At 40.6% G+C, this 60,948-nt stretch overlaps 2 protein-coding genes and 1 long non-coding RNA gene across 7 annotated transcripts; 2 read left to right on the forward strand and 1 right to left on the reverse strand.

The window, feature by feature from the left end:
* The first annotated feature begins 2,940 nt into the window (after positions 1 to 2,940).
* Positions 2,941 to 43,282, forward strand: Mrpl48 (mitochondrial ribosomal protein L48). 2 transcript variants are annotated; one of them, XM_048435014.3, is made up of 8 exons: positions 2,942 to 3,094; positions 8,783 to 8,835; positions 13,109 to 13,146; positions 24,857 to 24,945; positions 26,834 to 27,003; positions 33,233 to 33,335; positions 35,293 to 35,382; positions 43,045 to 43,282. In XM_048435014.3, exons 1-8 carry the CDS (start codon positions 3,074 to 3,076, stop codon positions 43,117 to 43,119), a joined length of 639 nt encoding a protein of 212 aa, XP_048290971.1. In that variant the 5' UTR covers positions 2,942 to 3,073; the 3' UTR covers positions 43,120 to 43,282. The 2 variants fall into 2 exon arrangements, with proteins under 2 accessions (XP_048290972.1, XP_048290971.1); XM_048435015.3 differs by lacking the exon at positions 35,293 to 35,382 and having other exon boundaries at positions 2,941 to 3,094.
* Positions 43,283 to 47,853: 4,571 nt separating this feature from the next.
* Coa4 (cytochrome c oxidase assembly factor 4 homolog) lies at positions 47,854 to 50,328 on the reverse strand. Of its 3 annotated transcripts, none has more exons than XM_048435016.3 (2): positions 50,198 to 50,328; positions 47,854 to 48,422 (listed from the first exon to the last, which is right to left on the reverse strand). In XM_048435016.3, exon 2 carries the CDS (start codon positions 48,410 to 48,412, stop codon positions 48,152 to 48,154), a length of 261 nt encoding a protein of 86 aa, XP_048290973.1. In that variant the 5' UTR covers positions 48,413 to 48,422; positions 50,198 to 50,328; the 3' UTR covers positions 47,854 to 48,151. The 3 variants fall into 3 exon arrangements, with proteins under 3 accessions (XP_048290973.1, XP_048290974.1, XP_085539004.1); XM_048435017.3 differs by lacking the exon at positions 50,198 to 50,328 and adding an exon at positions 50,133 to 50,192; XM_085682878.2 differs by lacking the exon at positions 50,198 to 50,328 and adding an exon at positions 50,036 to 50,148.
* A 13-nt stretch (positions 50,329 to 50,341) lies between these two features.
* Positions 50,342 to 60,707, forward strand: LOC125400896 (uncharacterized). 2 transcript variants are annotated; one of them, XR_007232128.3, is made up of 3 exons: positions 50,350 to 50,584; positions 50,673 to 50,953; positions 60,280 to 60,707. It is a non-coding gene; the product is annotated as an uncharacterized LOC125400896 (long non-coding RNA). The 2 variants fall into 2 exon arrangements; XR_015736416.1 differs by lacking the exon at positions 60,280 to 60,707 and having other exon boundaries at positions 50,342 to 50,584; positions 50,673 to 52,478.
* Positions 60,708 to 60,948: the final 241 nt, after the last annotated feature.

The raw sequence follows: 60,948 nt of genomic DNA on the forward strand, positions 1-60,948 counted from the left end.
CATTATTTCACTTTTCACTGGTCTTAATTACTCAAAGCCTTTCCAACCCCTTGCTTTGTACTTCACAGGACTATGTCATGTCTCTCTAATCTCTTTTCTCACTAGTTTTTAGCCAAACTTACATCTCCTAAAATTCCACCACTCTCTAAAACACACACACACAGTTGATAAATGACAGAGGCAGGATTATGCCTGAGTCTCTATTCTGTGTACATTCACCTATTCCTGTATCTCTACTGTGCCACCTATGGAGATGCTACCTATGAAGAAATATGTTATAGGAATGGGTTATATGGAGAAGAAAGAAAAGAAAAGAGGAAGTTAAAAGTCATCTTCACTACACAGCAAGTTCAGGACAACCCTGGAACACATGAGATTCTGTCTCAAAAAAAAAATGACAATGACAACAACAACAACAAAAAACAGCATCTAAGTAGTTCAACAGGGGCATACTGCCAAAATTCATCCCTGGACTAAATGCTGAGGATGCAAAGATTAAGATACTACTTGTTCCTAGGAGCTCACAGTCTATAAAAGATGTTAAGAATTTATATTCTGACTATTTCCTTTCAGCATCTAGCAAAGGATTTATAAATCTAACCTCTAACCTCAATTTTCAAAGTTGATTGGCTCTATGTAAATCACTCTTATATTCAATTGCCTAACAATAACTGAGAATAGCTGTCTTCCATTGTGACTAGTATGTGCAATATATTATGCTCAGTTCATCATTTAACCATGAAATTGTCTCTTTAAATAATCTTACGTTGTTGGGGTTCTCCAGAGAAATAAACAAACATAAAGAGGATATGTGTGTACAGACATATGTATATATACATAAATGTGTACCTATACATCTGTATACATATTTGTCATCCACCTATTGAGATTTTTATTGTAAGGAATGATCTCATATTATTACGGAAACTGAGAAGTCCTAAGATCTGCAGAGTGAATTGGCAAGCTGGAGACCCAGTAGAGTCTGAAGGCCTGAGAGCCATGAGAATTGATAACTGTGGTTATGCTATGAAGGTTGGCAAGCACCAGAACTAGAAAGGTCTGATATTTCAGTCTGAGTTGGATGGCAAGAAACAAGTAATATCCTATGTCAAAGGACATCAAGTAGTTAAAATTCTGTTTGGAGGAAGACCAGCATTTTGGTTGTTCTATTTAGGCTTTCAACTGATTGGATGAGGCCCACTTACATTAGGAAGGGAAATTTGCTTACTTATTCTACTCATTTAAATGTTAACTGTATCCCAAAACATCATAGCAGAAACACACAGAATAATGTTTCACCAAGTATCTGTTGGCCACATTGCTCAGTAAAGTCGGCACATAAAATTGACTGTTATAATTTCGTTGTCTTCTGCACCAGATGGGAGAAACAGATTTATCTACACAGCTGTTGGTATTTCACCCTAGGAAGCATAGAGGAAACTGGATCTTGGAAGGAATGCGGACAATAAACCACACTATTACTGAAGCTTAATTCATATTAACTATATTTTCTTATATATTTACCATTTAACAAAGGTTATTTTTTGAGACAGGATTTCTCTGTATAGCCCTGGCTGTTCTGGAACTCGTGTCATAGACCAGGCTGTCCTCAAACTCACAGAGATCCACATAGCTCTGCCTTCTTTGTGCAGGGATTAAAGGCCAGGATTATATTTTTATTTATGTGCATGTGTGTCTGTGTAAGTATGTACATGTGAGTGTAGGTACCCGAGGATGCCAGAGAGCATGTTGAATACCCAGAAGTGGAATTAAAGGAGGTTGTGAGACTTCTGATATAGGGGCTGAAAACCTAACTAAGGTACTCTGCAAGATCAGTAGGCATTCTTAACTGATTAGCCATCTTTCCAGTCCATATCACCAGTTTTCACACCCTTTCTTTGCATCCTGGTCTACAAAGTGAGTTCCAGGACAGTAAGGCTGTTGTACAGAAAAACCCTGTCTTGAAAAACAAAAAACAAAACAAAAAGCAACATTAGAAAAAGTAATAAAAAGAGATTTGTTATTTCACTCAATGAAATAACAAATGCCGACTTTACTATGTACTTGCGTCCTTCCTCTGCATACAGAGTTTATATGCCTATCTTGGTAACTTTAATTTCTTATTGCTCTATAATAATTCATATGTGCCATTTAATTGCAGGAACGATGGGATATTCATCTTTGTGTTCCCAGGATTCTATCCAAGGACTAGCAAAAAGTATTTCTAGGAAAATAGTTGGTAGTTGGGTGTGGTTGCAGAGCTTGTAATCAAAGCACCCTAGAGACAAACACAAATTCAAGGCAAGTCTGGTCTACTTTGTAGACCTTGTCTCAAAAACAATAGAAGGCTGTTTTTTATTGTGTAAATAAATGAATTGGTAATTGACTTGTGTGAGAAGGGGTTGTCAGAGTGAAAGTATTTCACATAAACAAGACTGCTTGAAATTTAGCTCTCAGTTACTTTATCCTAGACAAATCTCTTAATTTCTCAAAGCTTTTTCTGTAAAACTCTCTAGGAAGCTTATGAAGAATTAAGTGAGCACAAATTATTGCACACAATGGCCCACTTAATAAAAGGTAGTTATTCTCAATTATTATGAGGAAATCGAATGTTAGGAAGGTTCACACGGGGTTAATCAACTCCGAAGTCGAGGTTGCAAATCAAGATTTCTGTTCTATGTCAGATGCTGGAATTAATTAATCAGACAGGATCTGAGTCCTAAAGGGTTTCAACCAAATATGGGGAAGAAACAGTAAATAATATATAGTCTCAGAGGAGTGATACCAAAATAATGTGAAAAGCACCCGAGTAACACAAAGAATGGGAACTAATACTGCGCAGAGAAATCACAGTGAACGTGACACGACCTGGATTGACAGTGGGATTAAGGAAAATTTCTAGTCGTTGGGTTTAAAAAGCTTCCGGAACCAAAGCGCTGCGGGAGGAGAGAGAATCTCGGTCGGATTTTGTAGACGTACCTGATTAAAACCTTTCCGGCCGCGTTTCAGAAACCCAGGGGTGGTGGCTGCCGGGGCGGGTTCTCGGTCGGATCAGAAGGTGGAGTAATCAAGAATGAGCGGAACCCTGGGAAAGGTAACATAGATTTCACGTGCACAGGGCGCTGGGAAGGGGGAAGAAAAAGCAGAAAAGAAGAAAAAGGTGGCGGCGGGTAGCTATCCAGGCCTAGAACTCTGCGAACATGCCCTTCCCAGCAGTCCTTGCGGTGCCTCACGGTCAGTTCCTCCCTCCGCCCGGGGTGAATTTTGCAGTCTCGCGCCACGCCCCCTCCACTTGTCTCCGGGCTGTTCTGTGTCCAGGAAGAGCTCACACAGGGAATTAGGACGCCACGGCATAGTCCCCATGAATTGTCTGACCTTAGGCAGGTCATTTTATTTTTTTTACGTTTAACCAAATTGTCTTGTTGAAGTGGTTGGGTTAAGAATAAGCTACTCGGTGGGAAGAGGAATATGAAAATGATAGATTACATTTTTGTTTACAAAATCTTATTTAAGAGTCTGTCAAAGAAGAGAGTGAACCAACCATTTTGTTACTCTTTGGTTTCCAAAATCTTATTTAAGAAGAACCAGCTGCTTCATCCTGTTTTGTTTCCCCCTCCCTCTTCTCCTCCCAGTCCCCCACATCCCCCATCCCCGCCTTCATTCTTTTTATGAGACTAGGGTCTCACCATGTAGCCCTGACTGCTCTTGGACTCACAGTCCTCCTGCCTCAGCTTCCCCAGTGCTTGGATCGCAGGCATGCACCACTGACCTAGCTAAATCACCATTCTTAAATCCAGTCCCTATTTTTCTCTTCCCATGACAAATTTAACAGATCTCAGTTGGGTTTTTCATGTGTGTTGTGCTGCTTAGATTTTTGATATTCTTTCTCTCTTATCATATTGAGATTTTATTTTAGGCATTAATTGTAGCTATTAAATGTATATATAAATCCATATGATTATTGCCACTTGTGGATATGTGGGACTACACTTGAATGTCTTTAAATTTGAGTTTCTTTTTTTGTCCTTTATAAAGGACTCACTGGTTATCCAATTTGTGATAACAGGTCTGGTGCAAGGATAATAGAAATAAGTCAATTTTAACATTCCATTCTATTCTCTGGCTCTGTTTGTCTTTCTTCCAAGGAATGCTGGAAGGGAAGATCAATGTTCTAAAAAAATGTGTCTTCCAATTACCCATACTCTAGAAGAGCCATTGGAAACTTGACATTAAGGCCATCATCTGACAAAGTCAGGCATTGTCATTTAATCCCACAACTTGAAAGGTAGAAGCAGGAGGATCAGGAGTTCAAGGACAGCATTTGTTACAGATTGAGTTTGGGGCTAGCCTAAGCTACTTGACACCCTGTCTCAAAAATTAAAAAAAGAAAAACAAAAAATGTCGTAATTTAGAAAAAGCAGCACGAGAAAGATGCCATGAGACAGAGTTCGCCTGGAGGGTTTTGCTTTTTTTTTTAAGAAAAAGGGAATGTAAAAGGAGTGAAGGGGAGTGGGGAGACCAGTCTCCGGGGACAGGAACAGCAGAAGGGAGAGAAACAGAGACAGATGGAGACAGAGAAAGAGAGAGATGGGAGGTGGACAGGGCCCTTTTAAAAGGGAATATGAACAGGTGATGCTCTTCATGACTAAAGCAGAGGACCAGTACAGATGTCTGAATACTAACACAAAAAGTATGGTGGAGGATACTATAAATAGAATGAATACTTTGTAAGGGACAAAAAAAATGGTGCTAATAGGGATGTTGGTGTCTTGTAGTCATTTGTATAGTTTTATTTGATCTTCACATTGTTTTGATTTTTTTGTTTTGTTTTTCAAAACAGGGTGTCTCTGTGTAGCTTTGGTGCCTGTCCTGGAACTAACTCCTGTAGGCCAGGCTGGCCTCAAACTCACAGAGATCCACCTGCCTCTGCCTCCCGAGTGCTGGGATTAAAGACTTGCCGGCCCCCGCCACTGCCGAGCTGCTCTTCACATATTTTTAAGCAATCCCAGCAGACAGAATAGATGTGGACATTTAAATGTCAATGGTTATAAAATCTGTGCTCGTAATGGCCTGTGGGAAGATAGATTTTGAAAGTCAGTGCAGTCATGTTGGAAGAGGATAGACAAAGGAAACACTAGAAGCAGCAATTTTTTTGAGAGAACTTAGAAAAACTTGAAAGCACTGATTATTGTACTCAAATACTTGAGGTGCTAGCATGAAAAAGAGCTGCATTTATTCTGTTATACAAGAGTGGGAAACTAGGTTCAAACTGTGGAAGACACAGGGAGATTGGTTTGGATTTTCTAGGTGTGAGACCTTTCTGACAGTTAGAGATGTCTGCAAATGTTCAGGTTCTGAACCATGAAGGGTGTTTTGTTTTGTTTTGTTTTTTGAGACAGAATCTCACTATATAGCACCAGCTGTTCTGGAAACTCTACAGAAAGCAGGTTGGTTTCAAACTCATGGAGATCCCTCTGCCTCTCTCTCACCCAGTTACTGGAATTAAGGGCATACACCACCATGCCTGTTTACATTAGACATTTTAATTCACTCCTCGATAAGTATGATTTACACTTATATAGTATATAACACATATATGTTTTTCTTCCCTATGAATGAGGGTAAGAACATTCACCTCACCGAACTTACGAGGATTAAAGGAGAGGATATTAGGTACACAGCTGTGGTGGTTTGAAAGAAAAAGACCCCCAAAGGGAGTAGCACTGTTAGGAGGTACGGCCTTGTTGGAGGAAGTGTGTCACTGTAGTGATGGTCTTCGCGGTCTCTTTTCCTCAAACTTCCCTCATTGTGAGTCAATCAACTTCCTGTTGACTGAAAAATGTAGCACTCTCAGCCCCAGCACCATATCTGCTGTATGCTGCTACTTTTCCCTTCATGATCACAATGAACTGAACATCTGAAAATGTAAGCAAGCCACCCTCAATTAAATGTTTTCTTTATAAGAGTTGCCATAGTTAGCTAGGCAATACTGGCACATGCCTTTAATCCAAGCACTCAAGAGGCAGAGGCAGGTGGATCTCTGAGTTCCAGGACAGCCTCGTCTACAGACTGAGGTCCAGCACAGCTAGGGCTACACAGAGAAACCCTGTCTCAAAAAAAAAAAAAAAAAAAAAAAAAAAAAAAAAAAAAACCTTTATTATGAGTGTGTATGCATGTGGTGTGTAGTGTATGTGTGTCACATGCACATCACAGAGTACAGGTGTGTGCTTGCCATGGTGGCATGTGGAGGTCAGAGGAAAGCTTTCAGGAGTTGGTTTGTTCTTCCACTAGGAGTTCCAGGAATCAAACTCAGGTCATCAAGTTTACCCAGAAAGCACTTTTACCCACTGTGCCATTTCATCAGCTCTCCCTCTGATGATGTACCTATAGTGGTGTATTATTTGTGTTTTAATAAATAAAGCTTGCCTGAAGGTCAGTGCAAAGCAGCCACACTAGTCAACCATACAGGCCAGGTAGTGGTGCATGCCTCTACTCCCAGCACTAGAAGAACTTTCTCTCTTTAAATCTGAACTCTGGTGGGCTTGGATGCTTTGCTTTTCTGATCTTCAGGTTGAATCCCAATATCTGTCTCTGGGTTTTTATTATTTGTGCTACATATATCACTAAGTACCATCTCTTCATATGGGAGAGGAGGTATAGAATAGTGGAGAAACTATAGACTTTAGAGCCAGAAAACCCTTAAATCCTCTTCTAGCTTTGGGGAGTTACTATGTGACTTTGAAGTAGATTTAGTATCAGTTTTCTGCACTATAAAAATAGGGTTAGTAATACTTATCTTGTGTTGTGATTTCGACACAGGATAGGCATTCAGCAAAATAGATAATTAATACATGACTGCATGGAATTCCATTTATTTATTTATTTCTAAATTTTCCCAAAACAAAACGTGAATGAATGCCTGAGAGGAACAGGACTGAAGCTCACCGCTGAAGATGGCTCAACATAGAGGTCATTGGATGATATTAAGCGTCTCAGAGAAGTAGTTTGACATAATGCATGTCAACTGAAGTCATATATGAACCTTTTCTTTGTCAGCGCCTCTTAAGCTCTTACTGCAGGAGATGGTTCTTGATTTTGAACAGATCTTTAGGGAAGTCTATAAGCTGCAAAAGCTCAGGACTTCTAGCCCCAGGAAGTCCTGCCAGGCATACTTGCTGTTAATAAACATAAAAATAAAAAAACATACATTTTTATTTCATCACATAATATCTATAGTTTCTTTCGGCTATTTAATATAAGTGTTATCATTCCATCAACTCTAGAACAAACCTATACTCCTTAGCTGTCATCCCCACACCACTCCCAGCCTGGCAACTGTTAATCTACTTCCTTTCCCTATAGACTTGCCCACTATGAATATTTCATAGAAAGGGAATCTATCATGCAGTATTCAATCTTTTGTGACTGGCTGGCTTGTTCCACTTAATACATTGCCTTTAAAGTTCATTGTGTTCATTACATTGTGATTTTGTATTTCTTTTAATATGCAGCACAGCATTTGTTGCTTACTTGGACTTTTTAAAAAGAAACTTCGTTGCCTGACCAAGTGCACAAGGCATGAATTTTCTAGTACCATAACAATAACGAATAAATAAATAAAGAAATAATAAGTTACTGTTTTAGAATAGCTTTAAATTTGAAAAAAGAAGTGTCAATACCACGAAGAGTTCACATAAAGCCCACTCTTCTCTATCAACATTTTAGAGCCTGTGAGCTGGTTGCAGATAAAGGGACTTGCTGTCAACCCTGACAAGCTGAGTTTGATTCCTAGGACCCATATGGTGTAAGATGAGAACCAATTTCCTCAAGTAGTCCTCTTACCTCCACGTGTACTCTCCAACCTTAAATAAATAATTACATGGAAAAATATATTAGTAGTGTAATTTCCATGAATAATAAACCAGTATTGATATCCTATTATTAACAAAAAAACATACTTTATTCATGTTTCTTTTGTTTTTATCTAATTTCTTTTCTGGTCCAATATCCATCCTGACATTATATCCCATTTAGTCATTATATTTCCTTAAAGTAGTCTTGACTGGGACAGTGTCTCAGATTTTTTTATGTTTTTGTATAATCATTTTACATATACATGTCAAAATAAGTGTAATTATTACCCATGATGAGCAGAAATTCAGATGTTTAGAATTTATTGTTCAGTTTATAAAAAGAACTTCTATGTGCCACATTCTTCCTTATTAAGAAAGTACACTGATCTTTCACATTAGATGCTAGCAGGGCAGAGTGAGGTTAAAATACCGGTTGTCTCCTCTCTTAGTATTGTTTTCTCTCATGTGGTCGTGTGATTATTCTTGCTGCTATTGAGAGAGTTGGTGTGCTGTAACACACAGCCTTTGGAGTGAGACAGTCTCTTATTAGCTGCCATCTTTAAGAAGTAAAACCTCTCAGGGCTTTAGTTGCCAAAAATTATCTTGCAGTGTTTTAGAATTAAAGAATATTTAAGAAAGACCCTCTTAGTATGTGGTGAATGGCATCTATATGTTATGGTTGACATTAGAAAAATGTATCAAATTTGGAAATGGAAACGGGATGAAAAATTGTGAGAGAGGGGTTTTGGTTTTTTTAAATCTGTAGTGGGCAGAAAAAAAAAAAGGACCTTGGTTTGCTTGCATGCTAGGTGTTTACCAGGTAAGAGCCCTTTGGTACATTTTGGTCTATATACTGTGGGGTTTCCATGTGAGATGACGTGCTTGGCTTTCTGAAAGGTTAAGGTCCTCACATGACTGTTGTCTTGTAGGTGCTGGGCCTGTGGAAAGATGCTGTTTCTAAGCAAGCCTTTTCTGTCATGAGGTAATTATATTAATGATAAATACAGTCAACAGTAGATTCATAGCTGTTATAGATATTGCTTTTATGTCCACTGTGTATTTGCAAAGCACTTTAAATTTTAATTCCCTGCCATGTTGATCATTCACCACATTCAGAAAAAGGCAGTTCCATTCATCTCATAGTTCAGAACCTTGGAGTTACCTTGATACTATCATTTCTCTTGTTCCACTGGTGCGGGACAATTGTCTATATTCTGTCAATTATGCTTTAAATAAATGGTGATTGGCCAATAGCCAGGCAGAAGTATAGGCAGGACAACCAGACAGGAAGTAGAGGCGGGTCAATTAGAACAAGAGAATTCAGGGAAGGAGGAAGCCCATTCCTCCCCAGTCCTGTCCCAATCACAGAAGAAGGAAGATGTGATTGCCCCGCTAAAAAAGGTGCCAAGCCATGTGGCTAACATAGATAAGAATAATGGGTTAATGTAAGTTATAAGAGTTAATTAGAAGCCTGAGCTAATGGGCCAATCAGTTTATCATTAATATAGACCTCTGTGTGATTTCTTTGGGGCTAAATGGCTGTGGACATGGTGGGAGAACAGAAACCCAGACAACAGTTTCATCATTTATCAACAGAGCCTATTGGCTCCACTGTAACATTTACAGAGTCAAACCATATCTTACAGCCTTTTTAGTCTAAGGCTTCCAGTTTTGCTAAGCTCTTGGGAATCAGCTCCTCATATTTTCTCCATGTTTACTTTTTTCCCCCCTTCATACTGAAATTGGAGTGATTCTTTCAAAATGTTTTCAATTACATCATTCCTCTGCTCAGAATTTTCAAATGGTAAGCTATCTTTATTAACTATGATCTTAGTATTATTATCAAATAAGGATTGACTTACAGTTTGAATGTACGGTCAGTCCATTGTGGTGGAGAAGGCATGGCTTCCTGAATCAGTGAGAGGTGAAAGCTGTCAGTTAAACTTCTCTGGGAACACCCCCCCAAGACATACCCAGAGAATTTAGGTAGTTTAGGTAGTTCTAAATTCAGTCTTGGTATACTATTATATTGTCTTACTCAAAATAAATTTTATAATCCTTATCATCGCCTATGGCATTTAGTTACTGAAGTCTAAAGAAAGTGAAATCTATTGCTTTAAAATGGTATAGCTTATATAAATTAGAATTGGGTTTCAAATCCAACATTTTTTGTTTTAAAATCACATCTATTGAAGCCTTTTTCTTTTTACTCTCTTTCCATTTCAATATATTTTTCATCATTATTTATCTATTTTAATAAACAACTGCAATGACACCAAGGCATTTTATATCTTATCTCCAACCTTCACAAAAATATTATAGAACAAATACAAATGCCATCATTTCATAAAATAAGAAACTGACTCAGTTTAAGATAGCATTTCAGCCTTATGAGATTATCTGTTATTACCTGTGTGTTAAGGATGAAATAACAGAACTACAGTGACATCAAACAACTTGCTTAATGTCATGGTTTAGAAATGGTTCAGTCAGCATTCCATTACAGATTTGTTTGTACCACAGTTTTGTTTCAAAGCTTCTCAATATAGAAACTAGAATGCTACAGATACCTACTCAGCTAGACCGGAGTTGTCTGACTGTCCTGTTCTCCTGACCCCCGTGCAGCCTAGTTCTCATTGCTGTCCCCTTCCCTCCATCCTCTCATAGTCTAGTCTTCCACTGCAAGGCTCATCTGCTTTAGTCTCACGGCTTCCCATTTCATCTCTTATTTGTTGCTGAGTGGTTTGGGAAGTCCTTTTGTCTATGTGTTGCTTTTATTGGTTAATGAATAAAGAAGCTGCTTTTGGCCAATGGCTTAACAGATTATAGCCAGCCTGGAAAAGATATAGAGAGAGAATAGGTGGAGTCAGGAAGAAGTCATGTAGTGCCTGCAGGGGACAGACCTTGCCAGTAAAGGTAAGCCACAGTCACGTGGCGATACACAGATTAATAGAAATAGGTTAATTTAAGGTGTAAGAGTTAGCCAGAAATACACTTAAGTGATTGGCCAAACGGTGATTTAAATAATAAAGTTTCTGAGTGATTATTTTGGGTCTAGGCAGCTGGGAACAAACGAGTGGCCTCTACCAACAGTCGAGTTTTTTTAAAACTCAGAGGAGTGTTCCCTTTTCTACACAGGAAATTCTATAATTTACAGATTATGGGCTTTTTCATGACCTGGTACCTCTCCAGCCTGAATTTTCCTCCCTGTCCTCTTATCTCCCACTTAAGTTCTACTCATATCCTGTTACACCTTTTCATACTTCATCCTCAATTCTTTTCCTATCATAAACAGCTAAGTAATTGAGATCAGTTCCCTTCCTCTCCTGTCCCTCCTTTTCTTGGTTTTTGCACTATTAGGGGCTTTGGGCATGCTAGACAATCCCTCTACCACTGAGCTACACCCCAGCCCATAGTCACTTTTATTTTTTTAAGTTTTTTTTTTAACAAACTTTGCCTCAAGTTATTTGTAAAAACAACATAGGACACTGAGCATCTATAAATATTGTGTAGGTGTGTCAGACCAGTCCATCTTGTCTTCACATTGGCAGATAGAAGCCTTTTCTGTAGGGCCTTTCAGGCCTTTGGGACCTGAGCTGAAACTGAAACCTGCACCTAAGCTAGAACTGTATCTTCTGTCTTGGTTTGAACCTTGGACTTTGGCAAGCCTGCAACTCTTGACCATGTAGTTTTGAGTCTGCTTCCCAAGCTTGGGGTGAGCATTTTGAGCTTGCCAACCATCTTAGGCTTCACAAGGGCTTTAATGGCCTCTTCACATGTCCTCATTGCCTTCACATTGTTTGCATCATCTGCCTTCCTTGTGCTTCTTGACAAAGCGCATATTCCTCAGGAACTTAGGGTCAATGAAGTCGGACTGCTAGCTCTCCAATAATGACACAGAGACTTATTATTAATGATAAAAACTCAGCTGATAGCTTAGGCTTGTTTCTAACTAGCTCAAAACTTAAATTAATCCATTTCTATTAATTTATGTGCTTCCCTGTGACTTTATTGCTTTTATTCTATACAGCCCATGCTACTTTCCTGCTTTCTCCGTGTCTGGCTGACAATGTGCTTTCTTTCCAGCTTTCTCTCTGCCCCGAAAATCCTGCCTGTTGTCTGTTTAGCTTTTTATTAAACCAATCACAGTGACATATCTTCACACCGTGTAAAGGAATATTCCACAACATGTTTATCTCCTTAAGAAATTCATTTCTTTGTGACTGTTCTCTCTCCTCCCTCCCCCCCCCCTTTTCTTATGCATGTAGCCCTAACTGTCCTGGAACTAGCTCTGTAGCCCAGGCTGACCTTGAACTCAGAAATCCACCTGCCTCTTCCTCCCAAATGCTGGAATTAAAGCTGTGACTGGGGTTTCTTGTACCATTTTCAGAGTTGGTTTTGTGTGGTGTGGTTCTTGGACTTGACCATATCTACACGGTAGTCCGAAGGTCCTGAAGCAACTGAGTTCAGAAGAAAAAGATTTTTTTTAGATTTATTTATTTATTTTTATTTTATATTACAGGTGTTTTGCCAGCATGTAGATAGTATCAGGTCCCCTTGGAACTGGAATTAGACACAATTGTTAGCTCCCATGTGGACTGAACCCAGGTCCTCTCAAAGATTAGTCAGGGAGGGGTATTAACCACTGAGCCACCTCTCCAGCCCCTAGAGAAAGAAATTTTTAAAAACATTCTATGTGTATGAATAGTTTGCCTGCATGTATATATGTGTACCATGTGCATGCCTGTTGCCCAGGGAGACCAGAAGAGGACAAGGATTTCCTAGAACTGAAGTTATAGACAGTTGAGATCTGCTGTGTGGATGCTAGGTACTGAACCTGGGTCCTTTGCAAGAGCAGCAAGTACTTTTAACCTCTGAGCTATTTTTCCATCCTCTAGTTCCTAAATTTAAAAAACTCACTTTAAATATTTCTATTTCCCTATTACCACCTTCCTGGTTGAAGAGACCATACTTCTTTTGACTCTTGTACGTATTTCTGTTTTAGATCAGTGCTTTCTCATTTGTTTGTATTTACCATTCCCAAGTGGACCTTATAAGAGATGCTGTACTTAGTATTTGCATCTTCAGGACCACTTAACTGCTATATAATAGGTGCTTAATTATGTTTGTGGAAGGAGAGACTAAGGAAGCATCTTCTGTTAGCATATCCTAACATAGAACATAAAGGCTATAGTAATACTGCAAATAAATGTGAATATCTAGTTATATTCAACATACTTTTCCTCTCATTTTAGATTCAGAATTTTGAGAGAGAATCCCATTTGTTCTGCAGGTAAGTGATTATTTCTTGGTATGGTCTGCTTTCTGGAAATGACCTTCTAGCACTCTACAGTGATTTTTGTCTAGAATGTCTAATGAATTTTTTCGGTGGGTGGCAGGGGCCAGATCCTCCTTTCATAGGCTACGACCATGGACAAGAACATGGAGTGGTTAGAGCAAGAACCCTGTTGTGAGTTTGGGTTACAAAAGTCTGTCACTTCCTTCTTCGGTGATTGTTTGTTTGTTTTGAGATAAGGTTTCTCTGTGTAACCCTGGCTGTCCAGGAACTCACTTTGTAGACCCAGCTGGCCTTAAACTCAGGGATTCACTTATCCCTGTCTCCAAGTACTGGGATTAAAGTTGTGCATACCACTACCCACTGACTTGCTTTTGAGACCAAAAAAAAAAAAAACCTTACTGTATCATCTAGGTTGGCCTTAGAGATTCTCTTCCCTTGAGTTTATAGGTGCTGGGATTAAAGGCATGCCCCATGTCTGGCCCTACAGATATTGCAAGAATCTCCTAGGCTATTAGCCACCTCCATTCCCAGTCATTTGGGCAGAAAACATGTTGTACATCTTTTCCCTTGAAGACCCTGTGTGTCTAACATCCCTGGTGCTGTCTGTGAGCACAAGACTTTTGTGCTCTCAACAGCTGTTTGTCATGTAACTAATGAGTACCAGAGATAAAGGAATAAGAAAAAGAACAAATATGAACTCATAGTGCGCAAGACAATATGTAAGAGACTTTAAATATGGTAATAATTAGAATGGTTGCAGAAGTGGACAGACACAGCTTTAGTTTTAGACCCAGAGTTAGGATTCCCCAAATACCAGCTTCATGTGTGTGTGTGTGTGTGTGTGTGTGTGTGTTTTATGTGTGTATGCCAGAGATTGGTGTTAACTATTTTCCTCAATTTGTGTACAATTTCAAGAGAGTGTGCCTCATTTAACCTGAAGCTCACTGATTTCAGCTAGACTAGTTAGCAAGTCCCAGGGACCCTCCTGTCTTCCCCTCTCGCTCCTCACTAGTGGGGAGGGAGGTTGTGCTGCAGTGCTTAATTTTTAATTTTTTTATGTTTATTTTATTCTTATTTTTGATTTTTCAATGGTTTTCGTGTGGAACAGTTCTAACTATTCTGGGACTCACTTTGTAGACTAGGCTGGCCTCAGACTCAGAGAGGTCCTCCTGTCTCTGCCTCCCAAGTGCTGGGATTAAAGGTGTGTGCCACCACTGCCTGACTAGTGCTTAACTTTTTATGTGAACACTAGGCACCTGAACTCAGATCCTCATGCTTGCAAGACTAACACTTCATTGACAGAGTGATGTGGGAGAATTGTCTGTATTCTGTCAATCATATTTTAATAAAATGTTGATTGGCCAGGCAGGCAGTATAGGCGGGAAAACCAGACAGGAAGTAGAGGTGTTGCAATGAGAACAGGAGAATTCTGGGAAGCAGGGAAGTTCCTCTGCCACTCGTGCGCAGACCACCGAAGAGGCAACATGTAAGCTGACAACTGAAAAAGGTACTGAGCCGTGTGCTAACGTACATAAGGATAATGGGGTAACATAAGTTATAAGAACTAATAAGTAGCCTGACCTAATGAGCCAATCAGTTTATAATCTTATGAAGTCTTGTGAATGATTTTCTTTGGGCTTGCCAGTTGTGGGGTACTGGGAGGGACAGATACCCCAACAAGCCGGCCCTCATGCTACATATGGCGCCAACGTGTGGACAACTGTATCCACATAAAGCCTGAGACAGCTTGGGAAGTAATTCTAGAACAAAATAACAGCATTATGCATGGTTTCTTGGTAGCAGCAATTTCTCGGGTCTGCTCTGCTTGCTAGAGGCAAGCAAGTGCTCTCATCTAAGGGAGGCTTCCTGACTCAGCTTTAGCTGCAAAACCTTTCAGCTCTTTTAAGAGGTCCTGCCACGAAGCACTTAAACTGTGTTGATGAAAAGCTGACCGCATGCTTTTCAGCTCTCAGCCATAGCAGGATAAAAGCTGCGCTGTTTTAAATAGCCATCTTTCTGGGCTGTCCTGCCAGGGCAAACTCTGACTCTTTCGGACTGGGACAGGCAGTCCAACTGAGTGTGGTCTGTGAGCAGACTGCTGCAGCTTGCTGGCAAGGACCTTGAAATGCCATAGAGTTGTGGCAGTGAACACAGTTCTGACTGGTATCTCAGCCATGAGACTGGAGAGCTGGGGAGTGGGCTGGATCTAGCCGTCAAAGCCACTGCTCTCCATATTGCTTAGTAAATTAAAGGCTCATGTGGTCAGAAAAAGAGAGATATACAGTAAAGAGAAATTCAAAGAGGAAGAAAACCTCTAAATGGTTTACAGTGTGTTAAAAATATATGCAGGCTAAAGGTTAAAGTCATTAAAAATAAAAAAAGAAGAAAACGGAGACATGGGGTGTGGTGGTACACACCTTTAATCCCAATGCCTGGGAGGCAAAGGTATATTGACCTTTGTGACTTCAAGGGGCAGAGGTAGAATGACCTCTGTGAGTTCAAGGTGTGATAGTGCACACCTTTAATCCCAATGCCTGGGAGGCAGAGGCATATTGACCTCTGTGATTTCAAGGGGCAGAGGTAGATTGACCTCTGTGACCTCAAGGTGTGGTGGTACACACCTTTAATCCCAATGCCTGGGAGGCAGAGACAGATCTCTGTGAGTTCAAGGTGTGGTAGCACACACCTTTAAGCCGAGCACTGGGGAGGCAGAGACGGAAGGATCTCTGTGAGTTCAAGGACAGCCTGGTCTACAGAGTTATTCCAGGACAAAGATATATACAGAGAACCTGTCTCAAAAGCCAAAAGTTAAAAGTAAAAATAAAAGAAATAGAGGTTGAAATAAAGCCACATAAAGATGGAAAATACACAGAGAATCTTGATACTGTGTGTTATTATGCTCTCTTTGAATTGTTTGAATGCTGAGGAAGGAGCAATAGATGCTAAAAGACTTTTGTTTATAAATGCTGCTGAACTAACCCAAGATAGGTATTTTGAAAATACCTTGGTTTCAAAACTGAAGTCAAAAGGTATGTTACTTTGGAGAAGAGATTCTGCTTTTGTTTCCACAGAAAATGAGAGGCTATGGATTTATTCAGAGTTAAGAAAAATCGTCTTTGACCAAGGGAGGCCACCTGAGAAATCGACAGGAACAGATGGCCCAGATGACAGAGTTCTACATCCAGAACTGATTCAAGACTGCTGCCTGAGATGATCAAGACTCCCAGGATACTTCAGTCAGGACTTGACTATAACTCTAAATTTTCTTTAGGTCCCCTTAAGACTATCAGCGCCCCCAACCAGCAGGAAGTAGCCTGAAATACTACGCCCACAATCCCAACAAATGGATTATGGGTATTTTTCCTTTGTTTAAAAAAAAAAAAGAGAGGGAAATGGTGCGGGAGAATTATCTGTATTCTGTCAATCATATTTTAATAAAACGCTGATTGGCCAGGCAGGCAGTATAGGCGGGAAAGCCAGACAGGAAGTAGGGGTGGAGCAAAGAGACTGGGAGAATTCTGGGAAGCAGAGAGGTTCCTCTGCCATTCCTGCGTAGAACACCGAAGAGGCAACATGTAAGCTGTCACACTGAGAAAGGTACTGAGCCCATGTGGCTAACATAGATAAGGATAATGGGGTAATATATGTTATAAGAGTTAACAAGAAGCCTGACCTAATGGGCCAATCAGTTTATAACCTGATGTAGACTCCGTGTGATTTTCCTTGGGACTTGCTGGCTTGTTGGGGTACTGGGCGGGACAGAAACCCCAACAAGCTGGCCCTCATGTTACAACAGAGCTATCATCCCAACATGAAGATGATTATTGTCTTGGAGCTGGAGAGATGGTTAAGAATGTATGCTGCTCCTGCAGAGGACCCTAGTTTAGTACTGTAACTCACTATATCTGTGACCCAACATTACTTTTAACAAGTTGAAGACTAAATAAATCAAAAAAAAATTGTCAGAAGGTAATTTTATTAGTTATTTTGTAAGATTAAAAAGTATAGAAAGTTTAAAAGATCATATGTCAGCCAGGTAGAGTGGTGTGATCTCACATGCCTTTTATCTCAGCACTTGAGAGAAAAAGGCAGTAGAGTTTCTCCAACTTTGAAGCCAATCGGGTCTAAATAGAAAGCTGTATGTCATCAAGGGCTACATAGTGAGACCCCTCTCAGAAGAAAAGAAAAAAAAAGAAAAACTCTTAAAAGGTTGCAGCTTTTTTGTTTGGTTGGTTTTTGTTGTTCTTGTGTTTGTTTTTTCGAGATAGGGTTTCTCTGTAGCTTTGGAGCCTGTCCTGGAGCTTGCTCTGTAGACCAGGCTGGCCTCAAAGTCCCAGAGATCTGCCTGTGTCTACCTTCCAAGTGCTGGGATTAAAAAGACACACACCACAAGTGCCCAGTGGTTTCAATACTTTTTTTAAAAAAGTTTTAAAAAAGAAAAGAAAAGAAAAAAATTGATAAGCATTGGTTAAGGAGAAATGAGAGAGAACCCAAGAGGGCCATGGCTCCCCTGGAACTGCAGTTACTGCCTGGAGTGCTAGAAATTGGATCTGAATCCTCTGGAAAGCAGCCAGTGTTCTTAATGGTGAAGTTGTTTTTCCAGCCCCTGTAAAAGCTTTTAATAGACAATTAGCACTTTTTTATTTTATATACTTTATGTTTTCCAGTCAGCTGTGCCATGATTTTTTTTTGTTTTTGTTTTTTTGTTTTGTTTTGTTTTGGTGGTGGTGTTCTGTAACTTTGGTGCCAGTTCTGGAACTCACTCTGTAGACCAGGCTGGCCTCAAACTCACAGAGATCCGCCTGTCTCTGCATCCTGAGTGCTGGGATCAAAGGCATGTGCCAAAATCACTACTACCCAGTGACTTTGTTTTTTTAATGACCAGAAGTTTTACATTCTCATATAAGTAAATTTATTAATCTTTGATTTCTAAGTTTTATTTCATGCTTAGTTAGATCTCCTTTACCCTACGATTTGTTTGAGACAAAGACTGGCCTTTTAACTTATTATGTAGCCAAGTCTGTTCTTAAACTTAAAGAGTTTCTTCTGTCTCAGCCTCCTATGTGCTGAACTTATAGGTGTGTGTCATCACACCTGGCAGGCATGATGATGAGGCTGTATTCCATTTTGGAGCTGGAGTTATATTTCAGTAGGCACAGTGCTTGCTTAGCATACCCAAAGCCCTAGATTCTGTCCTCAGCATCTTAGTCATGGTGGTATGTGCCTATAATACCAGCACCTAGGAGATGGAGACAGTGGGATCAATCAGTCAAGGACATCCTCGCTATATACCTAATTCCAGCCAATGCAGGCTGTATACAATTTCAAAATTATGTTCAGAAGAATAAAGAACAGTACCTTGTTTCTACCCTCACCCACTTAATATATGGACTTTGGGTACCACCTCAGCTGCTCTTTGTCCAAGGAAAGGCCTGTTTATGGTCACTCTCTTTTTCTTACTTATTTGGACATGGTAGTTCAAAGTAAATATATAAAAGAAAGTAAATGAAGGGAGCTCAGAGTGCTCTGACCACAGCATGAGTGAAAGATAGAAAGGAATATGGTGTGTTCAGGTCTAAGAAGCACTGAGGGGAGGACAAAAAGAGATCTTGAGAAAACAACGTGGGCAGCTACTAGGAACAAATCATTACAGACCACTTTGGTAGAATATGTATAGAACCATTTTTGTTTTGTTTTTTAAATTTACATTGAGCATATAGTGTTTCCCAGGTGCTAGTATTTTTTCTGTCCTTGGGGGACTTGACTCTATTGACTAAAGAGAATATGCTGTAATAAGATTCTTGGCTGATGCTATTCCAGTTTCATCCCCTTTCTCTACCTGCATGCCATGCTGAAAATGCTTGTTCCAATTTTTAAAGAGAAATGATGACAACAGACTTGTTTATCTTATCCTAGATTGACAGGTTTGGTTCCCTTGTTAGTAAGCAAAAATTCTGAAAGACAGTTGTGGTGGAACAGACAGAGGAAAGGGGAAAAATCAGTATGGGTTTACATCTTACAACTGTGGCAAATGAAGTATTTTTAATCTGAAAACGGGGTTTTGTGTAACAAGAGGGACTGCTTGTTGGGGTGTCTGTCCCACCCAGTACCCCACAACCAGCAAGTCCAAAAGAGAATCACACAGAGATCTCCATAAGTTATAAAACTGATTGGCCCATTAACTCAGGCTTCTTGCTAACTCTTATAACTTATATCAACCCATTATTCTTATCTATGTTAGCCACATGGCTCAGTACCTTTCTCAGCCAGGCAGATTACATCTTGCTTTTTTAGTGGCCTGGGCAGAACTGCCAGAGGGAGCTTCCTGCTTCCCAGAATGCTCCTGTTCTCTTTGCTCCACCTCTACTTCCTGCCTGGCCAATCAGCATTTATTTAAAACATGATTATCAGAGTACAGACAATTCTCCCGCATCACTTCCCCCTCTTTTTTTTTTTAAAAAAAAAAAAACAAAGGAAAATATCCATAGTCCATTTTTGGGGAATGTGGATGTAGTTTTCCAGGCTACTTCCCGCTGGTTGGGGGTGCTGATAATCTTATGGGGACCTAAAGAAAATTTAGAATTATCATCAAGTCCTGACTGGAGTATCCTGTGAGTCTTGATCACCTAAGGCAGCATCTTGAATCTGTTCTGGATGTAGAACTCAGACATCCAGGCCATCTGTTCCTACCGGAGACTTCTCAGGTGGTCTTCTTTGATCAAACTGGATTTTTCTTAATTCAGAATGAATCTACAGTCTTTTATTTCCTGTGGAAACAAAAGCAAATTCTCTTCTCCAAAATAACATACCTTTTGACTTCAATTTTGAAGTCAAATTATTTTTAAAATATCTATCTTGGATTAGTTCAGCATTTATAAGCAAATATCTTTTAGCAGCTGTTGCTCCTTCCTCAGCATTCAAATAATTCAAAGAGAGTATAATAGCGTACAGTATCACGATTCTCTGTGTATTTTCCATCTTTATGTGGCTTTACTATAACCTCTATTTCTTTTGTTTTTACTTTTACTTTTTTGAGACAGGTTCTCTGTATATCTTTGTCCTGGAATAACTCTGTAGACCAGGCTGTCCTTGAACTCATAGAGACTATTTGCAATCTTACCAGACATTAATCTTGAAATTTAACCATCATTTTACTTTCACAGGATTTCCCAGAAAGAACGTTGCCCCCATGACAGCCCATGACGTCCCCCCTCCCAGTAAAGTTTGTCCTTGGGTTTAGGGACATCATTTAGGCGTTGATTATAATTAGTATATGGTTGAGGGTTGGGGGAGGAATTTTATAAGCTCAGGGATCTTTAAAAAAAAAGAGGGATAATTGGATGATGGGATAATAGATTGGTACTTGTGAGTTACTGTTTTTAGACAAATATATTGATACAAAGTTAAATTATATTGACTATTGTATGCATGCTTCCACCTCTGTTTAAAACATTTTTATGTATTGATATATATATTGTATTGATTTATATATATTTACCATATTGCAATGTATACTTGTATAGTGTTTACATTTGGAGGTCATATTGTCCTCATTTATTGCACAGTTGTTTATTGTCTTAGTCTTTAAGTTAGATAGGTATTGAGAATTATATAGATTAATAGTCATTTATGTTTGTTATTTATAATTAGACTAATCAGGTTCTTTAGATACATAGAGATTATATTCAATATAGATAGATAATCTTTAACCTCTTCAAAGAGCTGTAGAAAATGGCCTTTAATCTAACTCAGAGTTCCATGGTAGTGAGACAAAATTGCTCCTGGCAATATCAATCTATTCCCTAGAGAATGTTGAGCACCAAAGACACGTCACCTGGAGCCTTTCTTCTTGGCAGAACTGGCCTTTGGGTAAAGAAATGCCCATACCTCAACTACTGACAGAGATACAGTGTATCCGTAAATGGATAAAACGGGACTGTCATATCCTGCCAAGACAGGGTAAGATAGTTTTGAAAAGTTTCTTACCTTTGAAAATGGTATGTCAGTTACGTCAGGCCTTAGCCAAAGTTGGTTGCTTCAATGCTGCAAACGTGACTTTGGGTGGTTGCCCAGGTAGCCAGTTGTCTCTGTGATTTGTTGCATGTTTTGGAAGTTGTTTGATTGGACTTCCTAATTATTCAGGTAACATTATTTCCCTTCTCAGTTTTTGGATGGGGTTGAAGACTATATAAATGTAGTTACTTTCCTCTCATGACTTGTCCAAGTTATTTATTATACAAGACTTAAGCTTGTTAAAATAGGATATTTGTACTTATTGTATATAATTTTGTAGTAGGTTTAGAACTCTCTTACTTAAACAAAAGGGAGAGGTGCTGTGGGAGCTCCTTCAGCTCCTTCAGCCAATAGCTGCTGAGATACCAGCCCATTGGGGTGTGGTCTCTCTCTCTTTAAATAAGCAGCGGCTGTCCTCCATTCTCTCTCTGGCCTCCGGCTCTGCTTCTGGCTCCTAGACTCCTTTCCTGATCACGCAGAGGGCTGTTGTCTGGGTCGGTGATCTGTAAGTTTTTCCCCTTTAAATAAATAACCATTCTTTTAATCATAATTCCAAACTGGTGTGGGATTGTTTGTGACTTACGCCTTCAGTTTTGTGTCTTTGTCAGTGAAGAGTAGTCTTTCTTCTCAGGAGGCTGGGAGATTAGTGAGACAACAGGAAACTCAACTTAGTGACACAGGGTAGAGGCAAAGAACCCAATTGAATTTACTGAGAATAAGAGGCTTTCAAACTTACACATTTTACAGTAAAAACAACTGGCTAATTAAACAGCTTAACTACTAACAGTTTGACCCAAATGTTTTATTTAAGGGAGAAATGGTTAATTTAACAGTAGTTTAAGCCAGGTTTTTAATTACCATCTGCTCTAATTATAGGAATTACCCCAAACTGAATTTAAGAATGTCTCCTTGCCAAGGAATTCCTGAAGAGGAGAGACTGAGGCAAGCATTTGCAACCCTTGCAACTTAAGCTGCATCATCATCTCTAAGATCAGTTTCCTGTCTACTTTTTGAAGTCACTGATGGATAATTGAATGTCTCTATGATTAAGCACGATGATTGGCATCTGGGTTTTTAATTTACAAATTATGTTTTATTATATAATTCAGGCAGGTATGAGGGAGCTCTAACTTTGAAACTGATCTCTTGATCTTTGTGTGTTTACGGCTACAGAATAATGTCACCAAGATGAGAGTGACAGCCCCTCATCAAAGACATGGTAGCTACAAGACATGGTAGCTACAAGACTCTGTAGACTGCCAGTAGAACCTACAGAATAGGAGATGACATAAAGTAATTTTACCTGGATTATAAAGTCAAGGTCCTTAAAATGCTTAGCTAAGGAATGTCATCTTCAAACAGTGAAAAGCCATCAAGCATTAAAAAATATAACAAAACCCTTTTCTACCTCATTCAGGACTGACTGTATAGTATCTGGCCAATAGTGAATGCTTCTAAAAATTACATGTATAAAATAGATAAATGACTGAATTAATGAAAAAGTAATAATTATAAATTATAAATGAAGGACTGTATTGTGGCTGTAGAGGTGGAGTAAAGCTATGAGGGTGTAATCAGGAACAGTGACACCTAGCGACGCGTAACTAATGCTCTGTGTGTACTCCTTCCCACTCCCTCCACACAACAACTGAAACAAACATTTAAAAACATAATGGGACTGGAACAATGGACCAGAAGTTAAGAGCACTTGCTGCTGTTGCAGAAGACTTGACTCACAACCATCTTTAGCTCTAGTTCCAGGGGAATCTAATTCCCTCTTCTGGCCTCTGCAGGTAGTAACTGCATGTGGTACACATATACATGCAAACAAAATACTCATACACAAAATAAAGACAAATCATTTAAAAATAACATAAATATAATTTATTTGTTTATTGCTGTTCATGATGAGATCCAAACCCTTAACAAGGCCCAGGTTTGCTGGTTTCAGCCCTGTAATATCTTCAGTAGGACCCACTCACTTCACGTCAGCCACACTCACAGGCTTCCTGCTTCCTGCATGTGCCCTACATGCTATTCTTTATATGCTATTTTTTCAACTATAACACTCATCTTTCATTTTTCCTCTAAAAAACTCTTATTTGCCTGTGAAGACTATGTTATTATGTTATATTATAGTTAGTATATTATTATAGATAGTCAAATCTTATGACCTAGTGGTTATCAGCATGAACTTCATAGTCCAATAGACCCAAGTGTAAGTGGTAATTCTACCTCATACATAGAATGACTTGGTCATTTCACCAAATTTTGTGAACTACCTGTATTAGTTAATTTTTTCATTGTTCCAGGCAGATACCTGACAAGAAACAACTTAAGTAAGGGAGAGTTTGCTTTGTTTCACAGTTGGAAGGTACATGGTCTGGCATGGTGGGGAAGGAATGGTGGAAGGAACAAGAGACATCTGGTTACACTGTTACACAGTCAGGAAGCAGAGAAATGAATGCCAGTTCTCAGCCAGCTTTCTCTTTTTAGTATAGCCCTCCAACCCAAGCCATGGAATGGTGACACCCAGTTGACCTAATCTAGAAAACCCCTCACAGACTTGCTCTTTTGGTAGTTCTAGTCCTGTCAAGCTGACAGTTAATGCTAACCATCACACTGCCATTTTATTTTTATTTATGAATAAAAATAAGAATGATGACTCAAAGAGACTAGAAAAACCAACAAAATGTGTGTGTGTATGTGTGTGTGTGTGTGTGTGTGTGTGTGTGTGTGTTTGAAAGCAAGATATTGGCAGTGAGTCCTCCTGCTGAGCCCACTGCAGTATGCATGTGTAGAAAGTCCCCGCTTTTTCTTAATAATGGCATATATACCTAAACCTAGATTTGGGAGGGACGATGTTCACTTAAAATATATATTGAATATTGTGCTATAAACACAAATAAATCACACTTTTTTGTTTCTTTGTGGTAGCTGGGCTCAAACTTGAATTGGGAGTATTAGGCAAGTGGTGAGCAGCTGAGCTGTGTACAGTACTGCATGATTTCTTAAAGTTCATAGAAATTCCTGATTTTTTTTTTTTTCTGCCTGCTTCCTTTTCTCCGTAGTCTTCATCAGAAAACCTCAAATAGGCCTGGGAGTGGTGGCTTACACTTGTGATCTCAGCGCTTTGAAGGCTGAGGGAGGAGGAGTGAAGGCTATGAGTTTCAGGCCATCTTGGGCCACATAGTGAGTTCTAGCCTGGGCTACAAAGTGAAATCCTATCTTAAGAAAAATATGGTCTGAGGTATGTATGTATGGAGGATTTGTGGTCTGTGGTGTGTGTGTGCACACATATGGATGACAGAAGACAGATCTCAAGATTCATTCTCTCTTTCTACATCTGGGTCCTGGAGTTGGAACTCAGCCATCAAGTTTGGCAATAGCACCCTTACCTGCTGAGCCATTGCTCTCAAAGATAGATAGATAGATAGATAAAAACTAACAATAACAAAACCAAATAAACCAAGAAACAAAAATGTCAAAAGATGTTGCTTGTTGAGGAACAAGAAGAAATGAGAGTCTCATTAAAATATATTTTGTTCCCTTGACCACCTTTGACTTTTCAGGAGAGACTTTCCCAAAGAAAGCTAATTAGTAGGAACTAAAGAAAGGGAAACTGTGGATAAACAAGAACTACCTTAATACGTATGTTCCTTGTCTCTGGATTTGTCTTGTTTTCCCTTAGGTGGTGTTGTACTGAGGTCCAGTCGGCACTACAGGACAAAGCCTACTCATGGCATTGGCAGATACAGACACTTGGTGAAAGTGCTAGAGGTGAGCACACATAGACCACAGTAGAGCTGTGAGGGTCGTGTGTACACACATGGGCCTCAGCAGAGCTGTGAGGATCGTGTGTACACACATGGGCCTCAGCAGAACTGTGAGGATCGTGTGTACACACATGGACCACAGCAGAGCTGTGAGGATCGTGTGTACACACATGGGCCTCAGCAGAACTGTGAGGATCGTGTGTACACACATGGGCCACAGCAGAACTGTGAGGATCGTGTGTACACACATGGGCCACAGCAGAGCTGTGAGGATCGTGTGTACACACATGGGCCTCAGCAGAGCTGTGAGGATCGTGTGTACACACATGGGCCACAGCAGAGCTGTGAGGATCGTGTGTACACACATGGGCCACAGCAGAGCTGTGAGGGTCGTGTGTACACACATGGGCCACAGCAGAGCTGTGAGGGTCGTGTGTACACACATGGGCCTCAGCAGAGCTGTGAGGGTCGTGTGTACACACATGGGCCACAGCAGAGCTCTGAGGGTCGTGTGTACACACATGGGCCACAGCAGAGCTGTGAGGGTCGTGTGTACACACATGGGCCACAGCAGAGCTCTGAGGGTCGTGTGTACACACATGGGCCACAGCAGAGCTGTGAGGGTCGTGTGTACACACATGGGCCACAGCAGAGCTGTAAAGGATACAGAGTTATCATTGGTTGTCTCTGAGTTTTTTAGTTTGGAATCATGCATGCTGAAGATTGTTCTGCCAGCTGTTGATCTTGCTCCTTGGCATGTTCATCGTAGTAAAATCCCAATTGCTGGGTTTTTATTACTTTATGATATTTTAGGGGGCAGTATGATAGCAGCTCAGGCATAGACACAGCACCCAACAGAACAGAATACAAGCACAGAAACATCTTACCTGTGGATATTTATTATATGACAGACGTGACAATGAATTGCTGTGGTGCTGTGTCATTTGACATGGATGTTCATGTGAAAAACAGTGACTCTTGACTCCTGTTTCATAACACATTAAAAATGCATTGTGGGGGGGAATGGAGGGAGGGGGAGGGAAATGGAAGGAGGGGAGGAGATGAAAATTTTTAATAATAATAATAACTGAAAAAATGCATTGTGGGACCTGCTGCCAAGCCTGATCCCCAGAACCACTTGGTGGAAAGAAAATCAATTCCCTCAGTTTGTCATGCCATGTCATGTGCATGTACACACACACACACACACACACACACACACACACACAATTTCAAGCAAATGAAAAGCATCTTAGGTTGAAGATGTGGCAGAGAAATAAGAGTACATACTGAGTTTAATAGCCAGCACCAAAAAAGAAAAAAAAATGCTATAGTATAACTCAGTTTACAGATTGAGAAACAGGGCTAGAGATGGGAGGTGAGCCTCAACAAGGTAGTGTCAGAAGACAGACAGTCACATATAGTCTTGTTAAAACAGTACTCTGTTCTGTACTGGCCACTGATAAAGGAAACTGCCTATTCCTTCTGATGAGAACTTTAGCAACTCAGAAGAGTAACCTGAGGGGAAAATGGTAAACAATTTTACATGAAAGGTTGCTTTTTAAAAATATGAACACATTATGATTAAATGTCTTTGTTTTGGGGGGTTGGGGCATAAAATTTCATTATGTAGCTCTGTCTGACCTGGAACTTCCTATGTTGACCAGACTATACTTGAACTGACAGAAATCCACCTGTCCCTGCCTTTTGAGGGTTCAAATGTCTCACTATCATGCCCAGCAGATTTCTCTCTCTCTCTCTCTCTCTCTCTCTCTCTCTCTCTCTCTCTCTCTCTCTTTCTCTTTTCTCCCTTCTTTCTCTCCTTTCTTATTTTTTTTTAATTTCTTATATAATACTTGGACTTATTTTCTTTCTCTATGTTTTCTATTCAGCCTAAAAAGAAGAAAGCAAAAGTGGACGTGAGAGCCATTAATCTGGGGACAGATTATGAATATGGTGTTTTAAATATTCACCTCACTGCTTATGACATGACTCTGGCAGAAAGCTATGCCCAGTATGTCCACCGCCTCTGCAACCGGCTCTCCATCAAAGTTGAGGAAAGGTAGGAAGGGTACCTTTTTTGGGGGATGTGTCTGTGTCATACTTCACTTTTCTGTCTAGCTAGGTTTTGGAAAAATAATGGACATGTAATAAAAGATACTTTTAGTACATGCCTGCCACAGTCAAGGCATAGAACAACTCACCGACCTCAAATGTTCCCATACAGCCAGTCTCTTCCCCTCCCAACCTGCAGCTCTGGCAACCACTGATAAGTTAACTAGCCAAGTTTTTAAATGTATTTACTGTGTATGTGCTGTTCACACATGTCTCAGGGTGCATATAACACAATGTGTGTGGAGGTCAAAGGTCGATTTTCAGGATTCAGTTCTTTTGTTTCCTTATATGGGTCCCTGGGATGGAACTCTGGTCATCATACTTGGTGACAGGTGCCTTCTCTGCTGGGCCTTTATCTCACTGTCCTTTGTTCCTGCTGTTTTAATGTCTTCAGAATATCATGTAAATGGAACCATACAGTAGATAGCTGTTTATATCTGAACTTTCACTTAGCATAATGTGAGTTCATGCATATTTTTGCAAGTGTTTAAAATTTTTGACAAAATATATGTAAAAACTAATCATTTTACTACTTCTAATATTTTTATTACATTTATGTATTTATTGCATATATATATATATATATAAGTCTGGGGTGAATATGCCAGAGTACAAGAGTATGGAGGTCAGAGCACAACTTGCAGTTGTTGGTTCTTTCCATCTACCATGTGGATCCCAGGGACTCAGTTCATCAGGCTTGGTGACACTCACCTTTGCCTGCTGAACCATCCCACCAGCCTCATGTTAATTATCTTTAAATGTGTATATGCCCAGTGATAGGATACACATAGTGTGCAGTTGTTACCACCACCTGTGTTTGTAACTTTTCCGTGTGTAAACTGAAGTTCTGCCCTTAGTAAACAGTGATTCTGCTTTCCCTCCTCTGGTTAGCCTTCACTGTTGTCCCCCTACCCCCACCAACCATTCTACTTGTTTTCTGTTTTTGATTACCCTGTAGAAGTAGAATTATACAGTGTGTGTGTGTGTGTGTGTGTGTGTGTGTGTGTATGTATATATGGAGAGAGAGAGAGACTGGTTTATTTTACTGAACATGTCTTCAGAATTCATCCATGTTGTAGAATATGTCAAGAGTTTCCTTTTTAAGACTCCATTATATTCATATTTTGTTTAGCTGTCCATCTGTCAGTAGATGATTCTGTCCAGTCGTGAGATAGAGACTCACTGTGGTAACCATAGCTGGTCTGGAACTCAGTATGTTGACCAGCTTAACTTCTCAAACTTGTAGCAATCCTCCTGCCTCTGCATCATAAGTAATAAGATTATAGCCATGAGCCACTACATCCATCCTGTTTTCTTAAGTGTTTCTTTCGAAGAGTAATGTAGTATTTTTTTAAGTTTGTATTATCAATTTTTCTTTTATCATTTATGATTTTGGTGTCATGTATAATAACTTATTGTCTAATCTAAAATCACAAAGCTATATTATTAGTAGTCCTCAGTTTAAAGTTTTATATTAAGTCTGATCCATTTTGAACTTTTTTGTTTGTTTGTTTGAGACAGGGTCTCTCTGTGTAACAGCTGTGGCTGTCCTGGACCTCACTCTGTAGACCAGGTTGACCTCAAACTCACAGAGTTCCGCCTATCTCTGCCTCTCAAGTGCTAGAATTAAAGATGTGTGCCACCACCACCCAGTACCTTTCTTTTCAAATATGACTCTTCAGTTGTTCCAGTACCATTTGTTGAGAGATTTTTTTTTCTCCACTGAATATCTCATTACCTTTGTTGGAAACTAGTGCACCATGAATATATGTTCCCTAAAGTGATTTATGTTACATTGGTCTGTTTATGCTTACACTAATGTTCCACTATTTTGATTACTATAGCTTTATTCTTCTTAAAGTTATTTTTTCTATAATGGTCTTTTGTTTTAATTTAAAACTTTTATTAACTTGTTTATATCTATGTAAAAGCCTGCTGGAACTTTTTGAGATTATGTGTGGTACCCAAAGATCAGTTTGGGGAGAATCGAAGTCACAATAATTTCTCATTGATTCAGACATTTTGTGCTTACTTTCCTTTTCATGCATTCTCAAGACTTTTTGGAAAATTGTAGGAGAAGGGAACTGACATTTACTAACTGCCTATTCCAGGGCAGGTTTTCTTCATATATTATCTCAGTTTTTCTGTCAGCATCCATGTCTTGTGGTTTGCCTTAAATAACATTAAGTCACTTGATTAGAAATGAATTCCCTTTAAGTTCTTATACAACTTAATTATGTGAAAGATACATTCTCAGAGTGACGCTGGTGTGTCCTGAACACTGATCTAGCACTTCTTAATCTTTGCAACAAAAAGGGGACCTCAGGCTTGGAATCTTTGGCAAGATATCTTGCTAGAATTTTGTGACATGGATTTTGTTTTCATTGTGTTTATTTTTAACTCACCTTCTACTTATGTCAGCTGATATCATGGCATAAAGTCAGACTTTCTGTGGTGTCCTTTACTTTCAGTGAGCATGTTCTGTGAGCTTGACTAATGCACACAGTAGAATCAATCCCCTTATAGTCAAGATGTAGAACAGCAGCCTGTAGTTCTAGCTACTCTGGAGGCTGTGGCAGGAGGATTTATTGAGCCTGGAATTTCAAGGCCAACATGGACAACATAGGAAATAAACTCCCCCGTCTTAATTTTACCCTCAGTCTCATCCAGTTGAGTGTGATAGTGCATACCTAAAGTCTCAGCATTTGGGAGATGAGGCAGGAGAGTTAAGAGTTCAAGGGAAACCTGGGCTATACGGAACATCTCAAAAAACCAAACTAAACAAACAACCAGGTTAGGTTGTACTAAATGTAGGAAAGTAGAAACATTTGTTGAATGTGCTATTAGCCAAACACTCTGAAAAAAATTAAGCAATTGTTTTGAGTATTATTTAGTTCATATAAAAACTCTTGTCACCAGGTGGTGGTGGCACAGGCCTCTAATCCCGGCAGTCGGGAGGCAGAGGCAGGCAGATCTCTGTGAATTCGAGGCCAACCTGGTCTACAAGAGCTAGTTCCAGGACAGCCAGAACTGTAACAGAGAACAGAGAAGCCCTGTCTCGAAAAAAAAAAAAGTCCTTGTCTTTGGTGAAACAACTCTGGATCCAAACTTCCAGGGTAGATGGTTTACTTCCTCCCTGCTATGTTCTATATTCTCTATATTCTAACTGTGTGATAGTAGACAATTTACTTAATCTCTTGGTGTCTTGGCTTCCTCACGTATGAAGTGGAGTTAACAAAAAGTACCTACTGGAAAAACCTATACTGAAAATTAAGGGAGGAAATATACTTAAATCATGGAGAACCATGCTTCACACTGATATATGCTCACACACCAGTTGAGATAGATTTTTCACTATTTAGGCCTCTGTCCTAGATCTTGCTGTTGTATAGCCCAGGCTAGCATTAACTCATGATCCTCCTGCCTTTACTTCCTGTATACTGAATTATGTGTACCATCATACCTGTTGTTACTGTTAATAATACAATGAGGCTGGGGAGATAGCTCGGTCAGTAAAGTGTAAGGACCTGAGTTTGATTCCCAGTTTCCACATATAAATAGCTGAGTGTGGTAGCATGTGCTTGCAATCCCAGTGCTGGGGAGACAGAGGTAGGCAGATCTCGGGGGCTCCCTAGGCAGCCTACTTAGCCTACTTGGGGAGTTCCTGGTCAGCTAGAACACCTAAGGAACAACATCCAAGGTTTATTTTCTGACCTCCATGTGCACATATACAATGGAAGCTTGTCCATGGTCCTAGATTTAAACCCAGCTTTTCCTGTCTGGTTCACAGTTCTAACAGGCATTTAATGTAGTGTTTGGTATAATTTTCAACAGTGGAAATGTGATTGTGTCCTTCCCTGCTTAAAATCTTTCCATGATCTTGGGATTAGCTAAAATCTTCTGTGGCCTGCTAGGTGCACCATGACCTGAGCACCCTTCCCCCTGTTTAACTCATCCTTTGCTCCCTCCTCTCTGCTTCAGTGCTTGATTTCTACTTCAAGACCTTTGCTTATACTGCAGAGTTTGAATATTCTTCTGCCTTTCCCTAACCCCTCACTTTTTTCCTTTCCTTTCCCTCTTTTCATCCTTCCCTCTCTCCTTTTCTTTTCTTCCTTTCTTTATTTTGAGATAGGGTTTCATGTAACACAGGTTGACCTAGAACTCACTATGTAGCTGAGGATGATCCTTCTGCCTCTCTCCAGGTGCTGGGATTAATGGTGTGTGATACTTTGTTTTAATTCCATGCTGGGGATTGAACTCAGAGCTTCATGCTTGCTAGGCAAGCTCTCTACCAACTGAGCTACATCTTCAGTCCAGTCCCAATTTTTCTTGGTTGTCATCTTGATTATTACTTCTTTAAGGAAGCTTATTAAATCCTTACGCTATATATTCAGGAGAAATAAAGGGTATACACATTTCCTTTTGTAGTATGCATTCCTTATTCTTGTATTTATTTATTTAACTATGACTTTCAGATTATGTTCTGTATTATGTCAAATTCTATAAAGTAAGAGCTGCTTCTGTCTTCATTAGTGGTCCAGTCCTAAGACCTGGCCTAGTTAAGCAGTACATTCTAGGCAGAGGGTAAATGCTGGCTGATTTAGATTGTGTTTCAACCCACATGGACATGCTTCCTAGAACAGCAGGAATAAATGGCATACTGGTTTTTGCTTCTTTCTTGGCTCTTGCGGCAAATAGCTCAGCATAAAGAGCTGTTTGTTTTACCGATTTACTTCTCTGCATTGATTGAGGTTTTCCAACTTCTAGGCATTCCCATTGTTCTGCTTTTCAGAGACGAGTTTGTTTTCTTGTGACTTTCATTTCACTTTGTTCTCTGGAGTGGGGATGGAGGTGTGGGGATAATAGCTGTGAGTTGGATCTGGGCTAGAAGAGCAGCTTGCCATCTTTGTTCTGCCCTTGGTCTGCTGTGCAGCTGCCACTCCTCCAGCAGCGGGGAGGAGAAGGTCTCTCTCAGGATTTGCCTGATTCCCTTGCTAAGCAGCTTCCTGAGCACCTCTGGGGTACCTGGGTGGGGCTACCGATGACAGAAACACTCATCAAGGAGCAGCTTCCAGGCCTGAAACTGACCTACCTATGTTTCATGGAGTGTGAAAGTAGCATTCAGCATCACTGGCTGTGAGGCCACTCCTTTCTTTCTTTCTCTTTATTTTTGTTGCTGTTGTTTTGGGAGTTTTTTGTGGGTGGGGTTTTTGTTTGTTTTTGTTTTGTTTTCTGTTTTTTGAGATAGGGTTTCTCTGTGTAGCCTTGGCTGTCCTGGAACTCAGTCTGTAGAACAGTCTGGTCTTAAACTCAGATTTCCACTCTCTGCCTCCCTAGTGCTGGGATTAAAGGCGTGTGGTACTGCTACCTGTCATTATTAGTATTTCATTTCTCTTTAGTTTGATGAACTTTTCGGTGAGATGAATGCAACATACCTTATTCTGCGTAGCCATTAGTTCAGTCTCACCACCACATCAGATCCTCAGTAGCTCACAGAGGCTCATATTGTAATTTCATTTATACATGAAGCTCAGAGGGAAGAGTGGACTGATAAATGGCAGTCTCCAAACACGCTACTCTGTTCCCCATAGAGCTTGGCCTACTGAAGCTAATAGAGCAAGTAAGCACAGACTTGACAGTAGTGATTCCCAACCTAGTGACTGAAATAATTCTGCCCCACTGGAGGGGTCCTCACAGCATTCAGTGGGTAGAGGTGGGATACATAGGCCAACTTCCACAATGAGAATGCCTGGCGTGGAACGTTACCAGTACTGACGCTGAAAGACACTGCTCCAGAGCTATTGGACATGTCGCCTTATTTCTCCGTAACACACACAGTGATCAGGGCTCACCTCCAAAGTATGCCTAAGTGCTGGGCTGTATTCCCTTAGAATCCCTTAGAATTTGTTTCAGTAGCAGCAAATATGTATCATCACCAATGTTATACACAGGGTACTGTGTCAAAGGGACACAGAAAGGCACTGAACACAATGTGTTCCCTCAGAGTTCAGAGATGTCTAGACAAGGTAAAGGTATCTGCTTACCTCAACACTGGCTGCAGGTAAGCATCCTGTAGGAGATATGATATGAAGCACTGGTTATACTCACAGATGACCCAGGTAGATGTGGTGCTGCTGGCTTGAGTGGACACTCAACAGCTAACTCTTCTTCTGCAGTTACGCGATGCCCACCAAAACCATGGAGGTGATGCGGCTACCAGACCAAGGAAACAAAATGGTCCTAGACTCAGTCCTTACCACCCATGAGCGAGTGGTTCAGGTAGGTACTCTGGGGGATCCCCAAGTCCTTTTGCTTCTCTGGTTCCCTTTCTCCATCTTTTTCTCCATCTGTCAGACTTTTTTCCATTTGTTCTTCCTGCCCTTAAATAATGGTGTACTCTATGGCTGGGTTCTTGACTCCTCCACCTCTCCTGTTATGAAATCGCATTCATTCCCCAACCATCATTGTATAACAGTACCCCTAGATGCACACACACAAATACACATAACCCTGGCCGAGCTTTAAATACAGTAGACCTGGTTGTCTAGTGAACTTTTGTGGATGTTGCACAATGTACTCCCTGTCCTCATTGTATGGAAAATACTTGTTTGGGACAATTTCCCTCTTTGTAATCCTTTGAGCCTAATGCTTAATCCTTCTTTATGTTCTGATACTTGTTCAGTATGGCACTTCATTCATTTTTGTGGCCAAGAAATATTCCGTTGTGTGAAACTTTATTTACAGTTCCATTGTATTTCCCCTTTTAGTCCACGAAAGAACCTTAACCTTATCATCAGCAGTAAGAATGTTGAGAGAGCAACACCCAAATCTAAATACCCTAATTTTAAAGTGACTTTGAAATTTTTAAGTCTTTAAATAGGAATTTGCTTATGATGTATCTTAGGTGGCTCCTACTTGCTGCCAAGGCCCATAGTGTGAAGTAGGACTTTTGTGGCACTAGCACCGTTGTGCATCCCCTCCTGCTCGTCTCTGATATCTCTTTCCCTCCAGCCACAGGAGCTTATCTGGATTTTCTAATGCTGTTATGCAGTTTACATTTTACAGAATGCTACTCTCTCAGCCCTGAAGACTGACCATGCTACTGTCTAATTCTACCAGTTTAATTCCATTTTCCTACAAGACTTCACCCAGACATTATCCACTCTTGAAGCTTTTTTTTTTTTTTTTTTTGCTAACCTTGACTGAGTTAAATGGTTATTTCTCCTGTGGGCCCTCTTAGTACTCTTTGTACCTTCCCACCACACATCTGACTCACCTCTGGATTCTCAAGACAGCCCTGACACCAACACCTGGTCAGTATGGTATCAGAGACTTCTGAGTGCCAGCCTCAGTGTCCCCTCAGGGTCCAGAAGAAGACTTATAGCAAGTGCGGGACTTAGATCTGAAGGAGAACTATGTATTTTTCCGCACCAGTTTCTTTATCTTCTCCTGCTGTTCTCTTCTTATTTTATAAAGTTTCCAGCGCAAAATAAAGACAGTTCTCTAAGCTTAGACGTCCCTTAACTTTTGAAGGTGCCAAATGTGAAAGATTCCTTTCCTGACTGCATGTCCTGCCAAATCTGGAAGATAGTTGCAGGGAGATGGCTTCTAATGTATCTCAGGGAATGAAGCGGAGATTAGACTTTGAGAACCAAGGTTACTGACTGAGGACTAAGTACAACAAAGTGGGGGGCAACCCAATATACCAGTACATGAGAAAGAATTGGGCCCAATAATCCATACTCTGCTGAATCTTGCACCAAGGAAGAGTGCTTATGGCTTCACAAGAGATCTACTGTGAGAGTGAGCCGATATACAAAAGGTGGTAGGCCCAACGCTTTGCAAACTGGATTTATCTCCATCAGAATATATTCATTCTGGTGGGTCAGCCTTCTGCTCTATAAGCTGAAATCTCACTGCATGATTCCTGAGCACCACAGCAGTATGGTAAACCCAAATTGCATCAGAACATCAGTATTGGTCTGGCTGTGACATTCCCTGCCTACAGGAACAATGGCGAGCAGACATTTCAACAAAGAGCAAGAGAAATCCTGTGGGGACTGGGGTCAGAAGCCTCTCTGAGTATCAGTCTCTCCCCCACTGGAGCTGAAAGGGAGTCCAGGCCCTGCTTGCCAGTCACCCTCTCCCCCACAGGAGTTGCTGCAGGGAAACCCAGGCTGTGTGCAAGTCACCTGACCTTCAGTGCTCTCCCTTAGACATCTTTCTTCATTTGCAGATCAGCGGTCTGAGTGCTACGTTTGCAGAGATTTTCTTGGAAATACTCCAAAGCAATCTTCCAGAAGGAGTCAGGTTGTCAGTGAGGGAGGTAGGTGTCAGTGTGGAAAGAGGCTTCTGGTGGCTTTTGTGTGCTCACAATGAGGATAAAGAAGTAAGTCAATGCTGCTTAGTTTTGAAATAACAGAGAAATGTATATTTCAGCTGCTATCAGGAGAACTGTACAGCCTGGTGGCCTTGTGACCATTATTCTGAGGCCTCTGAGGTGTCAGGAATGATGCTGTGTGTAACACAGGAGCTGGCCTCCATCACAGCATCCTGACATTAGGGACTGAGCCCATCACCTCCAGATTCTCTCTTCAGGTAGCTATAAAGCAGAAACATGTTTTAAGATTATAAACAGTATAATGAATGCAGTGGTTCTCAACCTTCATAACACTGTGACTCTTTAATACAGTTCCTCATCAGTTTCTTGTTGCTACTTCATAACTAATTTTGCTACTGTTATGAATCAATGTAAATATCTGTGTTTTCTGATGGTCTTAGGCAACCCCTGTGAAAGGGTCATTTGACCCCCAAAGGGATCTCGATCCACAGGTTGAGAATCACTGCATCAGGGCATTACCTTAGAGAGACATTTTCTAGACCACCAATGTATGATTATAGCTCCATTGAATGTATCTGGTAAAGAATGAGAAGCTTGCAGAAATAAGCAACATTAGCCTAAATACTGGGTTCGGATCTAGTTGCCATGACAATCATTCTTATGATACAGCTTGCATTATGTCATTTTAGCCTGGTATATTGCTTCATCTAGCTCCCCTTGTAATGTTCATACCTGTCTGGTGATTATTTCAGTTTCACAGAGATCTGCATATAAGGTGAAAATGTGCTGGTTGTGCTAAAAAATACTGCAGTTCCTGTGCATATAATCCTAGCACTGAGGAGGCAAAAACAGAAAGATTGAGGTTTGAGGCCAGCCTGGTCTAAATAGTAGGTTCAGGGTCAGCCTGGTCTATATACCAAGACCCTGTCTCAAAAAAGCAGACAAGACTGATGAGATGGCCCAGCAGGTAAAAAGGTTCTTGCCGCCAAACCTGACAGCCTGAGGTCAATTCCCAGGACCAAGGTGGAGGGAGAGAACTGACTTTCAAATGTTGCCCTTACTTCCATGTGGGTAAACATGCACACACGTGCACGCACGCGCACACACACACACACACACACACACACACACACACACAATCATTCAAAAAAAGAGGCAGAGTTCTAGGCCAGCCTGGACTACAGAGTGAGTTCCAGAACAGCCAGAAGTACTATGAGAGAAACCCTGTCTCATAAAACAAACAAAAAATCCATTGAACAAGACTCCTAGGACAGAGAGAGCCAGAGGAAACAAGCTCTACTGGGAGCAGAAGCCAGGAACAAATCCAGCTCTGAAAGCCAATCCAGTCCTGGGACACTGGAAGACCAGGATTGAGCCAACGACCTGACTCAGAGTCTGCAACCTCCACCAGAACTGGAGTGGGACTGAACCAGTTACCTAAGACACAGAGAACAAGCTCCACCAGGAGCAAACCCAGCCCTGAGACACGAGTGGATCAGAACTTACCCAGTGACCAGATCCAGATCCAGAGTCAGTGATCTCCACCAGAACAGGTCTAAATGGAGATTCAGACCAAGATTTACAGAAACAGATCAAAGCCAGCAGCCTAGGCCAAAGTAGGCCTGAGACAGCAAACTCCAAGGGAGCAGACACAGGAGCACTGAGCTACCTCCAGGAACAGGAATAACCAACAGGGTAACTAGAACTGTGACACTGACTGTACCATGAGGAAAACCATCTTAGCTTTGGATTCACTGGCACCTAGAAGATTATTTAACAGAATCTCAGACAGCCACAAACACACCTATTAGAGGAAAAGATAAGTACAAAAGGTAAGATCACATGCTACACCACAAAGAGCAACACAATACCAGTAAAACCTAAAGACCCTACAAAAGTAAGACTTGAACAACCAAATATGGATGAACCAGAAGAAAATGATCTAAAAAATAACCTCAAGAGAATGATTGAAATTCTTAAAGATGAAATGAGAAATTACCTTAAAGAAATGGAGGAAAAAACAAACAAAAAATTGGAAGATATCAGCAAATCACTTAAAGAAAACCAAGAAAAAGAACTCAAACATATAACAGAAACTATTCAGGACTTGAAAACTCAGATAGAAAAAATAAAACACGAGCCAAAGGAAAATTATAGAAACAAATCATGAGGAAAAGAGCAGGAACCACAACTGCAAGTACGAACAACAGAATACAAGAAATGGAAGAGGGAATCTCAAGTGCTGAAGATAAAATAGAGGAAATAGATTCATCATTAAAGAAAACATTAAATCTAACAAAAGCTTAACCCAAAATATCCATGAAATATGGGACAACATGAAAAGGCCAAATCTTAGAATAGTAGATATAGAAGAAGGAGAAGAAGTTCAACTCAAAGGCACAGAAAATTTATTTAACAAAATCATACAAGAAAACTTTCTCTACCTAAAGAAAGATATGCCTGTGAAGATACAAGAAGCTTACAGAACACCATATAGATTGGATCCAAAAAGAAGTACACTCGCCACATAATAATCAAAACACTAAACATACAGAGTAAAGAAAGAATATTAAAAGCTGCAAAGGAAAAAGGCCAAGTAACATATAAAGGTAGACCTATCAGAATCACACATGACTTCTCAGTGGGGACAATGAAAGCCAGAAGGTCATGGTCAAGCATTATGCAGACATTAAGAAACCACGGATGCCAGCCCAGACTACTATACCCAGAAGAACTGTTGATCACCATAGAAGGACAAAACAAGATATTCCATGACAAATCTAGATTTCACCAATACCTAGCCACAAACCCAGTTCTACACAAAATACTAGAAGGAAAACTCCAACCCAAGGAAGATGGCTGCACCAACAAAAACACAGACAATTTATGATCTCATTACAGCAAATACCAAGAAAAAGAAAAATGCACAGATTAACATCACCAATGATGAAAACTAAATTAACAGGAGATAGCAACCACTGGTCATTAATATCCCTTAATGTAAATGGACTCAACTCACCCATAAGAAAGCACAAGCTAACAGATTAGATACAAAAACAGAATCCATCTCTCTTCTGCACACAAGAAACACATCTCAACTTCAAAGACAGACATTGTCTCAGAGTAAAAGATTGGAAAAAAATATACCACTCAAACTAAGAAACAAGCAGATGTAGCTATTCTAATATCTAACAAAATAGACTTCAAGCTAAAATCAGTCAAAAGAGACAAAGAAGGACATTTCATATTAGTCACAGGAAAAATCCATCAAGAAGAAACTTCAATACTGAACATCTATGCCCCAAATACAAGGGCACCTTCATATGTCAAAGAAACACTTCTAAAGCTTAAATCATATATTAAACCCTACACACTAATAGTGGGAGACTTCAACACTCTCCTCTCACCACTGGACAGGTCAATCAGACAAAAAATGAACAGAGAACTAAGAGAACTAACAGATGTTATGACTCAAATGGACTTAACAGACATATATAGATCATTCCATCCAAACAGAAAAGAATATACCTTCTTCTCAGTGCCTCATGGAACCTTCTCAAAAACTGATCACATAACTCAGTAACAAAACAAACCTCAACAAATACAAAAAAAATGGAATAACTCAATGTACCTTATCAGATCACCATGCTTTAAAATGAGAAGTCAACAGCAATACCAATTCCAGAAAACCCACAAACACATGGAAATTATACAATGCTCACCTGAATCATCAATGGGTCAAGGAAGAAATAAAGGAGGAAAATAAAGACTTCCTAAAATTCAATGAAAATGACCATACAACATACCCAAATTTATGGGACACAATGAAAGCAATGTTAAGAGGCAAGTTCATAGCACTAAATGCCAACATAAAGAAGCTGGAAAAATCCCACACTAGTGAATTAACAGAATATTTGAAAACTTTAGAACAAAAAGAAGCAAACTCACGTAAGAGAACTAGACGACAGGAAATAATCAAATTGAGAGCTGAAATCAACAAAATAGAAACAAAAAAACAATACAAAGAATCAATGAGACAAACAGTTGATTCTTCGAGAAAAATCAACAAAATAGACAAACCTTTATCAAAACTAACCAAAAGACAGAGAGAGAATATCCAAATTAACTAAATCAGAAATGAAAAGGGGACATAACAACAGACATGGAGGAAATATAGAGGATCCTTAGGTCATATTTTGAAAACCTGTACTCCACACAATTGAAAAACTTAAGGAAATGGACAACTTTCTGCATAAGTGTCCCGCGCTACCGTCTCGCCAGCAAGAACCACGCAGTACACATAGGATCCTTCTGCAGAAAAGCTTTATGTCTCTTGGGAGCTAGAGCATAAGCCACATGGCGGAGACCCAGATAAGATGGAACCCATCCCTTATAAAGGAAACAGACCCTGCTTCGGACGTGTCACTCTTGGATAGGTCCGCTGCTCCCAGTCCCAGGTGATGCCTCGGGAGTAGGCGGGGACTCAGTGGGAAATTACCGAGCACATGTGCGTTCACCTGGCGGTGAAGCCGGATGTCAGCGCCATCTTGATAATGGAGAATGTGGCTGCGGCCTTCTACACATAAGCATCACTTACCAAAATTAAATTAAGATCAGATAAATAAATTAAACAGACCTATAACTGCTGAAGAAATAGAAACAGTCATCAAAACTCTCCCAACCAAAAAAGCCCAGGATCAGACGGTTTCAGCTCAGAATTCTACAAAATTTTCAAAGAGGAACTAATACCAGTAGTCCTCAAATTATTCCACACAGTAGAAACAGATGTAATATTGCCAAACTCTTCTTATGAGGCAACAATTACCATGATACCCAAACCACAGAAAGACAATACTAAGAGAATTACAGACCAATCTCACTCATAAACATTGATGCAAAAATACTAGCAAATCGAATCCAAAGCACATCAGAAACATCATCCACCATGACCAAGTTGGCTTCATCCCACAGATGCAGGGATGGTTCAAATACGAAAATCTGTCAACGTAATCCACCATATAAACAAGCTGAAGAAAAAAACAAAAAACACATGATCATCTCATTAGATGCCAAATGACAAAATACAACATCCCTTCATGATAAAGGTCTTGGAGAGAGCAGGGATACAAGGAACATACCTAAACATAATTAAGGTAATATACAACAAGCCAACAGCCAACATCAAACTAAATGGAGAGAAACTCCCAGTGATTCCACTGAAATCAGGAACAAGACAAGGTTGTCCACTCTCTCCATACCTATTCAATATAGTTCTTGAGGTCCTAGCTAGAGCAATAAGACACCAGAGGGAGATCAAGGGGATAAAAATTGGAAAAGAAGTCAAACTCTCACTGTTTGCTGATGATATGATAGTTTACATAAGTGATCCCAAAAAAGTCTACCAAGGAACTTCTACAACTCAGAAGCACTTTCAGCAATGTAGCAGGATTAACTAAAAAAAAAAAAAATCAGTAGCCCTCCTATACACAGATGATAAAAGGGCTGAGGAAGAAATCAGAGAATCAAGACCCTTCACAATAGCCACAAATAGCATAAAATATCTCAGCGTAACTCTAACCAAAAAAGTGGAAGACTTGTATGACAATAACTTTAAGTCTTTGAAGAAAGAAATTGAAGAAGACACCAGAAAGTAGAAAGACCCCCCCATGCTTGGGTAAGCAGAATTAATATAGTAAAAATAGCAATCTTACCAAAAGCAGTCTACAGATTCAAAGCAATGCCCATCAAAATCCTAGCAAAATTCTTCAAAGACCTTGAAAAACGGTACTGACCTTCATTTGGAAAAACAGAAAAACCCAGGATAGCCAAAACAATCCTGGGCAATAAAAGAACCTCTGGAGGCATCACAATCCCTGACTTCAAACTCTACTACAGAGCCACAGTACTGAAAACAACCTGGTACTGGCATAAGAACAGATAGGAGAACCAATGGAACCAAATAGAAGACCCGGATATCAATCCACACATTTTCGAACATCTGATATTTGATAAAGAAGCAAAAAATATCAAATGGAAAAAAAAGCATATTTAACAAGTGGTGCTGGCATAACTGGATATCAACATGTAGAAGAATGAAAATAGACCCATATCTATCACCATGCAGAAAACTCAAGTCCAAATGGATCAAAGACCTCAACATAAAGCCAGCTACACTGAACCTTATAGAAGAGAAAGTGGGACGTATACTTGAACGCATTGGCACAAGGAACCACTTCCTAAATAGAACCCCAGGAGCACAGATACTGAGAGAAACAATTAATAAATGGGACCTCCTGAAACTGAAAAGCTTCTGTAAAAAGCAAAGGACATGGTCAACAAGACAAAACGACAGCTTACAGAATGGGAAAAGATCTTCACTAACCCCACATCAGACAGAGGTCTGATCTCCAAAATATACAAAGAACTCAAGAAATTGGACACCAAAAGATCACATAATCCAATAAAAAAAAATGGAGTACAGACCTAAACAGAGAACTCTCAACAGAGGAATCTAAAATGGCTGAAAGACATTTAAGGAAATGTTCAACATCCTTAGTCATCAGAGAAATGCACATCAAAACAACTCTGAGATTCCATCTTATACCTGTAAGAATGGCCAAGATCAAAAACACTGGTGACAACTTATGCTCGAGAAGTTGTAGGGAAAAGGGAACACTTCTGCATTGCTGGTGGGAATGCAAGCTGATACAACTCACTTTGGATGTCAGTGTGGCGATTTCTCAAAAATTAGGAAACAACCAGTAATACTTTTGGGTATATATTCAAAGGATGCTCAATCGTGCCACAAGGACATTTGCTCAACTATGTTCATAGCAGCTTTGTTTGTCATAGCCAGAACCTGGAAACAACCTAAATGCCCCTCGATCGAAGAATGTATAAAAAAAAAAAAAAAGTAGTACATTTACACAATGGAGTACTACACAGCAGAAAAAATAACGACAGCTTGAATTTTGCAGGAAAATGGATGGAACTAGAAAACATTATTTTGAGTGAGGTAACCCAGACACAAAGACAATTATCACATGTACTTACTCATAGGTGGTTTTTAAACATAAAGCAAAGAAAGTCAGCCAAAACACAATCCCAGAGAACTTAGACAACAATACAGACACTAAAAGAGACTTACATAGATATAATCTACATGGGAAGTAGAAAGTATAAAATGACAAGATCTCCCGAGTAAATTGGGAGCATGGGGACCTTGAGGAAGGGTTGAAGTGGGGAGGGGAGAGGCAGGGAGGGGAGCAGAGAAAAATGTAGAGCTCAGTAAATATCGTGGAAAAAAAAAAAACCAAAGTTTTTAAACCATATGGCTCAGTGGTAGTGTTTACCTCTTATGTGAAAGGCCCTGGTCTCTAACATACAAAATCAAATAAATATAACCAGAAAACTTCTGTTGTAATACTTATAGCACCCTGTTTACATGTCTGTCTTGTCTCAGCATACTAAGAGGAAGTGTGGTTCCACCTTGATTCCTGGTAGCCACTTCAAATCTGGGTCATGCTGCATACTCATTGAATTATTCTCTGCAGAGCTGCCCAAGGACCCTTTTTGGAGGTGCATTTGTATGTATGGGCAATAAAAGTTCTGTAGTGATTACCATTTGTTTTCTTTTCCTTGTCCTAGCACACCGAAGAAGACTTCAAGGGAAGGTTCAAAGCTCGGCCAGAACTGGAGGAATTGTTGGCCAAGTTGAACTAAACACTGCAAGCCCTCTAATATCATTATCAGCCTCAGAGAAGCTCTTTCTGCGTGAAGACACAAGCCAAGAGAATGAGTGTTCATACTGGGAACACCTCCTATGTCTTTGGCATTTGGTGCTTGCCAGTTACCACTTGCCTAATAAAATCTGCTATTACTTCTGTGTGTGTGTGTGTGTGTGTGTGTGTGTGTGTGTGTGTGTGTGTGTGTTTGTGTGTGTGTGTAGCAATTATCCTGTAAAGTTTTGTTTTGTTTTGTTTTGTTTTTTGAGACAGGGTTTCTCTGTGTAACAGTCCTGGCTGTCCTGGAAGTAGCTCTGTAGACCAGGCTAGCATCAAACTATCTTTAAGGAATTCTGTTTCTCCTTGTCTAAACATGTTTTCATTCCACCATACTTTTTCAGTTAGTGTGAACTCATGTTTTAAAGCAATCTAGTATAAGCTAATTGTTTATGTGTTTGTTTGTTTGAGTCAAGGTCTCTATGTAGCCCTTAACTGTTTTGGAACTTGCGATATAGACAAGGGTAGCCTCAAATGCACAGAAATCCACCTGCCTCCTTGCTCCCAACTCCCACCCCCTAAATTCTGGGATTAAAGATGTGTGCCACTGTGCACACTTGGCACTGTGCATGACTTGGCACGCCTTTAATCCCAGCACTTGGGAGGCAGAGACAGACATTGAGTTCAAGGCCAGCCTGGTCTACCAAGTGAGTTCCAGGACAGACTACAAAGCTACGGAGAAACCCTGTCTCGAAAAAAAAATTATATCTTTATATAGATATAGAGACATGTAGCTCTATAATGAATTAGAGTTTACAACATAAGTGAACTCTGTACTTATCTATTTTCTGTTGCTTTAATGAAGTTCCCGAGGCCGGGTTCTTTGTAAAGATAAAGACTCAACCAATTGTGATAATACACACCTGTACTCCCAGCACTTAGGAGGTAAAGGCAAGAGGATTAGGAGTTCAGGGTCATTTTCAGGTACATAATGACTTCAAGGGCAGCGTGGCTCACATGAGACTCTTATCTACATACATGCATATGTACATACATAAAAGATACTTGGTAAGTGTGGTGGCATATATCATCCCAGTATTCGGGAGGTTGAAGCAGAAGCATTGCCAAGTTCAAAAAATTGATCTTGGTCAGGGGTCAGCCAGCTATGGTCTATGAATCAAATCCTACCTTTGCCTATTTTTAGTTTTTTGTTTTTTCAAGACAGAGTCTCACTATGTAGCTCTGGCTATCCTGGAATTCACTATGTAGCCCAGCCTGGCCTTGAACTCAGAGATCTGCTTGCCAAGAACTGGGATTAAAAGTGTGGACCACTATTTCTGGCCCTATTTTTGTTGTATAATAATTTATTGTGGTAACATTTACATGCCACAGAACTAGTGATTGTAGGACTGGAAAGGTGGCTTGGTGGGTAAAGATGCTTGCTGCCAAGCCTTGTGACCTCCCTTTGGCTCCTGGGACTTACAAGGTAGAAAGAACCAACTCCTGAAAGTCATCTGCTGACCTCTGAATGTCACACACACACACACAAAACAAATGTGTAATAATACAATCTAAATTAGCCATTTTGAAATGCACATTTCAGTGTTCTATAGTATATTCACAATACTGTGTAATCACTTCTTGTCTGGTTCAACTTCCTGTTAGTCAGTAAAAGTTTGTTGGAAGAGTCATGATCATCTACTTACTGTTGCCTCTGACTGCACTGGGGTGCAGTGGGTGAGTTGAGCAGTCACACAAATGCCAGCTGTCTTGCCCATTGTAAACTCTGTCAAATCTTTGGCTAAATCATTGTTTCTCAGACTGCTAGTCAGGGTTTCTGAGCACTAATCACTAGACTACAGTCAGATTTTTTTCATCCCGTACATAAGGAGCAAAGGTTTTGACTTTGTATCTTACCAATTCCCAGATGATGATGCTGTTACTTCTCTGGGGATGTCTACTCTAGGAGACTACTGTGCTTGCTTCTCTAAGCATCAGTGTCTGTTGTGGGTGACCGATCCTAGCTCCCCTCAGCCAGCATGATAAAGGTGAACAACTGATTCTACAGTGTGCTATGCTGGCAGGATATGCTGTTCAGCAGGTAGTCCACACTCTGTAGCCCAGTCTGCCCTTGAGCTCAGGAAAGCAATCCTACTGTCTCAGCTTCCCTTGCTGGGATTAGAGTGAGCCAACACTCCCAAACTCATGTGTTATTTTATTCTCTGGTGGTGCTGGGGAACAAACAGGGTTTTGTCCTTGTCAGGTTGTGCTTTCTTCCACTGAGGCAATCCCTGCCTTTAGTTACTTGCTATACTACCCAGGCTGGCCTCTAACCTGTGAGTTTCCTCTTTCATGCCTAGATGTTTCTTTAACTGAAAAAAAAAAAAAACATAAAAATGCCGATGCTTAATTGCTGTAATTGTAAAGGATTTTCTTAAAATATGTCCACATATGCCTGTACTATACTTCAATTTTTTTGATTTTTTTGTTTTGTTTTGAGACAAGGTTTCTATGTATAGCTTTGGAACCTGTCCTGGAACTCACTCTGTAAACCAGGCTGGCCTCAAACTCATAGAGATCCTCCTGCCTCTGCCTCCCTAAGTGCTGAGATTAAAGGCGTGCGCCATCACCGCCTGGCAACCAAGCTTCCAGTTTATCCCCTTCCTCCTACTCTCTCACCCTCCCTCTGTACTCTCTCATTCAGGAGATTTTCCGCTTCCTTCATGGTACATTGTTTAACTAAATGCATTTCCACTTATAGTGAGAGTTTATTAGGACACATTCCCATTACAGATTGGAATACAGAGCAACTGTGTCCTTACTGATGGGAATTTACCCTATGACTGTGCTGCATACTGCAGGACACACAGCACATGCATCTTATAACACGTATTCAGTAGAGGCTCTTATGAAACGGGTTTGTATATTTTGGGTTTTTTATATTTAGTTTTTTTCTTGAGATAGGTCCTCACACTGTAGCTATGGCTGTCCTGAAACTCAGTGTAGCCCAGACTGGCTACAGTCCTCCTGTTTCAGCCTTGCTGCAATTATAGGCATGTGTCACTGCAGCCAGCTTTGTATATTTAAATAGTTTAGAGTCCACCAAATTGTCCTCCAAAAAGTTAGTGCTCTCCTCACAAGAATGACTCTGTTCCTTTCTCCACGAATACTGGTCACTTCATTTGCCAGCAGGATCAACTAACATTTTATGTTAAAAGAGTGTGGGTTTTTTTTGTTTGATTGTCTGTAATAGAGCACCTATTTATATTTTCCTATGATCTCAAGCATATTCTTCTTTTTTAAATAATCTCATTTTATTGGTTAGGCTAGACTAAAACTTACTATGTAGCCCAGGCTGGCCTCAAACTTATGAGTGATTTTTCTGCCTCAGCCTCCTAAATGCTGGGATATAAGTAGGAATGGGCCTCAGTCCAGCCAGTGTTTACTTTCTTCTTGTCTTTTCTTACTGACCTTGATGTACTTTGCATTTGTTCCAGATGGTAATTCTTCCAACATTACAAATAAGTAATGTGTACTTCAATTTTAAAAGTCCCTCTTTTTACCTCTGGGATTTTTTTTTATTTATTTATTTTTGACAGAATCTCACTATGTAGCTATAGCTGTCCTGGGGCTGATCTAAAAATCAGAGAACCACCTCCCTCTGCCTTGAGTACAGGGATTAAAGGCGTGCACCATCTCTGAGATTTGTGCCGATACCCCAATGCACACTACCCGCCCCACTGCTGACTCAACTCAAAGCAAGAGTGGACCAGCAGAGATGCAGCTCTATCTACTCACTTGGTCTTCAACTTGAAACAGGGCTTTTACTCTTCACTAAACTTCTCTACTTTCTGTCTGTCTTCCCTAACATTTCTGCACACAAGGCTCAAGTAGGTGTTGGGGTCTACCAGACTTGGACCGCTTACATATAGATGCCTGAGAGATGTTTGTTAATAATGATTTTTTTAAAAAAAAAAAAAAAACAAGCTTCTGTGGCAGACTCACCTTCCAAACCCTTTCCCATTTCCAATAACTTCCAGGGGCATGCAGAAACAGATTTCGTGGTTTCACTGAATAAAAATGAACAACTGCTGATGTTGTAAACAGGAAACAGCACCCCAGAGAAGGCATTATCAGCTCTGTCAAACTGTTGTCAAGTAGGAACATAAGCTCTATGTTGATAGTGGTTCCATTTTTCCAAAGGTCAAAGTCTGTACTTTAATGTCAAACATACTTCCAAAATGTCAGATAAGCTTTGTGTGTTGGTAGGATAGGGGCAGGCTCTGAATCTGTTACACAGAGCCTGGCATACAACAAGTACTCAGCTGAATATGTTTCCTCAATAGGTGTGGTAGCACGTACCTGTAATCTTAGTATGTGGGGTGGAGGCAGGAGGATCACGAGTTTAAGGTGATCCTTGGCTATACAGAAAGTTCAAGGTCAGTCTGGACTACATAGAATCCGTCTTTTAAAAAATGTTTCTCTATTAGCTCCTGACCCCCATTAAACTGAATATAAAACACCCAGAAAAGATAAAGGCTCTTCTGTCACTGTTGGAAACTGAGTTTGCTATTTGAACGTCGCTTAAACAGCTATTTCTGCCTCTTGCACTAGTCTCTAAGCAACAGGAAGGTCACATAACTCTTCAAATTGCACATCACTAACACAATGCCTTAGAAACACTTGCTGTTGTTAGATTTGTGACTGAAAAACAAAGGCCTGATTGAGCAACCAATTTACCTTTAGGTTGTGAATTTACTTACAAAGTACTTGGCACACTCAAGAGGTAGGATGGAGGGGGTGGTCCATATCCCAATTTTAAATACAAGTATGGGTGGAACAGGAAAAGTGAAGATGTGTCTGATCTGATCATAGAGTAAAAACAGCTCATGGTGCTTTCAACCCTAGTGCCAAAGACGGTCCAAATTATTTATCTCCTATTGCACACTCTACTACTTAGGATTTCTTCTTCCCAGGGTCGCTCTGGGTGCTTATTTCTTCAAGGTCAGTCTGTGGGATGATGGTTTAGGGTCTCAGTGTTGAGCACTGGCTTGCTCTTTCCTCCTCTGCAGTTCCTCGCGCCGTCTTGCCTGCTGTGCACTCATGCAATCCTTGAATGCCTGCACTTGTGGCTGGCACTGACGCCAGTCCTGGTGTTGGGCCATGCACTCCTGCACTGCAAAGTGGAAGGAAGCACAGCCAGAGCGGGTGATCAGCTGGTCCAGTGGGTCTTCTTCCTCGTCTTCTTTCTTCAGCTGTCGGGTCCAGTTATGGCCTTGTGGGGCTGCTGACATCTTGAGGAACCTAGAATATCAACACAGACAAGGTTAACATACAGATATGACTATACACATCTTCCTGCTCATAAACAATATAGTCCAAGCTGCACTCTGTGGCCTGCTTATATGCCTGTCTCCCTTAGAGACTAAGTTTTTTAAAGTCAAATACTGAACTTTATTTACCATAGGACCTCCACCCCCAGTCGGAAGCTTGGCAGAGAGAGGGTCTGCAAAATGATTTGAGCAGAACTGAGATAAAGGTATCTAAGCTCAGTGGTGTCTGCTAGTGGAATGCAAATTATATGAAATAGCCATTTTTTTTGAAGACTCCATTTCTGATCTACCTCAAAAGAACCAGCCTTTCTTCTTTCTTCTAGAAGAATAATATCAAACACTTTGAAGGGAATCCAAGTACATGCAAGATTGACACACAGGACTGAGAGTTCAGTGTAGTTGTAGCACAAGGCACATGAAGGCTGGGCAATAGGTGAGTCTGTGGGGTATGAAGTTACTCAGTCAGCAATATCCTAATGTGAAGTGTGTTTGCCCAGACTGTTCCCCAGAATCATCTGCTTCAGTACCCCCACAGAATGCAGCAAGGAGGAAAGGCTTCAATAGAGATGACTTTCACCTTTGCACAAGCTTTATGATGGGCTGTAAATGAGTTAAAAGGACTCTAAATGCCTCTTCTCTGCCTCATTCATTAACTGATGGTAACTGAGAGTTGTGTGCCAGCTACTATGTTGAGAGTGTACAAGCATGACCAGATTAGAGACAGCTCCTGCCCTCGTGGAGTTTAAAATATAGACAGCTGGGAAGACAGGGGCAGGAATAAGCCTGGAGAACTTCCTAGAGCAATGTTTCTCAACTTGTGGGTCGAGACCCCTCTACGGGTTGAAAGACCCTTTCATGGGGGTCGTATATCAGATATTCTGCATATCAGATATTTATATTATGATTCATAATCATTGCAAATTTACAGTTATGAAGTAACAATGAAATAATTTTATGGTTGGGGCAACCACACTATGAGAAACTGAATTGAAGGGTTGCAGCATCAGGAAAGTTGATATCCGCTGTTCTAGAGGAAATGACTTCCAGGCTGAAATTCAGGGATGATTAGGTGATAACCAGACATGGAAAAACTGTTTCTGGCAAGAGGTAGAAAGACAGCATTGGACACGTGGAATCAAAAGTTCGGTCACTGGGCTGAAGGTGTTGTTTGGTGGTAGAGCAAATGTCAAACATGGAAGAGTTCATTGACCACAAAACAATAAAACACTTCAGTAACTGGAGAAAACAGTTGAGCAGGAAATGAAAACTGAAAGAAATGAGTAAATGACTGACCAGCAAAGTTTCATAATCCATGTTAGGAGTTTAAGACTATTATGAGGAAAAGGAGTAAGGCACAAAAAGGATTAAAGCGCTCCATTTCTGTATAAACCTCACTTGCACAATAAAAGGGAAAATGACTTTGAAATACATTGACTGGAAGCCTGCCCCATTGGGTGGAATCACCAGCAAGTGATACACACAAAAACAGCTTTGAGATTTACTAGATAGACTCAGAAAATGTTAAATACAGTCTACACCCAATACTTGTTGCCCACGGTATTCCTTGAATGAAAGGAGTTAGACCCATGCTCAGAGATGGCAGACAGCTTGGTTTCTAGAAAAGCATGACAACAGGTGGAAGCAGAGAAATAAAGGTATCCAGGTCCACTGAAGCACCCACCACTCCCAGTTTCGGGCGCACTCCCCACGGTGCCTCAGACGCGAGGGTGAGTGCGCAGGGCTCACCTTCCGGTGCAGAAGAGCGTGCGAACAGGTTCCGCCGTAGGCTCTCGGCTCTGCAGGAACTGATGTCTCTCTAGTTCTCTCCGCAGGAAACGGACCTTCGCGGGGGTGCACACACGGAAGTATGGAACCCTCTGCACGTTCTCATTGGTGAACTCCGTGTAGAGCCCTCCCCCGTCCTACTTTTCAGGGAAAGGGCGGAAGAGGCGGACAAATGGGAGTGGGATCACGGGGGAGATATTTTTGATGTTTCTGAGACTAGGTGGACACTCTCAGCTGACTCCAGCCCTGAAAGAGGAGTAGAGGAAGCGTGTAGCCCATTGTATCTTTGCATCAGCGAGAGCTATGCCTGGCCCCTGTGTCGAAATGGGTCACTGCATGGGTTGCCAAGTAAGCTGGAGGGCATAGGGCACAGAAAATAAATTTCAAAACCGAGTGGACATTATTTTTCATTCTGCTTCCCTGATCTCTTCACCAGGCTCTCATCTGTTCACTGCTCTCCAGGATTTGTCAGCACACAGCAAAGCTCTGCTGCAGCCATACAGCCATTGCCAGCCTTATCAAGCTGAGTGCTTCTCTAAACCTCCTCCAACAAACTGTCTTTTATTTCTCTTACCATTGATGGACTGTGCCGTTACCATCGACATCTGCTTCATTAATCATGTCCTCTAACTTTGTTTTTGTGGGATTCTGCGTAAGACTTCATGACAGCTCCCCACTCCTTTGTTGTTTTAGTTCCACTACCATCCTTGTCAAATGGTAAGAAGTCATCTAGTTCAATGCTCAGGAACCACATGGTGAAAAGAGTGAATCAATTTGTGAAAGTTGTTCTCTGACGTCTACACCAAGTGTAGCAAGTTCAAGCATATGCACACACAGACACACACATCGTTTCATTCTCATCTTTTGGTTCAAGACAGGGTTTCTCTTTGTAGTGCTGACTGTGCTGAAACTCATTCTATAGACCAGGCTGGCCTCAAACTCAGACATCGATCTGCTTCTGCCTCCTGAATGCTGGAATTAAAGGCATGTGCCACACCTGGCACCATGACTAATTTTTGCCATGAACGTGCTGGGTGGGTTCAGACAGTGAGAATTCCCAGTTAAGCGTTCTGTCTCCTGCCTGTCATGAGCCACTCTGTTTTTTGACATTGCTCTGTGTTCTGTTAAACAATAGACCTGTCGTTACACAGAAACGTTTAATCCTAGGAAATAAAATGAAGCTTGATTTTGAATTTTCATATACTCATGCTTTCCTTCTTGGATTTCATCTGTTTTGTTGACTTCTGCAGTTTTTCTTTAACCAGTTTCAGCAGCAGCACAAGTGGTATCAGAATGCAGCTCAGCATTTATCTCCCTCCAGAGTTTGCTTATGAATTAAAGGCTGATTTTCAGGCTGGCAAGCAGGTAATAAACACTGCTTCTTGAAATCTGTCACATAATTAGCCCCAAAGAAACAAAGTCTTCAAAGAGCAAAGCCAAGCCAAGATCTTCTGAAAACCCTGAACATCAAGCACTGGGTGCTTGCTGCATCCCTGCTGGCATGGCTAATTCAGTCAAGAGAGTTCAGTTTGTGGTTTAGGAGACTTTCCAGATCCAGGTCAGCTAACCTGCAGCTGGCAATGTGGTTTGTCATGTGGTTGGAGGCAAAAATTCCATTTAACAAAGGGCTTGTAGACAACCAGGTAGGGTGTGCTGGCTAAGAACATGCTGTTTGAATATTTTTAAAGAAAGTTTTAAATTTGTATTTATTTTTATTTGTGTGAGTGTTTTACCTGTATGTATGTCTGTATACCACAAGTGTGTCTGGTTCCTGCAGAGGCTGAAGACCATTGTGAACTGCCATATAGGTGTTGGGAATTGAATCCATGTTTCTCTGAAAGAGCAGTCAGTATTCGTAATCACTGAGCCATCACTCCAGCCACTGAATAGATATTCCAATTGTCTTTTTTAAAAATGACTTGTCATAAGAGAATATTGATTTTTTAGGATTTTTTAGGACTATTGTGACTTTGAAACTTTGTTCCTAATGAAATGTGGGAGCCTGTCTGATATAAGGAGGTTCCAGAAAATATTGATTATTGAAAGCATTGGCACTGTCCTTCAGAATTCCCAGAAATTTTGAAATACAAATGCAGAAGAGATAACAGGCTAAGGTCCCTTGGGTGAGTGTAGCTCCCTGACACCTCACAGGAAGCACAGTTCAGTGGCATTCTGTCGTCAGTTCCTGTTGCTGGTGCTGGTCAGTAAGAGATGTCATGTTGAAATAAACCCCAGAGAAGGATTTTCTGGCCCTCATGTAATTTTTTTAAAAAAACATTTTATTGCATTTATTGTCTGTGTATAAGTGTGAATGCATGTAACACATCACACGTGTGCGTGTGTGTATGTGTGTGTGTGCGTGTATGCGTGTGTGTGCACACACATGCTTGTGTTAAGGCAAGGTTTCATAGCCAAGCTAATCTTGAATTCATCCTGTTACAGAGGTTGGCCATAACTCATGATCTTTTTCCCTGTACCTTCTAAGTGCTGGAATTATAGGTGTGAGCCACCATGTCCACCATGTCCACACAAAATTCTTTTAATATTGTGTTTTAGGCCCTAGGCTTTGGTTGAGTCCTGAGTTCCCTCATATTTCTTCCTGCACTTGTCTGTTCCTTTCACAACTCACTGAGAGTATTAGTTTCTGACTTTCATCTAGAAACTATTGCTCATGTCTTCTGGCTGTATCCTGTTGTTAGGCTGTCTTCTATTGGGACAGCTCACATCATAACTAAGAAGATAATGGCATCTCATTGACAAGAAATTACATTGCATCCCTCTGCACTAAGAGGAGCCAAGGGGGAGTGATGGGTTTGTGTACTGGGGAAAGAGGATTAAAGGAGATACACAGAAAGGAGAACTTCCTGTAGTCCTAATGTTTTTATTAAGAAGCTCTAATTACATCTGACTGGTCTCTCTGGTTACTTTCTTCTTTTCCATATGTGTAAACAAGCATTCATATTTCATGCCAACAGGAAAATGCATCTTCAAAGTTTTGGGCAACGTATGCTACTTTTTCCAGGATTCATGCAAAGAGTTTAAGCTATGTTAGTAAAGAAAAAGTATAATATGGTCATCATTTTCTCTTTTTTTCTGCTCAGCTAGTGCTATTAACATATTCATAATTAGTATGTTTTAATTGTAAGGTAACACAACTAACAAGGTGAAATGTTTGACAGTACTGGTACTCAAATCCAGAGACTGTCTGCAAATTATTCATCAGCAACCGTGAATATGAAATTTCTTTAAATATATTTTTTGAAGATTTATTGTTTTATCTATGTGTCTGAGTGGGTTTTTTTTTACAAGACAGGGTTTCTCTGTGTGTAGTCCTTGCTGTCCTAGAACTCACTTTGTAGATCAGACTGGCATGAACTCAGAGATCTGCCTGCCTCTACCTCCTGAGTGCTGGGATTAAAGGTGTGCGTCACCACTGCCCAGCATGTCTGAGTGTTTTGCTTTCATGTTTGTATGTACAACTCATGTGTGTGTGCCTAGTGCCAACAGAGGTCAGAATAGAACATTAGAACCCCTGGACTTGAGCTTCAGATGGTTGTGAGTCACCATGTGTATGTTGGGAACTGAACCCAGACCCTCTGCAAGAACAAGTGCTCTTACCCAAGAGCCATCTCTGTAACCTCTTCAAATTGCCATACTCTAATGACATCATAAAGTACATTTAATAATATGGTCATATTTTCCTGCCTTGTTCCCTAGACAGGCACACTTCCTCACAATTCCAAACATCACATTTGAGGAATAATTTTAGAAAGTTATCTAATTAAGCCCTTTTTACCACCATGGACTTTTTTTGAAGCAGAAGCAAATTGTGGATAAATTGGTTATGTTAAAGTTCTCTTTATTTTTGTTTTGAGACAGGGACTCATGTTGCCCAGGCTGGCCTCAAACTTGCTAATAGCTAAAGATAACCTTGAACTTTCTTCTAAAATTTTTATTTATTTTTTCACAATTTTTTACATAAATACACATATGCATATATATAATGGACTCTGATCATATCCCCTTCTTATTATCTAATATTATTGTTATTCTTTTTTAAAGATATAAGGGGGAAGGCTGATCCCACAAGGGGCAGCAGTACTACAAAGGGCAGCCCATCCCACAAGGAGTAGTGACAGGTGACCCACGGCCTTGGCAGGTCACCTTGGTGGGTGGACAGCAGGTGAGAGGCAGGCAGATACATCATACAGAGAGAGTGTTTGGGTATAGAGTTTATTTAGTGGGTTATGGAGGGGAAGGGGAAAGGGGAGAAAGGGGAAGAAGAGAAAGAGAGGCACAGGGGAAGGGGAGAAAAGGGGAGAGAGAGACAGAGAAGTTACCAGTTCAGGAGGGAGAGAGAAAGAGGGAGTGCACAGGATGGAGGAGGCAGGATATCCACCTGGCAGAAGGGGAGGGGAGGGGGGAGAGATGGGCTTGTCTCTTAAAGGGACAGAATACCCAGGTGACAGGCCAGGCCAGCAGATCATTACAATTACTCCCCTAACTCCTCCTTTCCAGTGAATTCCCCTCCTATTTAAAAAAAAAAGATTTTTTGAGACAAGGTCTCTTGGAGCCAAGGCCAACCTTGAACTTACTGATTCTCCTGCCTCCACCTTCTGAGTGCCAGGATCATAGGTGTGCACTGTCAGGAACTCAGTGTATGCCACCTATTTCCTAGTAGGTAGAACACGTTTTTAAAGCTATTTTAACTCATTACAAAAGAAATATATATTTAGTGAGAAAGTACAAAAGAAAGTGAAAAATCTTTTTTCTCTAACCTAAAGATAACTGTTGTGATCTTTTATTTCACTGTATTAGTAGGAATGATAAGATGAGTAATATTTGTTTTAATTTTCTAGCCAGGTAGTGTGGCACATGCCTTTAATCCCAGCACTCAGAGGCAGGCGAATCTCTATGAGTTTGAGGCCAGTCTGGTCTATAGAATAAGTTCTGGGACAGCCAAGGCTACACAAAGCCTGTCTTGAAAAAAGTTTTTTTGCTTATTGTATGTGGACGGGTGTTTTGCCTACAAGTACATCTGTGCACTGAATTCATGCCTGATACCTATGGAGGCCAGAAGAGGGCATTGACTCTGAAGAAGACAGTTGTAAACTGCCGTGTTGATGCTGGGAGTCAAACCTGGGTCCTCTGAAGAGCAAGCAATGCTTTTAACTGTTGAACCATCTCTCCAGCCCAAAGTAAGATTTTTTTCTGATTGCCTCATGCTGAATTCTACATATTATTTCTTTTTATCCTTTCATCTTTAACTGTGTTACAAAAAGTAGTTTACCATAGCTCTGTTTAATAACTTGCTTTGTATTATATAATATATAATTCTTGGGCTGTGTGTTACATTGCACAATTTAGTTTTTTCAATATTACTGTAATTTGACTGACTATTTTTCCAATATTACATTCTCATACATACAGACATGTCCAATTGCAGCCTTTTGTGGGTATGGTTTTTTGTTTTGTTTTGTTTTTGCGGTAGGTTCGAGACAGGGTTTTTCTGTGCAGCCTTGGCTGTGTCCTGAAACTCACTCTGTAGACCAGGCTGGCCTCGAACTCACAGAGATCCACCTACCTCTGCCTCCCCAGGTGCTGGGATTAAAGGCGTGTGCCACCGCTGCCCAGCTTCAACAGTTTGATTTTGAGGATTATAGTAAGAAGTATACTATCTCTAGGCATACACTTATGTTGGGGACACAGAAGTCCTTGCACTCACAGAGAAGCACTAAGAGAACCAGGAATGTTAATCACTAAGTGGTGTCTACTCCATGGAGGAATCAAATACCTGCATTCCATCCATAAAGCTGAGAGTAGATTTTGTTAACAATCTGGTGACCATTTTGCTATCTGTGGAGGCAGACCTCACCCATCTTTTGCTATAGTGGCAGACTTCACCCAAATTCCCTAGACCTCACTCAAATTCCAGGCTCTTTCCTCCCTAGCCCTTACCCATCCTTAGAGAAGATGTCACACGTACTTTATGGCCTGCTAACCTCCGTGCCATTGGTCAGAGACCACACTGGGTTCTAGGCCTTTTAGCTATAGAACCCACCCTCATGGTCACATGTACTTTGTAAAAGAGTCTCTATGTGGTCACACCTTAAACTTTACTGTGCACCTGGAATATATTTACTCCTTATGTTTTGATATATAAGGCTGTTTGGAGAATAAAGAGGAAATTCTTCAGGATGTGAACTCAGGATTTCATGGGGGATCATGGAGAATCTCCCTCCTGATAAAGCCATGTGAGTTGTGTCTTTATTCACACACCTCCACGCCGATCCAGAGAGAGATAGTTTATGTTGGGGTCTGGTCAAGAGAAATAATTTATGATCATAATTATTAGAAATAATTTATGATCAACAGCTGATCATGAACCGCCTGGCATTAGACTTCCCGAAATCTGATCCAAGCTGAGAAAGTCAATCTGCACTGGGTTTTCATTCTTCTCAGGGTTTGCTTCCCTGTCTGACACCTACAGGGACCACCTCACACATACACACATATACACACGCATACATACACACACACACATGTGCACATACATCTGCACATACACACGTGCACATACACACATGTACACTTGCACACATATACTATGGTTTCCAGAGAAATCGTAATACTTTCTGTATCACTCATTTGGTAAATGTATGTGTGAGTAGTGAGTAGTTTTCAATTACTTGTGGTCCATCTTGGAGCGTTATCGTTTGTGTAAGTAGATAATTTAAAATTTGGAGATGGGTCAGTGAGATGGCTCAGAAAGTGAAGGTGTCTACTCCCAAGCCTGATGATCTGATTTTGATTCTCAGAACCCACACGGTAGAGTAAGGGAACTGACTTCTGAAAACTGTCCTTTGACCACCACACACGTGTCTTGGTATGTGCATGTCCACACACATACAAATAAATAAATGTAAAAAATTAATTTCTAAAAGAGTCAGGTTTGGTGTTGCACACTTTCAGTCCTAGCACCTGGGGACAGAGCCAAGGGGATCTCTGTGAGTTTGAGGCCAGCCTGGATTACAGAAAGAGACCCTGTCTCAAAGAAACAAAGAAAAAATTGGAAAAGTAGCTGAAAAGGTAAAATGGCAAAAGAGAGAAACTGGAAGCTTGGAAGTCTGGGAGCAAGTTGCAGACACGGTAGAAGCAGGAAGCTGTAGGAGATTATAGGGTACCCTTTTGTTTGGAGAAGTAGAAGGCATGGATGGACTCCAGCCTTGGGAGAATGGTAATGAACATCTTGTCTGAATCTCACACATGTGGAAGCACAGGTTTGGGGAAATTTTGAAGGAGTGTGAATCAAAGAGGCTTATAGTGTATTTCAAGGGCATAAGGCATTCCATCATCTGTTGACTTTTGAACAGCTAACATGCCTGAACATTTTTAGCATTGGAGGCTTTGGTTTTTCTTCTAGTTCTGATGGAAACATGGAGATCCGACAGGCTTCTAGAGGAGAACTCAGACCAAGGCGTTTAGATACATTTTAAATTTTTGTTTGTGTGTGTACCTGCTTGTTTGCCATATATATACATATATATATAACAATTATATACTGTTTGTCTTTATTATATAATATATAATAAATATATATTTAATTTATATATAATATATAAATATATAATATATAAATGTATAATAAATATATTATATATAATAAACAATCTCAAATCCTATCTCAAAATACACAAAAGGGAAATTCATGAGGAGACTTAGTGCTTCTGATCCTCCTTCATCTACCTCCAAAGTACTGGCCTCATAAGACAGTGCTGTGGTATCCAGCATCCCAGGGTTTCTCCTGTGCTAGGAAAGCAATTAGCACTGCCTGAGGCACCCAATCTTATCACTGCCTCCCCGACTCCAGCCCCCAAGCACCTTTAAAGCCGGGATCCAACTATGGAGCCCAGACTGACCTGGAACTCACTATGTAGACCATGCTAGCTTTTAACTCACAGAGATCTTTCTGCTTCTTTACTGCTGGGATTAAAAGCGTGCAACCATGCCTACATTATTGCCTTCTTATGCTGTATATTTCTGAGGCTGTTGTGAATTGCCGTGTGGGTGCTGGGAACGAATCTGAGTCTTCTACAAGAGCAGTGAGTGCTCTTAACTGCTCAGCCACTCTTTCCAGCCCCTTCATATCTTCTTTTTCAGAATTAGTGCTGCTCACCTGCACACAAGTGTGGGACCACCTACTGGGGCACTTAGAGTTGGGGTCACACCCCCAAAGAAAACAAACACCTCCACCCCAAGCAGCCATCAACTGCCAATAGCTCCTCAGCTAGGGACAAATAGAAATATGTAGGTGCCAGGAAGGGGCTCTTCCAGTGAGCCCCATTGCCAGCCCAGTGTTAAGATTTTCTTGGTGAAATTCCTTTTCCTAGTGTATGTAGTCAAGCTTCAGGAATGCTCTGAGAGCAAATTAAGGAAAACAGTAGTATGGATACATTCATATGTTAAAACACTGACAAGGATAAGTTTGCAAATAGATGCATAACTGTGGGAGCTTGCAGCTGCTGACTGTGTCTTTGACAGATGCTGCAGATCAAAGACAACACTTCTTCACATTGACTTTGCACTTGGTTTGCCTTCAAACCCTCCAGTGACACACCTCCCATGGTCCTAGTTGGCCCTCATAGTAAGACTTGTTGAGCATCTCAGGTCATCTTTGTGTACACGGAGTGGTGGGTGGTTTGCAAATACTACAGCAAGGTCAGAAGACAGTGTGTGGTTCTTTTTTTTTCTATTATCCGGGTCCTTGAGCACTAACTCAGGCTGTCGGGCTTGGCAACATATACCTTCATCTGCTGAACTATCTCGCCAGCTTCAGACCATCCTCTTTAGGCCAGTATTCTACAGAAAAAACAAAACCCTTGAGTTTAGTAAAAATCCATGCAGAGCTGCATTCCCTTTAGCTGTCTATATTTTCTTTCCATCTTTGGTGACAGATGCTGTCTTAGTCCGTGAGACTTGGACTATGTGATTGAGCTTAATGGGGCTGGTTATACCCCTATGTGCAAGGTACAGGCCCTAAAGAACAGAACACCTGGTGATTCTTACCTGGCATGTAGGATTTCAAAAGGACTGAACTGGTCTACTCTGTGGCCATTAGGATTGCTGACATGCTACTTACTATATTGGCAATATGGTAGAACAGAAAGAAATCGACGTGGTTTTAGTCAGAAATGACTTTATTACTTAATTGGCTCTAGAAATTTGAAAGATGTTTTGATCTCCTCAGCCTCTTGGTTCATCTGCAAAGTAAGACTAGAAATGAGATAATGGACAGGAAAGCTGTTGGTATGTCAGTATTTTTGAAATATCAGTAATTATTATTATTGTTGACTCTCAGCTGATTAGAGTAGACAAAGAAAAATGAAAAATCTTGCTCAGACATTGTATTGGTGATTTTAAAATTATCTCATTTAAGCAGTGTTGTCACTCAAGTTATAGGCATTACTATTTCTATTTTTTCTTATAGTTTTTATAACATATAATCAGTATGTACATGGCTACAAAAATTGAAACAATAGTGAATTATACAGAATTAAAAGTCTGCTCTAAGAAATTAGGATTAACAGTTTCATATATATATATATATATATATATATATATATTAAAATTGATTTTATTTATATATATGGATGTTGTGCCTGCATATGCATGCCTGGTGCCCTCAGAGGGCGTTGGAGTCACAGACAGTTGCGAGTCTATATGTGGGTGCTAGGAATCAAACTTGGGTGCTATGGAAGAGAAGCCACTGCTGTTAATCACTGAGCCATCTCTCCAAACCCAGTGGCTTCATATATATCTTTTTTGGGGGGATGGGTGGGACGGAGGAAGGGTGGATATGGGAGCAGGGAAGTAAATATCTTAATTAAGGGAGCCATTTTAGGGTTTGCAAGAGACTTGACTCTAGAGGGGTTCCCAGGTCCAAGGAGAGGTCCCCAGAATGTTCCTTGGGCAGCAGAGGAGAGGGTGCCTGAACTGGCCTTGTCCCATAGCCACACTGATGAGTATCTTGCATATCACCATAGAACCTTCATCTGGCGATGGATGGAAATAGAGACAGAGACCCACATTGGAGCACTGGACTTAGCTCCCAAGGTCCAAATGAGGAGCAGAAGGAGGGAGAACATAAGCAAGGAAGTCAGGACCACGAGAGGTGTGTTCACCCACTGAGATGGTGGGACTGATCTGATGGAAGCTCACCAAGGCCAGCTGGACTGGGAGTTATGGAGCATGTGATCAAACTGGATACTCTGAATGTGGTTGGCAATGAAGGCTGACTGAGAAGCCAAGGACAATGGCACTGGGTTTTGATTCTACTGCATGGAGTGACTTTGTGGGAGCCTGGTTTGTTTGGATGATCACCTTTATAGACCTGTATGGAGGTGGGAGGACCTTGGACTTCCCATGGGACAGGGAACCCTGACTGCTCTTAGGACTAGAGAGGGAGGGAGAGGTAGGGATGGGGAGGGAAAAGGGAGGCAGGGAGGAGGTGTAAATTTTTAATAAATAAATAAATAAATTTTTTAAAAAAAACTGTAAAGCAAAAAAAAAAAGATAAGCTCTCAAATTTACTAACCCCCTGCCTCAGCATTCAAATGCTGAGATGAACTACACTTAGTTCTATATATGTATATTTCAGGAAGCTTGTTTTTGTTTTTTAATACAGGATTTCTCTGTGTAGCAGCCCTGGCTAT

This window comes from Myodes glareolus, chromosome 24, assembly GCF_982192425.1.
Source record: "Myodes glareolus chromosome 24, mMyoGla1.1, whole genome shotgun sequence".
Classification (NCBI taxonomy): Eukaryota; Metazoa; Chordata; class Mammalia; order Rodentia; family Cricetidae; genus Myodes; species Myodes glareolus.

Bases quoted from the DNA above. Each gene is read 5' to 3' on its own strand.
- Coa4 (XM_048435016.3), bottom strand. From the start codon at position 48,412: ATGTCAGCAGCCCCACAAGGCCATAACTGGACCCGACAGCTGAAGAAA.
- Mrpl48 (XM_048435014.3), top strand. From the start codon at position 3,074: ATGAGCGGAACCCTGGGAAAG. The intron at 13,147-24,856 runs GTAAGTGATTAT...GTTTTCCCTTAG, and splicing joins GAATCCCATTTGTTCTGCAG to GTGGTGTTGTACTGAGGTCC. The intron at 33,336-35,292 runs GTAGGTACTCTG...CTTCATTTGCAG, and splicing joins CCCATGAGCGAGTGGTTCAG to ATCAGCGGTCTGAGTGCTAC.